This window comes from Aphelocoma coerulescens, unplaced genomic scaffold, assembly GCF_041296385.1.
Source record: "Aphelocoma coerulescens isolate FSJ_1873_10779 unplaced genomic scaffold, UR_Acoe_1.0 HiC_scaffold_229, whole genome shotgun sequence".
Classification (NCBI taxonomy): domain Eukaryota; kingdom Metazoa; phylum Chordata; class Aves; order Passeriformes; family Corvidae; genus Aphelocoma; species Aphelocoma coerulescens.
In genome coordinates, this window is record NW_027183575.1 from 132553 (window position 1) to 203786 (window position 71234).

The window sequence follows — 71234 nt, forward strand, 5'->3', positions numbered from 1 at the left end:
TCCACGTTCTTCTCTGCGAGATGACTACCCGTGTCTTTGCTTCCTGCAAGGCTGTAAGAGGCGCGGTAGTACTTAGAACTGAGAAGGCAGGTGCAGAGAGCACGGCGGTCTGACGGTGCTCTGCAGGCTGTAAAGGAAAGACGGCAGCCACTTGAATGTGGTGCAAACACAAGTTTCCACGCGTCGAGGGCAAGCTCTGGGCGTGCTGGTTGACCTAAAACTGTTCTCTGGGCGGGACATAGCAGAGAATCTTTCCCTTTACATTTGGACGACAAGAAAGACCGAAAGTGCTGCTGTATGTCGCTGCGAGGGAAAGTGCATAGACCAGGCGTGTGCCGGCAGAAGCAGTCGGCTGGGGCATTTCGCTGCCGGCACCGTGCTCTCTGGGCGAGAAGTAGACGACGCTTCGACTCCGGCTGAATGAAAGAGCGACATGGGTACTAAAGAGGCCGAACGAAGGCGCAGAGCACCGGACTCGTGTCCGCAGCGTACAAACTGAGAAAGGAGCGTGGCTAGCACTCGCCTGCCTGCCCAATTCACGTTAGCATTGAGAAGGAGGAAGTTCAACGACAACTACTTCCTTGTGCTACTACTTATCCTTCTTCCAACCATCCTTGGAAACTTTGGCGCTTAACTTTAGGCTTCGAGATGCAGCAAACACAGTGGTCGCTTCCAAGGAGAGGGGAAGTAGAGAGTGCAGCGGGGAGTTTAGGTGGCTTTACGTAAGGCAAGGGGAAGGTGCAGCCCAGCATTGGCTTTTTCTTCTAGTTCTTTTCTTCAGGAGAGCAGCTAGCAAGCAGGCTGCGAGAGGCAACAATGGGATGGCTCGTCTGTCGGAGAAGCCGCAGTCTACAGTGCTGCAGACTGCTGTGCACAGTTTTAATGCTGCTGTAAGTACACGGTACTTTTGGAACGTCTTCTCTCCTGACTCTCCCATCTCTGGGAGCTCTAGCTGCTTGAACCTGGCCACACTGAAGGTGTGTGGACGTGGTTGCGCTGCGAGTATCAAGTCTTCCAGAGAAGAGGGATAGTCAAGAAATGCTTTCTCACCTGGCCTATCTCTCAGTCCGAACTGTGGCTGCAAACGCTGCGCTGCAAGGGTGGACTTACCCACTTGGACAGAATGTGATGATGCTCTAGATATAGTTGCGAAGGAAAGTGCTGCTCACTGGAATGTTTCGCCTAGTTCACAGACTTTAAAAGGACTAGGAAGGCCAACGCCTTGTTTTAGCACTTGTTCTCTGCGTGCAGCTGCTGGATGTTTGGAAGGGCTTTGGGATCCGCCAGAGGTGGAGGGTACGATGCTACAGAGAGCTTGAAGGAAAGCGCCTATCTCCAGGGCCTTTGATGCAGTTCAGCGGGTGCGAGTGGCATGTTGAGCATGTTCATGATGGCACAGAAAAGGTTCTGAAAGAAAGAGGCCGTGCTGAAACTGCCTTTACTTTTGCCGCTTAGAAACTGCTCAGCCAACAATGAAAAGATTCGTCTTGCTTCCCCGCTACGCGCAGGGTTACATCCTTTTATGTCTCCAAGAGGCAGGATGCACAGCGGAGCTCTTCCACCAACTGCTTCCACACGACTGGGGCCGCGCCAGCCAAGCGCTTTTTGCCGGGCACTGTCAGCGCTCATGGAAACAACCACACGACGGCGCTGCAGACTTGCAAAAGAAGGCCAAGCACCTGGCCCAGCTCGAAACCACCCCAAGGGCAGACAGAGGCAACTTGCAAACGGCCCTGCACTCAAATCAACGGTGTCAGGACAAAAAGATTGCCCTCATCTTCCCCTTCCAAGAGCACACTCTTCTTTACACCACACCTCTTTGGCCCATACAAATCTTTTCCCTCTCGCAGATTCCGCCCACCAACTTGAAACCATCTGGCAAAAACAGGGCTCAAAACAGTGCCAGCTGAGGAAGATCTTGCTGCCTACAACTTCACCTGCACCCCTCAAACTAGCAGCACACACGCTGTTCTCAGCACTCTCCTTCTCAGCTCTAGGTACCATCCTAAGCCTTCCCTCTCCCAGAGTCAGGATCCAAAGGCAACGGCACCAGGGACTGCTCACACACTGAAGGCACCAGGACAAATAGCTTAAGAGCTTGGCCTTTGCATTCCCACTGACAGCTCAACAGCTCGAACCCAGAGAGAGCTCTGCCTGTTGGGAAAAGCCTTTAAAATCCCTAGGAGTACCTGATGTGCACATCCAAACCTGCCTTCCTTGCCAAAGAGAGCAACTACAAGCCCATCTCCAAAGAAACGGCATCCCCTCCTCCAAAATACAACACATCCAGCGACTGATCCGCCTCCAGTATTGAATATGTCCAACAATTGCCCCTACACGCACAGGGGCCAGAAGAGAAATGTCTTGCTGGACTATTCCTCCCCACAGTACCTTAACATCTGCTCCAGCAACACTGGCACTATGTCCTTGCCTTCCCAAGGAAAGGCACTCCGAGTCTCTTGGCCTTGCCTTGTCTAGTTCTTCTTAAGGTACCCTTGCTCTGCTTCCTTTGCCTACGTCTGCCTTGCCTCGCACTGCCTACAACTTGCTGGCTTTGCTTTGCCCAGCCTACCACTCTTTCCCTTGCCTTCCATGCAGGCAAGGCGCTGCAAACCGAGTGCAGGCAATTGTGGGCAAGTCAAGGGAGAGGTAGGCAAGGCCAGAGCAGTGAGGGGAAAGCAAATGGAGTGGTAGACAAGAGAAGGTCCAGAAGTTAGAGGCAAGGCTGGCTGTAGGAAGGAAGGGCCACTGATGGGAAGGCCAGGCAGAAACAGGAAGGGCTCAGCAAGCCAAGGCCCTGGAGGAAAACAGTAGGCAGGTCATATGCTGGGCATGGCCGTGCAAAGGAATGCAAGGCTCCAGAGGGCTAGCAGGGCAAGGCAAGGCAACTGTTGTGTTGCCAAGGCAAGGCCAGGCAAGGCAGGTGAGAAGTACATTCAAGGACTGCTGGTACACAAAAGTGGCCAGGACCAAGTGCTCTGTGTGGCCTTGATCCCGCGTGGGTCATCTCTCCTCTGTACCTAAAAGACTTGAGCTACCTGCTTTCCCTTGTATGCAAAAGAACTCTCTTTCTGGTCCCCGAGCTCAAGGGCAAAATGTGAATTGCCCCTCCAAGGTTCAAGACATGCAAGGATTGCTCCCAGACAAAGGCTGCCCACAGAGATGAGTGTGGCAACATGCGTCCTCCCCTGGTCTTCCTCTCATGGGATCCTGAAACACCGGAGATGCTTGAGAGCTTTGAGATTCCTCGGAGGAGCAGAAAGGGCAGGGCAAGGCCCAGAAATGTCATTGAAAAGGGGTGTTGAATTCCAGGTGGGGGAGGGGTGAGCAAGGTCATGCAAGGCAAGGGAGGGGTTCAAGGGCAAGGCAAGGCAAGTGGTGGCTTTGCGAGGCGAGGCAAGGCAATGAGGGTCCTAGAAGGAAAAGGAAAGGTGAGGCCAGACCTAGACGAATGTGAAAGGAAGTCAGGTGGGGGATGGGTGAGCAAGTCAGTGCAAGGCAGGGGAGAAAAGGCAGGTTGAGGGAAGGCTACAGAGGGGGCAGCAAGGAAATGCAAGGCATGGGGAAGCATGCGAGGAGTGGGTGCTGCCAGCCGGTGGGGATGGCAGGGGCGGGGCCACTGCAAGTAGCATGGTGGGGATGTGGAGGGGGTGTTAGTGTGCGGGAGGTGTGTGTGTGTGTGTGTGCAGTGGAGTGCAGGGTAAGTGCAGGTGTGTGTGTGCGTATACGGGGGTTTTGTGCCAGGTGCTGTGCCGGGGAGAGCCGTTCCACCGCAAGGAAGGTGTGGGCGTGAAAGGAGTAAGATAGATGTGTCTTTACAAAGAGACCGTGTGAATCTCTCCTTAGACAAGGCTAGGAATTTACAGGGGGGGAAGTAACAGAAGAAAGTATTCGTTCTAGAAACTGTTACTAATCAACAGAGACTGTTGCTCAGCCAAGGCCCTGCTAAATTCCCGAACCTAGAGCAAGGCAGCAAAGACTTCCCAGCATTAGGAATAGTTTGGTTTTCTTCCTTTTCCATTCCAAAAGGGGAGTGCATATTAGAGGGGGGCGTAGAGTAGGCAGTTCCGGAAGTCTGTAATTCCCGAGTACCTCAGAGGGTGCTGTTGCCAGGAACTTAACATCAGAAGGGGGCTGCTTCCCGCAATCATTTGAGAGACTCCATGGCAAAAGCCCCATGGCCTCTCCCTGGAGTTGAAGAATGTTACAGGACTCCTCTGTCTCCTTTTTGGTGGATGAAGAAACTCAGAAAGCCACACTTCTGCCAGAACTCTCCAAGATGCCCCCTTTGCTCCCCGTGACTCCATCACTGCCCAGGAAGCTGTCTTTTCTACCACAGCAGTTTGACATACAGTTAAAAGTCGTGTGGCAGAGAAAAAAGGCAAGAATTGGTTTCCAAGGGATGGCAAACAAGAGATACCAGAACCTTTGGCCCTACCAATATTAAAGCAACTCCATTAAGAGAGTTCTTGCACTTCCTGAGGATTGGCAGAAGCCTATCTCATGATGTATGTTGCTGGGGGTCTTTTTAGACTGGCAAAAGGAGCTGTTGAAGGTTGCTTGATCTGTGCTAAAGCCAACAGCCAAGTTACAAAGTAACTTGCTAGAGGAGGGAGGCCTTGGGCTGCATGGCCCTTCCAAAGATACCAGGTGGATTTTCCGGAGATGCCCCAAGTGGCAAGGCTTAATATCTTCTGGTAATCGTATGTCAGCTAGCAAGGTGGCCAGAAGTATTTCCAACTACTTCAGTAATGACAGGATCTGTTCTTAAGGCATTTTTGGAACAAATCATTCCAAGATACAGCATTGTAGAAGCAATAGATTCAGATAGGGGAACTCATTTTGCAGGAAAGATCCTTCAAGGGGTTTTGGCTTCTTTAGGAACACAATGGAACCTCCATAGGCCCTGGCACCCCCAGAGCTCGGCTCGGGTAGAAAACAATGAAGAGAGAAATAAACACCTTTTGAAGCTGGTAATAGAAACCAAGATGCCATGGGTAGGGCTTTGGACATTGGCTTTGGTGAGAATGAGGGCCCAAGCCAGAAGAGAGATTCAGTTATCTCCCTTTCAATCGTTGTTTGCAATTGCCCTCCTGGTAAGTCTCCACCCAGTGGGGGGGGTAGAGGCAAGTGATGCATTTTTAAAACCATCTGTGGCCAGGATCCTGCTTCTTGTGAAACCCCTTCAACAGGAAACTCAGCTGGCGCAAGCCCGGCCTTTGGACTTTGCTGCTTTTAACATCCAACCAGGAGATTGAGTCCTAATTAAGGAGTAGAAAGAAGCGCCAGTGCTGGTGAAATGGCGTGGCCCATTCCAAGTGTCACTGACGACAGAAAACAGCCGTCAAGTAAGCTGAACACAGGTGAACCCGTCACTCTCGGGTCAAGGTCTCTGAAGCCTCGGAGATTTGCACATCTCAGCTGGAGGAGAAGGCCGGGAGGCCGTGACTGACACTCTGCAGGAGTGGGCCGGAGCAGTAGGCAGTGCTTCGACATCGGAAGAAGCCCCGCAGTCCTACCTTCAGACCGTCTGCTGAAATAGACTGTAAAGGCATCCCTCCTCTAGAATCTCCACTCACTTGGGGGCTAATACTTGTGGCCATTTTGTTACGTTAAGTGGTTTCTGTGTCTTCAATTGCCACAGGTGCTGCAGAAGACAACGGGAAAATTAGACTAGCTAATTAGATGACACTATTAAAACATTTTCCTTACTAATTCTACTTTGATATGGTCAGCTGAGTTTAGGCCAGGAGTGGGAGAATCAATTTGCAGCCTTAGGAGAAGAAGTAGCAAAAGTTTTTAACCTTAGCAATTGCTGGCTCTGTGGAAGGCCAGGAGGATCTGAAGAGTGGCCATAGTTGGCTAGCCCAGCTGAACCTAAATGGTGGGTCAATGTGAGGGCCCACAGTGGGATGGGATTTGGGGCCAAAGAAGGAAGTTCACGGCCACTTCATTCTTCTCCAACAGGCACTTATTGCCTAATAGGATAGGGCGTGTCTATGTAGGAAAAGGCAATTGTCAATTGACTTTCCCTCTGGGCTTGAACAACTGGGTTTGGACCCCCAATTGCCCTCCTTCCAATTGTTCCAAATATCAAGGCAAATGCAATCAAATACCTGTTCGGCTCACTAACAGTAGCTGCGTAAGGCATTCTTATCACACTTACCAAAAATATTTGGAAGCCTGTAAAGCAATGGGGAGGGACAAGGGGTTTTTTTGACCACCTGTTTTTGAGCAGTCCCCACAAAAATTCCACAAGTAGAAGACATGTTGTTTGTGATTATCAGTGGGAATGGCCACACCGGATTGGAACTCAAAGCCTTTTAGTGAGTTCTGCTCCAAATCCAACCAAGCAGCTTGCAGATGTAAATGTAGGTGGGAACCCTGTGCGGGAGCTTGGAAATGCAAATGCTGGGACCCTTATGGTGGGGCAACTCTTGTTGGAGGACCGTTAGGCCCGGGAATCCTGCTGTATTTTGAGCCACCAATTGATGACCATGGGTAGGTTCCTTTGCTAATGGAACACGGGCTTTGAAAGGACAGTATTGGATTTGTGGCCAACATGCTTAGCTCAGGTTACCTCCAAACTGGTCAGGGATATGGTATATTTAGTAGACTGTTGTTCTTTTTGCTACTACAAGTTCTGGGAAATCGCTTAGGAATCAAAATCTGTGATGATTTAATTAGAGAAAAGCAGTCAGCTGATGCAGCCCTGGCTGGAGGGAGCACCCCAAAACGGGGAAATGATGAACGGCCAACAGAACAAGTTACCCAACACGATGGACCAGCCCCTTGGAAACCTAAGGAATTAATCCCAGATGCCTGGGAACCCATTTATCATTTGAAGGAGATAATTAGGTTACAAGCTGTCTCGGAAATAATTACCAACCAGCCAGCCACAGCGCTTGACCTTTTTGCTGAGCAACCCACTTAAATGAGGAAAGCGGTATTTCAACATTGGATGGTATTAGATTATCTGTTGGCAGAAGAAGGAGGAGTTTGTGGGAAATTAAATGACTCGAGCTGCTGTTTGCAAGCAGATGACAGCGGAAAAGTGGTCAAACAAATAACAAAGGAAATAACGTCAGCTCGTGGACCTGTCCAAATGTTGAAAGGATGGGAATGGGACATATTTTCATAGTTAACTGGCCAGCTATGGGCTAAATGAATACGATTTCTCCTCTTATATGCTATCGCAATTCTCATCTTTTTACCATGCGTGACACCATGCTGGCTGCAGCTCTTTCAGCAGGTGCTCAAGGGGATGCCGCTAGCAGCCATGCCTACCTGATCCAGAAATGACTACAAAAGGACAGAAAAGAATGTCACTGCAAATAATAGCAAAACCCAAGAAGACTCCAGAAGAAAAAATTAAATCCATGGTAATTAAGGTTTGTAAAGACAAATACAGAGCAAATAAAAAGAGGAGGGATTAAAAGGAATGAGATGGATGAGTCTTTACAAAGAGACCGTGTGAATCGGCCTGTAGACAAGGCTAGGAAGTTATGGCTAGTGAAGTAACAGAAGAAACTAGGAGTTCTCTAGAACTGTTACTAATCATCAGAGACTGTTGATTAATCAAGGCCGTGTTAAATTCCTGAACCTAGAGCAAGGCAACAAAGACTTAAGAGCATTAGGAATGGGGTTCTTTTCTTTCTTCTCGATGCCAAGAGGGGGGTGCATATTAGAGGGGGGCGCATAGAGTAGGCAGTTCCGGAAGTCTGTATCTCCCGAATACCTCAGCCAGTGGGGAAAAGGAAGAGGGTGCTGTGGCCGGGAACTTGGCATCAAAAGGGGGCTGCATCCCGCAACCGTTTGACAGACGCCATGGGAAAAGCCCCATGGACTCTCCCTGTAGTCGAAGAATGTTGCAGGACTCCTCTGTCTCCTTTTCGGATATAAACCTCAGGCATCGTGGATTAATTTTCCCTAACGGCAGCGACCTGCCGCGTGGTCTCCGTGCTCCTCTCCAGCCCCCCGGGACGTGTAAAATAGTTCCCAGCGGCTCCCACCGCGCGTTGCAGACGGCTGCGCGGCCCCGGGGCTGCCCGCAGTGCTCCCCTGCCCCGCCAGGGCTGCCCGCGGGCTGCGGAGCCGCCTCGCCACCGGCGCGGCCAGGGCCGGGGCCCTTCTCGACAGCAGCCGAGGGGCTGCGGAGCGGGCGGCTGCCGGACGATCAGCTATTTTATGCCGCGCGGTGCTGCCGCCTCCATCTAGCTCTCCATCACGCCGCCGCCCGCCGCCCGCCTGGCGCGCTCACGCTCGGCCGCGCTCGCCGCCCGCCCAGCCTCGCCGGAAGCTCTCCCGCCCGTGCTGTGCCCCGGCTCCGCCGGCAGCTCGGCAGGGCCCGGCCGCACGCGTGCTGCGTGGCTCGGAGCAGCCGCGTTGCGCCGCAGGCGACGGGGAAGGCGGGGCGGGCCGGCGCCATCGTGGTAGCGCGAGGAGAGGAGCGCCCGGGCGGGGCGGCGAGCGGCGCGGCGGTGAGCGCTTCTGCTTCCTGTCGCTCGGCGGCCGCCCACGGCAGGTGCCGTGTGACCCCGCGGAGCGGCCGGGCCGGCCGGGCGGTGCGCGGCGAGGCTTTCGGCCAGCGGCGACCACAGCGAGAGGCTGCTGGCACTGCCCGTGCCGGTGGAGAGAGCGGGGATCCGAGGCCGGCCTTCCCCGGGCGACGAGGGGAGGCCGCCTTTGCCGCGCTGCCCTCCGTGCAGCATGTGGCCGATTCCGGCGAACCCGGGGTCTCCGGAGCGGCGCGGGCGGGAGGGAGTGGGGAGCGCGCTCGGTGCCGTGCCGGCCGCTCCCGGCCAGCGCTGCGCTGCGCCGAGGCGTTTTCCCGCCCGTCCTGGGAAGGACATAAGCGACACCGTAGTTGGAGCTTAGCTGTCAGGGGGAACAACTTCTCTCTGTGAAAAACGAAGTTCACTCTCCTGTGAGAATTTAAAGGGGTTTAATATAAAGACAATAAGAGACACATCAAATAAAGCAACGGGGTAACAGCCAGTTGCCTTGGCGCTCTGCCAAGAGCACACCTGATGCCAGAGGTCAGTCCTTTTTATACCGTTTTTACTGTCTGTTCTTTATTCATATTAAAACTTTTCCTGGAGCTGTTCTGCATGGCCACTCCTTGGTTCCGCCTTTTTAGAGCGTGCCTAGTCTTCTGCCTTGTGGTTTTATTTCTCTTGATTCTTGGGGTTGGGCCCGCTAGGCAAGAGTCGATGGTAGGGTGGATTTCTTAATTCTCCAGACAGTCAGGGCTGATTGCAGCTTTGGGCCTCTTCGTCTCTCCGGGCAGAGTGGTGATAAAATCTCCCGGACTCTCCTGGCCGCCCGTTCTCCGGGCGGAGTAGCCTTTGGGCCCTTTTGCTCCCTAGACAAAGTGTTGATTAGCAGCTTTTCGGGCCTCATCCTCTGTTCGTTTGGAGGTTATCTTACGTGCTCACACTTGCTAACATTCTTGCTAAAAAGAGAGAAAACTACATCCACACAGCAGAAAGCATTTCTAACGTTATATAATATCTACTTTATACTTTGCGAGAAGCTAATATAATATATGTTTATAACAATCCCCCCTTTTCTATTTTATAAATCATTTGGCTTGAGCAATAATTCTTTTTTCTTGGCTTCTAATGTCTGTTCGTTCTTTTCACAGATCAATTTGGCTTCTTCAAGAGGGTCTTTTGTATCACTTTGTCTTTTTAATACCATAATTTTTTGTGCTGTTCCAGACATAGCCAACTTTGGGTCAGTAGGCATTGCCACAACTTGCATGCCTTGAACTATGCTGGTGATTAGCCGAATAAAGCAGGGGATCAAGCAAGGGAGAAATATTAGACTAGCTGTAGCACATAAGAGGAAGAAACCTAGCTTCTTCCACCATTCTTTCCCCAATATGCCATCCCACCAGTTAGCAGACATCATTGATTCCCATTTTTGGACTGGTACATGGGCTATTTTTCTGATTTGGTTGGCCATATCTAGAACGGCATCCCCATTGTCATCAATTTTTAAACAACAGTCCGATGTATTGAACTTCCTGCACACACCGCCTTCTTCGGCCAGTAAATAGTCTAAAGCCAGCCTATTTTGATGTATTGCAGCTCTGGTTTGGCGTTGCTGGCTGACTATTAATTCCATAGCCCCAGCTGTTTCATTGGTTATGATTTCTACAAGAGCTTGGAGTCTGATGATACGATTCAGCATGTAAATTGGGGTCTGATATCCCCAACTTCCATCTTGTGCTTAGGTAGCTGGCCCATCTGTTTCTAATATTCGTTCAGGGGGCCATTCCTCATCTTTCCATTTTTGGAATCCTCCAATTAAATCTCTTTTCTTTCTTTTGAAGTCTTCATAGAGAGGTATACCTAATTGATCTCCCACTGGTTCTGGGAAAAGGAAAAACCCTGGTTGAATGATTCTTAGTGTACAACTCCCTTTCCAATGTGAAGGGAGTCTTGGGGATGCCCTTTTCCCACATATCCAAAAGAAGCCATCTGGTGCTTTCCAATAATCACCTTCTTGTTGATTTATATTCTCCCCAAATTTGGCTATTTCTGGGATTCCAAAATAAGGATTTTTCCTCGTGTCATTACACGGAAAGAGTCCAACTTCATGATCATATACACAGTCTTTTCCTTTTTTCTGGGCTCAATACCAAGTTGGTTTTTCTGGGACCCACCACCTTGAAGTTTTGTTACTCACTTTATAGCTTTTACAGGGAGTGTTTCCTACTTCATTAAGAAAGTTTATCCCAGTTCGCCAGAGGCATTCTTCCCCTATCACTGTTGAACTTAAAATCCACCCCTCAGGTCGGTTCCCCCCTCTTATATTTGTCCGGTTCCATTTAAGGAGTTCTACCGGGCCTACGCTGCTACCTTTCCGTGGCCATTCTTCTGTCATTAAAGCTCCTCCACAGACCCAACAGTTGGTTATGTTAAGTTCTTTACCTATCCTCTCCCCCAATTCCACAAACAGGTTTTTTCCTAACCTTGGGGTTTTTTCCTCTTTGTTGTTTGAGCTTTGCATACAGGTCCTGGTGTGGTGAGGTGAATATAGGGCGAGGTTGCTGTGCTGGCTTTGTATCTTTACTTACCACTTGCTCTTTTACCAAATCTTGGACTGTTCCCCTGGTGGCAGCTGTGGAGCAAATCTATTTTTCTCCTTTTGGACAATTGCTTCTTAGTCTGTTTCCACTTGTTCCTAAATTTTCTGTAATCCAATATTTTTCTCCTTTATGCATGCAAATACCTAATTTGGATGAGTCATAACAGTGACTGTTGGTATGGGTATGAGTAATAAGAAAGAAGCCCCGGTGTCTTTCCATGTAGAGCTTTCGATAGCATTTGTAACATGGTCTTGCCGGTGTCCCAAAAGGGACCAGGAGAAGTGACAAAAGAAGGAATAACAGAGGTCCGGCATGGCTTATACTCCCACCTCCCTTGCCTATGAGGTTGCAACCCATAGCAGGTGTATTGGATCTTCTCGGTGGCGAGTACAGTGGCCGACCCGGTCTTGCCCTCTATTTCCTTGTCACTTCCTTTGTAGCTTTTAGGCAAATTTCTTTTGGCACCTTTTTAACTGTAGTATCTTATCGTATCTTAGGTGTTTCCCATTCAACAGGCACTAGTAATTCCCATCTGCAGAGCAAAGTTATTGCTTTTGTTGCTTATGATTTTGTCTGGATAGGGGGTTGATTTTGTGCTTGACACCCTTTACAACTAGGGTGTCGACGGTGTGAAATGCCAATTTCCCTCTAGATTAATTACTTATATTTGACGTGGTTGGCATGCCCCGTGTTAGAATGATTCAAACAGGGTATATGATGTGGCACTGATGGAAGTTGTGATTCTCCCCCTTCTTAATACAAATCACAGGCTAGAATCAGGACATGAGAGTTCCCTGTTTGATCCAGTCCCAACCCTTCCTGTTTGAAGTGAGAATATTCTTCTCCACGATGTCCCAGAATTTGTCCAGGGGCCACTGATATAAATTTGGCTTTTACTTCTCAGTTAGGTGTGATTCTTTGCATATCCCTTGGATTATTTAGATTGTTCTAGCTCATTGCCACCTGGTCTCCGTTTAAGAATCAATTTGGTATCACCTGGTTTGGATATTACAGTCCACTCTTCAGGTTCTTTTACAGGTCCTTTGATTCTGCTGGCATGGATCTACCCTCGTTCCTTGGTCTGGATTGCGGCCTCAGTCATCAGCAGTACCTGAAAAGGACCCTCCCATTGTGGAGTCAAAGATTGTTCTTTCCATGTTTTTACTAGTACCCATTCCCCTGAATGGATATTATGAATTTTGAACTCCAAAGCTGTGGTTTGAGGGATCATTCCTTTCAGCCGCAAATTTTCAAGTGTTCTGGCAATTGCGGTGACATATTTTTTGACACTTACTTCTCCTACTTCATAAGTGGCTGTTTCATGTTGAGCAGTAAGGAAGGGTAATCCGAACATCATCTCATAAGGAGACACTCCCAGGTCTGACCTGGGCTGTGTTCGGCCTCTCAACAGAGCCAAAGGTAAGCATTTTACCCATGACATTTGAGTTTCAATCATTAATTTTGTTAAAGTTTTTTTCAAAGTCTGGTTCACTCTTTCTACTTGGCCTGAACTTTGTGGGTGCCAGGGGGTATGTAATTCCCATTTTATTCCCAAGGCTTGAGTTATTTGTTGTAAGACTTTGGATGTAAAATGTGTTCTTCTATCTGAGTTTATTTTATTAACCATTCCATATCTGGGAATAATTTGTTCCAGAAGGGTTTTGCATACTATGTTAGCTGTAGCTCTAGTAGCAGGAACTGCTTCTACCCAACAAGTTAGGTGGTCTGCTATTACTAATAGGAACTTCCATCTCTGTATTTGAGGAAGTTTAGTGAAATCTACTTGGATACTTTGGAATGGTCGCAGAGCTAACTCACGGCCTCCTAATGTTGTTTTTCTCATTATTTTCCTAGTCACTCTTTGGCAAGTTCTACAGTTCCCAGTTATTTGTTTTGCTACCCCAAAGATTCCAATACACCCATAATTTTTTAGAAAATGATCACACAAGCTAGCTTGAGTACCCCAATGAGTTTTTTGATGCATATCTTCTAATATTCTCTTAGTGAGTGGCTTATTAAGTAACTGTCTCCCATCAGGAAGTTTCCGTTTTCCAGATTGATCTTGTTCTCCCCCTATCTTAAATAATTCTTTTTCTTCTTCTTTACTAAATTTGGGGATTTCCAATTCTCCCCTTTCTGGGGTCAGGATTAACAGAATTGGTTCAGTCCCATTTTCTGCTGCATCTTTGGCTTCTTGGTCTGCTAGGTTATTCCCTCTTATTTCTGGGGTCATCCCTTCTTGGTGTCCTTTGATATGCACTACGGCTATTTCTTCAGGCAATTTTAATGCTTCCAACACTTCTGAAATCAGGCCTTCATGTATCAGTTCTTTCCCCTTTGAATTTAGTAAACCCCTTTCTTCCCAGATCTTTCCAAAGGTATGTACTTTGAATCAGTATAGACGGTCCCCTTTTTGTGTGCTAAATGCTCCAGTGCTCTCTTTAGAGCGTATAATTCACAAGACTGCGCCGACCAATTTGAAGGTAGTTTTCCTTTTTCGATGGCCTGCATATTTATCCCATCGACTAAGGCATATCTTGACATTCTTTTTCCTTGCAAGCATCTGGATGAACCATCCACATATATTCTTTCCTCTTCTAAGAGGGCTTGTTCAGCTAGATCTTCTCGAACTTTTGTTTGGTATTGAGTAATTTCTAAGCAATCATGTGCCAGGTCATCTTTTGGTTCTCCATACAGGAATTGGGCCGGATTGAGGCTTTTGCTTGCTTCTATAGTTAGATCATTACTGTCAATCAGAATTGCTTCATATTTTAATAGCCTGGAGTCTGTTAACCATTTTTCAGCTTTTTGATTTAGCACATTTCGGACCGCATGGGGTGTGTATACAATCAGTTTACTTCCAAAGGTGAGCTTACGGCTCTCCTCCACCAAAATAGCGGTAGCTGCTATGGCTTGAATGCATACTGGCCAGCCACGGCTTACTGGGTCCAATAGTTTAGCTAAATAAGCTATTGGTCTTCTCACCCCTCCCCATTCCTGGACTAATACACCATGAGCTACTCCATTTTCTGCATTCACATATAAATGAAAGGGTTTTTCTAGTGAGGGTAAGCTTAGGGCTGGTACCGAGGCTAGTTTCAACTTCAGTTTTTCTAATTTATTATCATCATCATCTTTGGTCCATTGTATATTGTCTCCCCCTGTTAATTTTTCATATAAAAATTTTACTGCTTGTGTATATCTTTCAATCCATAATCTGCAATATCCCAGTAGCCCCAGCAGTCTCCTAACCTCCTTTTTTGAAGAGGGAGGAGGGAGGGATAAAATCCCTGTAATTGTTTCAGGACTTAGTTGTCAGCTACCTTTGCTTATCAGGTGGCCGAGATATTTTACTTCTGATTCCACAAACTGTAATTTCCTTTTTGATGCCTTTAGTCCCTTTTCCCCAAGAAAATTTAGAAGCTTTATGGTAGCTCCTTTAACTTTCATTTCATCTTCTCCTGATATTAGAAGGTCATCTCCATATTGGATAAATTGTATTCCTGGGGGAGTGGGGAAGGTTTGTAGTATTTCTCCCAAGGCTTGCCCAAATAAATTTGGGGCCTCACAATAGCCCTGTGGCAGTTTAGTCCACCTCAACTGGTTCTTTTTCCCTGTGTTTGGATCTTCCCATTCAAAGGCAAAAATATTTCGGCTTTCCTCTGCCAGTGGGCAGGCCCAAAAGGCATTTTTAAGATCTACCACACTAAACCACTGATGTTGAGGTGGAATTTTGCTTAAAAGAGTGCAGGGATTAGGAACCATAGGGTAGCAGGCCCGTGTTCTTTTGTTTACTTCTCTTAAATCTTGCACTAATTTATAATTTCCATCAGATTTCTTTACTGGGAGAATAGGGCTATTATGAGGGGATTTACAAGGTTCTAGTGTCCCATCCTTTATTAATTCTTCTATCACTGGTTTTAAGCCTTTTCTCCCTTCTAAAGATATAGGGTACTGATGTACACAAATGGGACCTTCTTCTTTTTCAATTGTGACCCTTATGGGGTCAAGATCTAGTCCACCCCTATTCCCTTCCCTAGCCCAAACCTCTCTGTTAATTTTGCTTTCATCTTCTTGGCTAAGTTTAAACACTTTGGCCGTCATTTTCCCTTCTTCTGGTATGACTCCAATCCCCAGTTGGATTTGTAAATCCCTTCCCAATAAATTGCTGCCAGCCTCAGGAGCTAACAAAGCATCCCCTATCCCTATTTTTGTTTCCCCTTCAATAACCACATCTTTAATGACAGAGACCTTAAATCCTTCCCCCTTTGCTCCTGTTACTTTTACCATATCATTACTCCCTTTTGGAATATTCATCACACAAGTCTTTTCTGCCCCAGTGTCAACTATAAATTCCAATACTTCCTCTTCGGGGCCTACTTTTAAAGTTATCAAAGGCTCCAGATGGTATTTATCCCCCCAAAAGTAGAGCCCATGATTTCCCTATTTTTCTTCTGTGCGTGTCTCTTGAAATCTTTTCAGATCCCTCCTCAGGTGGGGGCATTCTCTTTGATAATGCCCTTCTTCCTTGCAATAGAAACAGGCATCCCTGGGTTGTTCTTGGAATCTTGATTGTGCTGAGGTTTTATTTTTCTCTTTTCCACCATTTCTGAATCTGGAATGTTTAGGAGTGTTACCTGAGGGCTTTAGATTTTTTTTGGAAGGTACTCTCTCGCATAGTGGCTATCATGATCTTTGCTCCCACTTTGGCTTTTTCTTCATCCCTCCGGACATATATATCTTTTGAGCTTCCCTTACTAGGTCTTGTAATGGTTTCTCATACCAATCTTCTATTTTTTCCAATTTTTTTCTAGTATCTGGCCAGGCATGAGTGACAAAGTTAACTCTTAGCAGGGCTTGCCCTGCTAGGGACTCCGGGTCTCTCCCAGAATATTGTTTCATATTCTTTCGGAGCCTCTCCAGCCACTCAGTCGGGGTTTCTTCCTTCCCTTGCTGCCCCTCAAAGGCCTTTCTGACATTTTGTCCTCAGAGTGCCCCCTCTTTTATTCCCTTGATTATCAAATTACAATAATCATTCATATGTCCCCTCCCAGCTTCATCATTTTGGTTCCAGTTAGGAGGTGTAATGGGCATTTTCTGATCCCCGGGTGGACCTTGTTGGTTTTCTTTTCCCCAAATTTTTATTCCAGCAATTCTAATCATTTCTCTTTCTTCTTGGGAGAATATTATTTTCATTATTGATTGCATTTCTTCCCAAGTGAAAATGTTGGGACCTAAGAACTGGTCCAACATTTCAGCTGTACCTATGGGGTCTTCTAATAATCCTTTAATTTCTTTTTTGAAATTCCTAACCTCTGTAGAGGTTAGAGGAGCACTCACAAAGCCGCTTCCCCCTCCTCCCCTAGGTACTTCTCTTAACGGAAAGAAATGAATTTCTCGGCTTCCCTCTGTTTGTTTAGCAATGGAGGGCTTGTTGGGCTGCCTCGGAGCCTTAATGGCACCTCCTGTATTCTGGGATGGTGCTCCTTCGTTAAGAAGAGGGTTGATTTGGGAAGAAAGCACCGAACTCCCCTGGGGAGGAGGGGCAGATTCAAAGTCTGGCGCTGAAGCTGAATATTCTGTGGTGCAGAGGGTGGGGGTGGGGTATGGCAGTGAAGCCAGATATTCCGGAGCACAGGAGGCGGGCACCGGGGCTAAAGCCGGGTTTCTCAAGGCAGGAGAGGTAGGGGCTGAAGCCGGGACGTGTGACCTTTCCCTTGATGCAATTGAGGGTGCTGGGATTCCCGAGATATATGGGAAGGGTGGGATCCCCGGCATGGGCGGGGGCAGGGCTCCCCCCCAGCTCCATTGGGGCGGGAGGGCTGCCGGGGGAAAGGCCCCCGGTGCGGGCGGAGGGGGGGCTGGCGGGGGAAGCCCCGGAGCCAGGGGGAGGAGGGCAGCTTCTGGTGCTGGCGGCGGAGGCAATACTTCTAAAGGGTCTGAAAGGCAGGAAAGGACTCCACTACTAGAAAAGTAGTAAAGTAGGTATGTTTTATTCCAGCGCTGGGACGCATGGGGGATAGCTCCTCCAAAATCATGCGTGCCTACAGCTGTTTTCAGCTCGGTATTTATCGGGTTACAAGTTCCATATTCATTAAGTTTCCTAACAAACTCATACATATTCATCACCTAGCCCCGCCCAGCCTCGCTTCGTATTATAATGAACTCAAAAGTCATTTACATCCGCATTGCGCTTGCGCAGTGTTGTCTGGTGGTTGTGGTAGGGGTCTCTCGGGGGTCTTGTGACGAAGTCAGGGAGAGTCTTCCTCGTCTGAACTTTTCACCTTTCTCTCCTGCGCATGCTCTTTTATACCTTTGGCCTGGGTTTAAGCTTTGGGACTGGTTTGAGCTAGTTTTGGGATGAAGCAGGATGCCTGTCTGAGACTCCCCCTGGTTTTATCAGCAGTCTCTTATCTTCTTCTTCCTGCTCTGGTATGCTGACCAAGCTAGATGCATTGTTCCTAACAAACGAATTCTTTTGCTCCCCATCCCCCTGATTCAGTCCCCCCTTTTCTAAAGAGTTAGTAAATTCTTTTACTAATACTTAAATTCTTCTCCTAATGAATTTTTTTGGTAGGCATTTCTTAATGTTTTCCCGTGTGCGTTTGACAAAGTAGTTAGGACTGATAGTCTTTTTAGTACTCTATAGTTCCAAATAAGTAACGCGATAGACAGCGCAAGACAGGTGCTAACCAAGGTTAATAAGACAATGATGGGGTGACATAACGTATTTAGGATACCAGTTGCGGTAGGTGACCACCCGAAAAGTGAGTCCCACCAGTTATGACTTGCGTCTTGTCTCACTCTTTGCAAAATTCTGCTGATTTCTTGTGTGTCATAATGGACAGTGACTAAGGTCTTTTCCCCGTTTCTTTGGATTTCTTTCAAAATTTCCATGAGGTCTTGATGCTTTACTAATTGCTTTACTAATGTTAGGTTCATCCCAATAGGTGTGGGTAGCAATTTATGGTAAACGGTATAGTTAGACCTTATTAATTGATGAGATACGACTGGTGCTAAATACGAAAAGTCACACCCAACAATCTTGGCAAAATTACAAATACAAAAATTAGAGTGATTCCTGGCAGTTACATTTATAACATTGTCATCTATCATCATTGAAGTGCAGGTAGTTCTTAAGCACACACAGCCTTGCCCAACATATACGAGTACAGTTTTCGGTGAAGTGTCTGGGTGGATCTCAAAGTGACATATGCCTTGTTCTGTATCAAGACATATGTCTCTGGCATCAAGTGTATTACTTTCACAGATAAATCCTTGTTGTTCCCGTGTAATACAAGATTCTAAATTCACTGTTTGCCATTTTTCTCTTACCATCCGAGCCCATACTCTATGTTCAGAGGGGTAGAAAACTGTCCCTTTATGGTTTAATCCCAATGCGACAATAGGATGAATTACATAAACTGTGGCATTCCGTATCGTAAGCACAAAGGCAGTAGCTATGTTAGTCATTGGGTCATAGGTGAAATTTACCAAGGTCCACCAGGATTGGAGCTTTCTTTCTAATTTAGTAGCATTGTTCCAAACAGCCTCTCGGATCTCAATAGGAAATACACCTTCATTACCCTCTCTTATGATTAAGGAAGCTGTGGACTGCATCCATAATTGAGCTTGTATGCAGCTAAAGGCTAATGAGACATTGTCCTGAGCTGTGCCAAGTGTGTTTAATATCAGTTCGTGATCCAGGTTGCTGATTTTTGCAAGGTCTGGGAGTATTTTTGAGACTTGCCACTGGCTGTTTCCTAATGCTAATAGGGAAGATTGTAGGGGCTGTTTTAATTTGGTCAGGTCACTGGTTGCCGTGGCCAGTTTATTCATCAGTATCTCTGAATCAATTCCATTTATAACTCCCAGCCCTGTTCCTAGCATGCCACTCAGGTCTCTCCGCATTCTGCCCTTGAGGGGGGTTTGCTTCTGCAGCCAGGCTGTCCACCCTTCAAGGGATGTTTGAATTAAAGGGGAGCAGGCTGGTTGGATTTCAGAAATGTTAATTTGCATTAGTAGTTCTACACACTTAAGAGACCATTCTGGGTTAAACAGCAGTAATTGTTGGCCTGTGTTCCTCACTACATAAGGGCCAATCTCATAAACCTTTGGCTCAGATTTAAGTAGTGTGACCTGGGTTCGGATCTGATTGCCAGAGTAGGTCATAGTGGGCCTAGCCATGGCATTTATCTGGAATTTGAATGAGAGTCCATTACTGCCTTGGCCCCAAAGACAAACCACTTCCACAGTCTGTACTAATGTAAAATTATACCAACAGTCTGCTTCACTTGCGTAACTACAGATTTCACGGTGTTTGTCTGTAGAAGTAGTTGAGACACTGATTTGGGTTGCTTTTTTGTGAGTAGTCCCGTTAATCATTCGGCATCCAATCTTGATTTTTTCTCCTACAGTCCCCTGGAGCTGCCAAGTTCTTTGTTTTTCCCACTCTTGCTTTGTATACACTTGGTTTCCGTGTATGACTACAGTCAACAGGTTTAAATTTTTTAAATCAGAATATTTCCCCATGAGTCCAGTAACCCGCATAAAGGCTTGAGACCATATGTCTTCTCCCCTAGGAATAATTTCCTGGCTGATGGTTACAATTATAACTGTGAGAAAAACAATTTTCCGGGTTATACTTGCGTGCCACCCTAACATTTTCATTTTGTTCGAGTAAACTTCAATTTCAATTCATCCCCAGGGGTCACTTTCCAAGGGGTCTCTGGAGCCTTCTTTACTCGGGTATGGTGAATCCAGGCACTCTGTTCTCTGATCTTAATCGCGGTGTAAGTGGTGAGGAGCACCTGGAATGGTCCTTCCCACTGTGGTTCCAGAGTCTTTTCTGTAAGAGACTTAACATATACATAATCTCCAGGCTGAATGCCATGTACAGGACCGTCTAGGCCTCGACTTCGAGATCCAGCCACATGTTTTCCAATTTCTCTAAGCTGTTTATCTAAAGCAATCATGTAGGTGGTTAGCGTTTCTTCCCCTGTTTGGGTAGATATTCCTTTCTGTACCCCATATGGTCTCCCATAAAGTATTTCAAAGGGACTTAGCTTCTCCTTAATCCTGGGCTTGGTCCGAATTCGTAACAATGCAAGTGGGAGAGATTGGGGCCAGGGTAGGTTAGCTTCTTGCCCTAATCTCACAATTTGCTGCTTAATCATATGGTTCATTTTCTCTACTTGGCCACTCGACTGGGGATGATATGGAGTGTGGAGTTCCCAGTCTATGCCTAAATGTCGGCTAGTTTGTTGTACCACCCTTGAAATAAAATGTGGTCCCCTATCTGATGACATTGTGGCTGGAACTCCGAAGCGCGGTATTATTTCTTGTAGTAACACCTTTGTTACTTCTCGAGCCTTAGCGGTCCTAGTAGGAAAAGCTTCTGGCCATCCTGAAAAAGTATCTGTTAGCACTAACAAATATCGATACCCCCCTTTTCTTGGAAGTTCTGTGAAATCAATCTGCCACTGCTGTCCTGGCCCATGGCCTCTCCCAATTTGGCCTAATTTTGGTTTAGGGGTATTTTTGGGATTAGTCTGGAGGCAAAGGTTGCACTGTCGAGTTACTTGCATAACAGTTTCGTATAAGTTTCTGGCGATAATTTTCTCAATTAAGTAATTATATAAGGCATTTGTTCCCCAGTGTGTTTTCTGGTGTTCCTCTCTAACTACGGCCCATAGCAAATGAGAGGGAACAACTACTTTTTCCCCTGCAGTGATAGCCCATCCCTCTTGGTTAAATGTTCCCTTTTCATCTTTAATCAATTTCTTGTCTTTTTTATTATATGTTGGCTTACCCTCTAGGGAAAGTTGTCCATCTGGGATCAAGGCCCCAGTTGTTGTTACTTCACCTTTTGCTGCTTCTTTTGCCTCTCTGTCCGCCAGTTCATTTCCTTCTTCCAATTCTGAGCTCACCTTTTGATGTGCCCTTATGTGCATGATTGCTACTTTCTCAGGTAGCTGGACTGCTTCCAACAGCCGCATTATTTCTTCTGCATGTTTGATGTTCTTTCCATGCGAATTTAACAGTCCTCTTTCTTTCCAAATGGCCCCGTGTGCGTGTACAACTCCAAACGCATACCTTGAGTCTGTATAGATGTTTATTTTCTTTCCTTTTGCCATCTCTAAGGCACGAGTTAGGGCGATTATTTCAGCCTTTTGTGCAGAGGTGTTTGTTGGCAGGGGTCCGGATTCTATCACCTCCTGGCAGGTGGTAACTGCATACCCAGCATGTCGCTTTCCACTGATGATGTAGCTGCTCCCATCAGTAAACCAGGTCTCTGCGTTGTCTAAAGGGGTATCCTTCAGATCCGGGCGGCTGGAGTAGGTGGCTTCGATGGTCTCCAGGCAATCATGGCGTACCGGTTCCCCTTGATTTCCACTGAGAAAGGAAGCTGGATTGACAATGTTAGTTACCACTATTTCTACATCATCTTGTTCCACCATGATGGCTTGATATTTCAGGAACCTTTGTGGGGAGAGCCAGTGCCCACCTTTCACTTCCAGCACCGCAGACACCGTGTGGGATACCAGTACAGTCATTCTCTGACCCAAGGTGAACTTGCGTGCTTCTTGGATGTTTAGCACGACTGCTGCAACAGCTCTGAGGCACCCAGGCCATCCTTTGGCTGCTGCATCTAGCTGCTTAGAGAAATAAGCAACTGCCCGTCGGTATGGGCCCAGGTCCTGTGCTAGTATTCCCAGGGCGATCCCTTGCTTCTCATGGGAAAATAGAAAGAATGGCTTACTCACGTCTGGGAGTCCTAGAGCTGGAGCTGACATGAGGGCATTCTTTAGCTGGCTGAAGGCCCGCGTGGCCTCCTTTGTCCACTGGAGATCTCTGCTTTCCTTTGTAATGAGTTCATATAATGGTTTCACGAGCAGTCCGTAATTGTAAATCCACAATCTGCACCACCCCGTCATCCCCAGAAAAGTCCGTAACTCTTTCGCTGTCTGGGGCTTTGGGGTTTGGCATATCGCTTCTTTGCGATCTTGCCCCAAAGTTCGTTGCCCAGCACTGACTTCATAGCCTAGATAGATCACTTTCCGTTTCACCACCTGAGCCTTTTTCTTGGATACCCTGTACCCTTGGAGTCCCAAGAAGTTTAAGAGGCTTACCGTCCAGGCTGTGCAAGCTTCCTCTGTTCGGGTAGCTATTAGGAGATCATCCACGTACTGCAATAGCTTCCCTTCTCCTGGTGGGGCTTCCCAGGACTCTATGTCTTTTGCGAGCTGTTCTCCAAACAAGGTGGGACTGTTCTTAAATCCCTGAGGCAACACCGTCCATGTGAGCTGGGTTTTGCGCCCACTCTTAGGGCTTTCCCATTCGAATGCAAAAATTTTCTGGCTGGCTTCATGGAGAGGGAGGCAAAAGAAGGCATCCTTTAGATCTAAAACAGTAAACCAGGTTAGTTCTGGTGTTAAGCATGTTAACAGAGTGTAAGGGTTTGCCACCACAGGATAGAGATCCTCAGTTATCTTATTAACAGCCCGTAAATCCTGGACCACCCGGTAAGATCCATCGGGTTTACGGACAGGCAGGATAGGAGTATTAAAATCAGATTGGCACTCTTTTAACAATCCCAACTGTAAGAATTTTTCAATTATTGGGCCAATTCCTTCCCTGTCTTCCCTTTTAAGGGGATACTGTTTAATTCTAACTGGTTGTTTCCCTTCTTTGAGTTTGATCTGTATTGGGGTTGCATTTTTGGCTCTCCCAGGTACATCTGTGGCCCAGACTCCTGGGAACACCTGGCTTATTATCTCTTCCCTGATTTCCTCCACAGGGCCTTTGGTTGTTAATATTAGGCTCAGTATCTCTATGTACTGTTGGTCATTTACCTCCAGAATAACTTCCCCATTCCTAAAAATAATGGTTGCTTGTAATTGTTCTAATAAGTCTCTTCCCAAGAGTGCTTTTGGAGAATTGGGTAAATATAGAAACTTGTGAATACCCCATTGTTTCCCAATTTTATATTTCAATGGCTTACAAAAATAAGCTTTTTCAGATTGGCCAGTTGCTCCGTGTACCACAATATAGTCATTCTCCACAGGCATCAAAGCTTTATTTAAAACTGAATATGCTGCCCCCGTATCCACTAAAAATTCTATTTCTTTTTCCTTGTCCCCTAGCTTCATTATAACCAGTGGATCTGCTAGGGTGGAATCCCCCGGTCCTCTTCAGTCTTCTTTCACATGTGCAACCACCCTCCCCCTTCCTCGGTTTCCTCTGTTCTGGCGGTCTTCTTGTCTTCTTTCTGGGCACTCATTTTTCCAATGGCCAGACCTTCCACAAATCGCGCATTGGTCTCTACCTAGCCGGGGTGGGCCCTGTCTGGGAGGTCCTCGTCTGGGGGGTCCTTGTCTAAGTTTTCCTCTATTCCCTTCTTCTACCACTGCTACTAATCTCCTCATCCCTTGCTTGTAGCTTTCTTCTCGATTACTGAATACCCTCCAAGCTGCATCTAAGAGAGTTTCTAAATTCCTCCCTTCTGGCCCCTGAAGTTTCTGTAATTTACGTCTGATATCTCCTGTGGATTGCCCTATAAACAAAGATACTAGCTGTTGTACCCCTACCTCGGTCCCAGGATCCAGCGATGTGTTACGGCGCATTGCATCCCTCAGACGATCCAGGAATTCGGATGGTGACTCGGAAGGACCCTGTCTTATTGCGTACAAAGCTGACCAGTTTAGGGTCTTGGGAATAGCCCTTTCCACCCCTTTTGCTATCCATTCTTGATAACCTTTTAATTTCTTTAATTCAGCTGTTCTATTCGGATTCCAGTGTGGTTCCTGGAGTGGGAAGTAATCTTTTACATCTAATTGTTGCGTTTTGTAATAGTCCTCTGCCAAGTCTCGAGCTGTTTTCAAAACTAACTGTCTTTCTGTCTCTGTTAGTCCACCTAATAACAATTGTATATCAGCCCAATCTGGATTATGCTGTTTAATTATAAGTCGCAAGCGCTCAGCAGTACTTGCTGGATCATTTCGGTAATTTTTGGCAATATTATACCATGCATCTAGGTCAGCAGTAGAGAAAGGTACTCTAATCAACATTGTATCCCCATCAGGTGCCACCGCCTCTCTCAGGGGTGCCATCAGTACCTGTTTCCTGGTTCGGGACGAGACAGGACTGCCCGGGGGAGAGGGGGTTGGCGCTGGTGTTCCTTCCGAGTCCGCATCCTCTTCCTGTCTCCTAAGGGGAGGCTTAAGCAAATCGGTTAATTCATCATCATCTTGTCCCTGAGCTGCTGTTTGATAGACTTTGTCTGACCTTATGCATCTCTGACCTATGCTGCACGACGAGCAGCAGCGCTTAATTCTTCTTTGGCCCTTTTTATTTTCTTTTTCCAGAGCTAACACCATAGGATCACTGGGGGGTTTGATTCCACAGTCTCTCTGCCATTCAGGGTGTTTTCGGAGAGAGAAAAATGCATCAGCGTAGGAAACTTCTTCCCATTTACCTTCCCGCCTCAGAAACAGCATTAGCTGAAGCAAAGTATTATAATCTAAAGTTCCGTTAGATGGCCATTTAGCTTTATTTTCTAATTTATACAGTGGCCACCACTGGGTACAATATTTTATAAGGGTTTTTTTATTTTCTGTGCCTCCAGCTCCTACTATCTCCTTCCAATGGGCTAGAATACAGCCGAGCGGGCTTGCTCTGGGGATTTCCTTACTTTGTCTGGTTCCCATCCTATTTGAGCTTACTCAAATACTGTGCCACCCCCTTCGGGTCACCTGTATCCTATGCCTTTTGCCAAGGCTGCTTGAAATCGCCCTTTTTTTTTTTTTTTTTTTTTTTTTTTTTTTTTTGTTTTTTTTTTGTTTTTTTTTTTTTCCTTTCTCCGACTTCCACAAGATCTACACTGAACTTACACCCACACACCAAGCAGGGAGTCCTCTCTATCACTCGAGCAGATAGGACATATGAATGGAGAGAGTTTTGTCCCCTAGCGTTATCTCGTTTCCACCCAAATCTTTCTTCACACTTTCTCACAATTCTTTCCCAATTTTCTTCCCGAACCTCCCAAACCTCAGGCACCAAATGCGACTTCCCACACACAATCTTTAAAATCTCAGGCTCAAAATACAAACTTTACACTGCATTACTATCCATGCAACTTGCTGTCCTCCCGTTGAAAAAGGTTCTGATACATCCACAAGAGCAAGCTATTTCTTGTACTCTTTCAAACTTTAAATTCTCTGCTGCTGGTTGTTCTCAATCAAAGGCCACTAATATTCCTGCAGAGGTTCTTCCAGTCAAGATTCCAAATTCAACGAACAAGCACTCTTCCAAACAAATGTCTCAATATCACACTCTCAAATATCACACGGCAACACGCAAGCTTCCTGTTTTACAAACGAATAAGCGACCTGATACACATCTGCACGACCGAATATACATCTGCACGACCGAATATACATCCACACCCATAAAAGCAATCCGACAACAACCAATGTCTGCACAAACATATAAACAACATTCAAACCAGCTACTAGTAGCAAAATGTTCGTAACACTCGCTTGTAATAGTTTCAGGGTCCCGCTTGTATTTTTCCAACACAGTAACAAGTTCCACCGGGACCCCCCCTTGGAATCACCCAATCCGCCCCCAGGATTGCTAGCGGCCGCTCTATCGGTCGGCGATTCCCCCTTGCCGGCCCCACCTTTTCCCTCACAGGGACTACGCTGCGCGTGGGACGTCTCCTCACGGCTTACCAGCAGCCCTGGCCACGCGTACGACTTACAGGCACCTTAAATGCAAAACATACCGTTTGTCCGCAGCTTTAGCAGGTCGTTGTCTGTCCGCTGCAGTGAGCGAGCTGAGGGGAGGAGATCCGCCAGGAAAGCCCTGGGGCGCGCCTAGGATGTCCGCTCCTCAGCCGATCCTGCAGCCGGGCAGAGTCTCTCCTGGCTGGCTCGCCAAATGAAAGGCAGGAAAGGACTCCACTACTAGAAAAGTAGTAAAGTAGGTATGTTTTATTCCAGCGCTGGGACGCATGGGGGATAGCTCCTCCAAAATCATGCGTGCCTACAGCTGTTTTCAGCTCGGTATTTATCGGGTTACAAGTTCCATATTCATTAAGTTTCCTAACAAACTCATACATATTCATCACCTAGCCCCGCCCAGCCTCGCTTCGTATTATAATGAACTCAAAAGTCATTTACATCCGCATTGCGCTTGCGCAGTGTTGTCTGGTGGTTGTGGTAGGGGTCTCTCGGGGGTCTTGTGACGAAGTCAGGGAGAGTCTTCCTCGTCTGAACTTTTCACCTTTCTCTCCTGCGCATGCTCTTTTATACCTTTGGCCTGGGTTTAAGCTTTGGGACTGGTTTGAGCTAGTTTTGGGATGAAGCAGGATGCCTGTCTGAGACTCCCCCTGGTTTTATCAGCAGTCTCTTATCTTCTTCTTCCTGCTCTGGTATGCTGACCAAGCTAGATGCATTGTTCCTAACAAACGAATTCTTTTGCTCCCCATCCCCCTGATTCAGGTCTCAGCCTTTTTTCTCTTCTGTTTGCTTTTCCTCTGCGGTTTCTGATATTTTGAAGACTTTGGTTCCCAGAGGTTTTGTAATTCCTGTCCAGCAAGAAGCATATTCTCTCTCCTCAGGGTGAGATGGCTCTTTTGAATTTACAAATACATTTAGAGCCTGGCAAATCCATGCCTCATCAGACCCGTATTTTGGCCAGTACACATGATCAGATCTGATTTCCTTTTTTACCCACTCTTTCATGCAGAATTGAATCATTTTTACTTTCTCTTTTCCTTTTGTAGAAGGATCAGTTTCCCAGTTTGCGAGTTTGACCCCGAGGGGACTGTCTCGGGGTATATCCTCTGGCACCCTTTTATAATTTGAACTTAATTTACTAGGTTGTTGTCCCATTTTCCCAGGAGTTCTCTATTACTCAAAATACCAATTTATCCCCCCCTTTGAAATACTAATTCATTCCTTTAAAACACCAATCTTCACTGCTGTAAAATACTACCCACCCTTTCACAGTACAAAAAACACCAAAAAATTTATTAGAGCCCACCTTCCCCAAAAACAAAGTTAACTTCGAATTACACAGTTTTTCATTCACACATTCACTCTTTTTTAATATTTGTTCACTCACTCATTCCTACTCACAACAGAATAATAAGGTACCTCTTTCAAGTCACTTGTTAGTATCCACCCATGGGTATGATATAATCCTTAGGATTCTGGGTGCTCTTGGATTTCCCTCAACCCGGCATTGCTAGCATCCAAACCCCAACCTCTCTTGGGGTACTTTTAGGCCCTGGGTGCTCTTGGAGTTTTCCTCAACCCAGCATATGGGGGGGTAGCTCCCACTTTGCAACCCCTTCTCTGGGACCCCGTCCCAGTCACCCCCGGAGATTCTTTCACTCCGCTTATCTCTTGCTTTGTCTCCTCGCTGGCCGCTGTTCTCGTGAACAAGACGGAACGGCAGCACTCAGAGACTGCCACACTCGCTTCGCAGATCTGGGGGCAACCAGCCCACGTCTCATTCACACACGCTCATCTCCCGTAACCACCCCCTTTTTCTTTGGCAATACTTCCCAGTCCTGTTTCTTTTCCAGTGTCTGTGGGATTTTTGTCGAGAGCGCTCTCTTTCATTTGCTTTATTTTTGTGTCTTTCTTGTCCTCCGGGTGTTGCCCTGCTGCCACCAAATCACGCCAGAGGATGCTAAGCAAAGGTCCTGCCAACTTGGGCGGGAGGCGCCTTACCCTTGCTTCTTGAATCCTCCCACGCTTTTCAGAGGCGAGGTGTAGCTCCGGGACGAGCCCTTAATTGTGAAAAACGAGGTTCACTCTCCTGTGAGAATTTAAAGGGTTTAATATAAAGACAATAAGAGACACATCAAATAAAGCAACGGGGTAATGGCCGGGTGCCTTGGTGCTCTGCCAAGAGCACACCTGATGCCAGAGGTGAGTCTTTTTTATACCATTTTTACTGTCTGTTCTTTATTCATATTAAAACTTTTCCTGGAGCTGTTCTGCATGGCCACTCCTTGGTTCCGCCTTTTTAGAGCATGCGTAGTCTTCTGCCTTGTGGTTTTATTTCTCTTGATTCTTGGGGTTGGGCCCGCTAGGCAAGAGTCGATGGTAGGGTGGATTTCTTAATTCTCCAGACAGACAGGGCTGATTGCAGCTTTGGGCCTCTTCGTCTCTCCGGGCAGAGTGGTGATAACGGCTCTTGGACTCTCCTGGCCGCCTGTTCTCCGGGCGGAGTAGCCTTTGGGCCCTTTTGCTCCCTAGACAAAGTGTTGATTAGCAGCTTTTCGGGCCTCATCCTCTGTTCGTTTGGAGGTTATCTTACGTGCTCACACTTGTTAACATTCTTGCTAAAAAGAGAGAAAACTACATCCACACAGCAAAAAGCATTTCTAACATTATATAATATCTACTTTATACTTTGCGAGAAGCCAATATAATATATGTTTATAACACCTCCATTGGCGACCTCCTTTTCCCTCTGATTCAGCTACCTTGTGGTAGGTGCGATGGTGCTGAAGAAGGGTGGCGGCTTGGCACAGTTGCTGTCACAGGTGGATCTTTGAGTGGCATGTGTGAGGGTAGGAGGGTACGGCACCCATAGCTGAAGGCAAAAAAGGTCAGGGCATGTCATCAGCCGCAGTCGTGCTAAGTTGTTCATCTATGCAAACTGCTTGCCGAGTTGTTCCTTTCTTAGGTAATGGGGGCTTGTATCAACCAGAACTGCAAATGGTCAGTATTTGCAGAGAAGGTTACTTGGACTGTTGTTGAAGTGAGTGTAGCAGTTTCTATGGCATTCTGCAAAAAAAGTGACAGGTCTCCCTGTGTTCCCCAGTTCTTAACAAAGATGAAGTTAACAAACCCCTGAAAAGAGGTTTTGCAAAACTTCAGGGATATTTTCCTACTAGTACTGTAGAGACAACCATAGTCACCTTGTCTTTCCAAAAGTGAAGGTTCCCTATTTTTGTCCAAGAGCATCAAGTGCTTTTGATCAGCGTTTGTGTGCATGCATTAGCCTCGTTCTTGCTCTTCCTTGGAGAACTTTTACAATACTCACATGATCTGTGTAGGCTGCAGACTGCAGTGGTGAACTTCAAGGCTTCCAGCAGAAGGGAGATGCTGTCCACGTTTTGGATTCTCCTTAGCCTGAACCTTCAATGTCCAATAACGCAGCGTTTGGTGCTCGAGGCACTGACTCTGGCGTGCCCCTGGTCAGAGACAGTCCAGCTGCGTTACCTCCACGCGTCGCTGAAGCGACTTCGGGATCAGGAAAAGAGCTTGCTGGGCTAGCTAGCTGGCTTCTTTGCAGAGGGAAACACGGCAGGAGCCGTTGATGTCGGCTCACGTTAGCTCAGAGACAAAGGAAGAGAGGGGCTGTTCAGGTCTGGCTTCTAACAGGTTTAATGCGATAGGATGAGGATGAGGTCGGATTGATGGGAATCCGCTCCTCGGAGCCTTGTCCTCAGTTTTATAGGGAATTTGAAAACCCCCTGTAACTATTCCTGAAAAGACCTGCCTTGCTAAATTAGTGCCTTTTAAGTCTTGTGTCCCCAGGATAGAACAACAAACTCACAAAGATAACAGCAGTGGATCTACAGGACTTCTGCAGGCCTTCTGGACTGCAGACATCTCTGACCAAAGGCCACAGATGACGTGTACCCTGATCCTGCCGAACGCCCGTCCGCCCTGGACTCAGCTTCAAGGTTTGATTGATACTGGTGCTGATGTAACTATCATCTCCTTCTCTGCGTGGCCTCCCTCATGGCCTTTACCCCCAGTGGGATCGGCCATCACAGGATGAGGATGAACCACACAGAGCTATTGAAGCGAACGGCCTGTGACGGTGAAGGACTCAGAGGGGCACACAGCTACAATTAGGCCTTATGTTACTACCACTTCCCTTAACCTTTGGGGACGGGATGTGTTGGCAGCCTGGGGCATACGGATCGGGACAAATTTTTAGCAGGGGTCACTGTGCGCAAAGGTGCACAGTATCCTACACTGCCTTTGCAGTGGTTGATTAACACACCAATCCGAGTCAGACTCTGCTTAGTTAGTTGAATTAAGGGCTGTTATCATGGCTTTTCAACGATTCTCACAGGAACCTTTGAATTTGGTTACTGAAGCCGACTAGCAAAAGCTCGTATACAATTAATCACCTTACGGTACCACAAAATTCAAAGAATCCTGTTCTTCTGAATCACTTTCTCTCATTGCAATCTGCAGGCAAGAGACAACTGCCCTGGGCAAAAGTCTGGGTGTGGAATTTACTCACTAACCAGTGGGAAGGCCTGCGGGAACTTATGGTTTGGGGTCGTGGCTATGCTTGCGTTTCTACAGATACTGGGGTACGGTGGCTAGCTGCAAAATGTGTTCGCCCTGCCCTACGGCACCAGAGGCAGAACAGGCAACCTCCAAATGATGACCAGAACACCAACCATCCAAGTGGCCACCAGAATGTAGATCATCAGCCATCAGACTCTTCTGATGATGACCAAGATGTTGACCATCAGGCAGATGGTCCTTCTACAAGCAGAGACTGGGATGGTCCTTCCACAAGCAGAGACTGAACTTTAAATTTCTTGTTATGGAGTCAGATCGTTAAAGCCTTAAGGACATATTTAGAATTAATAACTGATGTAAATTTCTATTTAGGATTAATAGTGGAGTTGTTATCTTATCAAACAAAAAGGGGGAATTGTAGATACCAAAATGCTGCTAGCGAGGATTTTCTTGCTATTTTCTAAGTCTGTGAGAGACTTTTCTCTCTCACAGAAGAGGTAGCAGAGTATGTAAACAACCAAGCCACCTGCAACCTTGAAAAGTCTGGTTTATGGTCTAGTAGAAAAATATTTTGACAATGGATGGTTTAGGATTTTAGCCAATCACCCCAAGGGGGGGGGCTGATCCTTTGTCCAATTAGACTATGAAGAAAAAAGTCTGTAAAAGAGTTTGTGAAATAATTAAATGAATAAATCTTGGTGCACAATTCCTGCCTGCTGGATCTTCTCTCCTCCTCCTCCCTATGGCTGCGGGACACAGTGATACACCCTAGGGCCCAGGCCTGCGGTAATAGACCACAATTACAAGTGAACTGCAACACAAGCAGCTAACACATTCCTCCTGTGATAAATGAGTGAACGATAAATTTTGTCTTTCGCATCTATCACTTTAACATTTAGAAGTGAGAATGTACTATGTAGAAATAGTGTTAAGGTAAAATATAGGTAAGTAAAAACAAGACTAGAGTAAATTGTAACTTCGAATGAGTGGTAACATGTTGGGAAACGTAGGAAGAAACACATGATAATAAATGTCCTTTAAGTTGAGAAATTACAGAGGTGGAAACCAAGACATCTTCAAGAAACAAAGAAGATAAACCGCATGCATCCCAGGAAGTCTGTTATCTCATCAAAACTCACACCTCCCAAAGAACCCATCAACTACAAATTAGGTTGGAGACTGAGGAGGCACCGGAGGGGGGTGCCTGCCTTCAATTCTGGAGCTACTCAGAGGACCGAGGTGGCAGTGTGCTGGCGTGTGCTGGCGCAAGGGGGCAGAGACGGAGGGGGGAAAGTTGAGTGAAGTGTAAATGACTTTCTGGGCTTAAGGACTATGTTTAAAGAAGTACTAAAGTTCACAGTAAAATGAATGGAGCCACGCCTCTAGCAATATTGCTAAGTGCTCCTGCACTGTGATATGCCTTTGTTCTACTAATAAATGCTCAATATTATGCTGCTGAAAATTCCGCTTGGGAATTCATCTTTCTCACTTCTTCCCTTAAAATCAGTTCTAAGAATTTAGTGTGAAATACATTTAGGCTTGGTCCACATTATTTTTAGTTCAAATAAACACATCTAAATTTTTTCCATCTTTCCCATTAAAGGATTTTGGTTTTGGCTCATTCTTTCAGCATTTTGCCAGCAATCTGCTCAATGCTCTTTCCTTAGGAATGAAAGCTGTAGCCTGATATTACAAAGTGTTTGGTGAAACCTTTACCATGACTCTCAAGTCGCAACATGCCAGATAATCACTGGTTTTCAAAGCTGCTTGAAGATAGAAGGAAAGCGTCAAAGGTTTATGCATGAATCAGCATCCCCTTGTCACAACGTCATGCTGCAGTGATCCTTGCAGAGCTCTAAGACTGGATTTAAAGGAGAAAAGCTCAATACTGGCTCCTGAGCCAGCAGGATGAAACATCCAAGATTGTACATATATTACTTCTGTGCTAAAACTACTGTATGAAAACGTCTTACCATTATGGCAGTTTTATAGTACTCCATAGGAGACATCTCTTTAAATGACTCTAATATCCTTTCAGTGCTAAAATTGAGAAGGGGGTTGATCCATAGTTAACTCATGTAAACACGAGTGAACTACTAAGAGACAGCAAATGTTAATCACAAAACCTAAGCAGCAGGATTCGCCTTAATCTTGTCAAGATAAGAGGAACAGGATCTTTTGAAAACCGGCACAGAGATCGCTGCATCAGCCACCGAAGAACTGTGCATGCTCCAGAAAGAAAGGTAAAAAGTGCATTGTGACAAAGACTACTGATCTTCATCAGAAAGACCCTCGAGGAAGAAGAGGAGCCTTCCTCAGTGCGCCCATCAGCGTACACAGCGCATGCATGGCACGTATGCTAATGATATTAATGACTTCCGAGAAGTAATTTCTAGAACCACTCCTATCCCAAGAATTGTGATGAATGTTCATAAATTTTACACATAATGCTGGACTGTATGGAGTGCTCTGTGTGTGTGTGTTAGGAGGAGTGATCCCCCATGCACCCAGCGCCGAATAAAGCAAATACCCGCTTCTCTGACTCTGAAGCATCTCTAGGCCTGGTTTTGGGCAATTCAAAATAGGTGAATACACATTACAACTACAGCTGAAGTTGTTGCATAGGCAGATTGAAGAGGAAAGGATTTCATCTTCATCACTCTCCTTCTTTCTTGTTTTGACAGAATTAAGAACTTGTAAAAAATCTGATATCACTGATGCTCACCACTCTTCCAATTAGACTACGCTCACTTAGGCAACGAAGTCCAGAGCTTCGGATATCTCCCGCTTCTGCCCTAGGAATTGCTTCCAGTGCTGTACCTTTGCTCCAGCTGCGAAACCAAACCAGCAGAACCAAGGAAGTTCTCTCTGAATGAACCATTGCTCTTGAAGGCTACAACGGTAGTCATGGCAGTGAACACTGCTCTTCACTGGGCCATTCCTCTGAAAAAAAACCATGCACCACCTCTCAACCTAAACCGTTAAGCCTCCTGCTGATGCTGACTGACAAAGCGTCCAACTGCACTTAGATTCCAACAGCTACTTCCAATGACCTGTCAACAGAGCTTTGCAGACTTGCAACAGAGCAACAAACTAAAGGGGCTATGTTTCATGGCTGTTTTTCAAACATCATTGACTTATGTCCCTTTGCCAGCTTAAGTGAAGGTGGCCCATCCACCTTGGTCAAAATCAGCAGAATTTTGGCCCAATTTGTTGTTACGCAACACATCATGACACAATCTCTTGGTGTTGATGCAAAATTCCCACTGAAGTGCATGTCGTTACATGACTTAAGGCTACCTACTCACAGAGTGTCCACTCCACTGCCACACCCATTTTCTGGCCACCTTGAAATGACTGAGCTGTCTTACTGTTCCCAACATTCCTCAGGGGTACGTGACCACCATAGCCTCCCTTCTGAAGTTTAGGAACCTAAGTAGTACTAGCAATAGCAGTTTATCCAAAATCCATTTGCTCCATCAACAAACTCCGAGCAAGCGCTGAGAATTAGTTTCAAGACTTCTACATATATTTACAGGGAGCTTTTTGTTTGCTTGTTTGTTTTTAAAGCAGATGGAGTAGTGCGATGTTTCCCTGAGGCTACCAGGGCTGCGAGGCAGGCAGGCAGAGCCCTGGCATGGGTGGCACAGGGGACCCCGGGCGCTGACGGCTGCCACCAGCGCAGGCCAGCTCGGAACTGGCAGGCAGGGCTGCACCCCGCGTCTGCCACAACAGCTGCAGCTTCTGCAGCCTGAAACACAGCTGGCTCAGGGGTTCAAATTAAGAGCCAAAACCTTTTGCTGCTCAATTTGGGGCAGAGAAAGGTCATCACTTCTAGCATGGCATAAGCCTGCCACTACATTTCTGTGAAGGAAAATCACCTTGTTAGAGTGAAACTCCTGAGTAAAATACTGAAGCGCTTTCAGATTCGTATTATCTGACATTTCTGTGACCTTCTTTTATACCTGCATTGTTTCCTACTGCTGGTTTTGGGCACAAGTTCTGTGTACACTATTCTGGAAACAAAAAAATAACCCAAAACCAACACCCACTCCTCCCCCACCATCACTCCTTCCCCAGCCCCAAGCCTAACAAAACCAGCCTGCAGAATGTGCAGGATTTCAAATGAGAACAAGCATAGATGGGACATCAAAAGATGGATTCTCCTTAGACATTTGTGCATGCAGTGCTCTGCAATCAACTCCTAAATTCTACTCCTCGTACACCAAATATTTGTCTTGGGAACTCCTTGTTCTCCATTCCAACCCTTCTGAGAGGGTAATCGAGGAGTTACTCTACATATTTTAAGCACATGTTGCACTAGTCAAATCCAATGCACAGCATTACTTGACTAACTGAGGCGGTGGCAAGGTCAATTAAGACCTGTTCATGTCTTAATTTGGAGCTCTTCCAACTGCTTGAAAAGTGAAGCCTTGGACGTTGAAGGTTCAGACTAAGGAGAATCCAAAATGTGGATAGCATCTCCCTTCTGCTGGAAGCCTTGAAGTTCACCACTGCAGTCTGCAGCCTACACAGATCATGTGAGTATTGTAAAAGTTCTCCAAGGAAGAGCAAGAATGAGGCTAATGCATGCACACAAACGCTGATCAAAAGCACTTGATGCTCTTGGACAAAAATAGGGAACCTTCACTTTTGGAAAGACAAGGTGACTATGGTTGTCTCTACAGTACTAGTAGGAAAATATCCCTGAAGTTTTGCAAAACCTCTTTTCAGGGGTTTGTTAACTTCATCTTTGTTAAGAACTGGGGAACACAGGGAGACCTGTCACTTTTTTTGCAGAATGCCATAGAAACTGCTACACTCACTTCAACAACAGTCCAAGTAACCTTCTCTGCAAATACTGACCATTTGCAGTTCTGGTTGATACAAGCCCCCATTACCTAAGAAAGGAACAACTCGGCAAGCAGTTTGCAAAGATGAACAACTTAGCACGACTGCGGCTGATGACATGCCCTGACCTTTTTTGCCTTCAGCTATGGGTGCCGTACCCTCCTACCCACAAACATGCCACTCAAAGCTCCTTGCGTGGAGCTCTCGCACCACCTATGACAGCAACTGTGCCAAGCCGCCACCCTTCTTCAGCACCATCGCACCTACCACAAGGTAGCTGAATCAGAGGGAAAAGGAGGTCGCCAATGGAGGGAAGTTGTACCCCCTGACAGCTAAGCTCCAACTACGGTGTCGCTTATGTCCTTCCCAGGACGGGCGGGAAAACGCCTCGGCGCAGCGCAGCGCTGGCCGGGAGCGGCCGGCACGGCACCGAGCGCGCTCCCCACTCCCTCCCGCCCGCGCCGCTGCGGAGACCCCGGGTTCGCCGGAATCGGCCACATGCTGCACGGAGGGCAGCGCGGCAAAGGCGGCCTCCCCTCGTCGCCCGGGGAAGGCCGGCCTCGGATCCCCGCTCTCTCCACCGGCACGGGCAGTGCCAGCAGCCTCTCGCTGTGGCCGCCGCTGGCCGAAAGCCTCGCCGCGCACCGCCCGGCCGGCCCCGCCGCTCCGCGGGCTCACACGGCACCTGCCGTGGGCGGCCGCCGAGCGACAGGAAGCAGAAGCGCTCACCGCCGCGCCGCTCGCCGCCCCGCCCGGGCGCTCCTCTCCTCGCGCTACCACGATGGCGCCGGCCCGCCCCGCCTTCCCCGTCGCCTGCGGCGCAACGCGGCTGCTCCGAGCCACGCAGCACGCGTGCGGCCGGGCCCTGCCGAGCTGCCGGCGGAGCCGGGGCACAGCCCGGGCGGGAGAGCTTCCGGCGAGGCTGGGCGGGCGGCGAGCGCGGCCGAGCGTGAGCGCGCCAGGCGGGCGGCGGGCGGCGGCGCGATGGAGAGCTAGATGGAGGCGGCAGCACCGCGCGGCATAAAATAGCTGATCGTCCGGCAGCCGCCCGCTCCGCAGCCCCTCGGCTGCTGTCGAGAAGGGCCCCGGCCCTGGCCGCGCCGGTGGCGAGGCGGCTCCGCAGCCCGCGGGCAGCCCTGGCGGGGCAGGGGAGCACTGCGGGCAGCCCCGGGGCCGCGCAGCCGTCTGCAACGCGCGGTGGGAGCCGCTGGGAACTATTTTACACGTTCCGGGGGGCTGGAGAGGAGCACGGAGACCACGCGGCAGGTCGCTGCCGTTAGGGAAAATTAATCCACGATGCCTGAGGTTTATATCCGAAAAGGAGACAGAGGAGTCCTGCAACATTCTTCGACTACAGGGAGAGTCCATGGGGCTTTTCCCATGGCGTCTGTCAAACGGTTGCGGGATGCAGCCCCCTTTTGATGCCAAGTTCCCGGCCACAGCACCCTCTTCCTTTTCCCCACTGGCTGAGGTATTCGGGAGATACAGACTTCCGGAACTGCCTACTCTATGCGCCCCCCTCTAATATGCACCCCCCTCTTGGCATCGAGAAGAAAGAAAAGAACCCCATTCCTAATGCTCTTAAGTCTTTGTTGCCTTGCTCTAGGTTCAGGAATTTAACACGGCCTTGATTAATCAACAGTCTCTGATGATTAGTAACAGTTCTAGAGAACTCCTAGTTTCTTCTGTTACTTCACTAGCCATAACTTCCTAGCCTTGTCTACAGGCCGATTCACACGGTCTCTTTGTAAAGACTCATCCATCTCATTCCTTTTAATCCCTCCTCTTTTTATTTGCTCTGTATTTGTCTTTACAAACCTTAATTACCATGGATTTAATTTTTTCTTCTGGAGTCTTCTTGGGTTTTGCTATTATTTGCAGTGACATTCTTTTCTGTCCTTTTGTAGTCATTTCTGGATCAGGTAGGCATGGCTGCTAGCGGCATCCCCTTGAGCACCTGCTGAAAGAGCTGCCGCCAGCATGGTGTCACGCATGGTAAAAAGATGAGAGTTGCTATAGCATGTAAGAGGAGGAATCGTATTCATTTAGCCCAGAGCTGGCCAGTTAACCATGAAAACATGTCCCATCCCCATCCTTTCAACATTTGGACAGGTCCACGAGCTGACGTTATTTCCTTTGTTATTTGTTTGACCACTTTTCCGCTGTCATCTGCTTGCAAACAGCAGCTCGAGTCATTTAATTTCCCACAAACTCCTCCTTCTTCTGCCAACAGATAATCTAATACCATCCAATGTTGAAATACCGCTTTCCTCATTTAAGTGGGTTGCTCAGCAAAAAGGTCAAGCGCTGTGGCTGGCTGGTTGGTAATTATTTCCGAGACAGCTTGTAACCTAATTATCTCCTTCAAATGATAAATGGGTTCCCAGGCATCTGGGATTAATTCCTTAGGTTTCCAAGGGGCTGGTCCATCGTGTTGGGTAACTTGTTCTGTTGGCCGTTCATCATTTCCCCGTTTTGGGGTGCTCCCTCCAGCCAGGGCTGCATCAGCTGACTGCTTTTCTCTAATTAAATCATCACAGATTTTGATTCCTAAGCGATTTCCCAGAACTTGTAGTAGCAAAAAGAACAACAGTCTACTAAATATACCATATCCCTGACCAGTTTGGAGGTAACCTGAGCTAAGCATGTTGGCCACAAATCCAATACTGTCCTTTCAAAGCCCGTGTTCCATTAGCAAAGGAACCTACCCATGGTCATCAATTGGTGGCTCAAAATACAGCAGGATTCCCGGGCCTAACGGTCCTCCAACAAGAGTTGCCCCACCATAAGGGTCCCAGCATTTGCATTTCCAAGCTCCCGCACAGGGTTCCCACCTACATTTACATCTGCAAGCTGCTTGGTTGGATTTGGAGCAGAACTCACTAAAAGGCTTTGAGTTCCAATCCGGTGTGGCCATTCCCACTGATAATCACAAACAACATGTCTTCTACTTGTGGAATTTTTGTGGGGACTGCTCAAAAACAGGTGGTCAAAAAAACCCCTTGTCCCTCCCCATTGCTTTACAGGCTTCCAAATATTTTTGGTAAGTGTGATAAGAACGCCTTACGCAGCTACTGTTAGTGAGCCGAACAGGTATTTGATTGCATTTGCCTTGATATTTGGAACAATTGGAAGGAGGGCAATTGGGGGTCCAAACCCAGTTGATCAAGCCCAGAGGGAAAGTCAATTGACAATTGCCTTTTCCTACATAGACACGCCCTATCCTATTTAGGCAATAAGTGCCTGTTGGAGAAGAATGAAGTGGCCATGAACTTCCTTCTTTGGCCCCAAATCCCATCCCACTGTGGCCCACACAATGACCCACCATTTAGGTTCAGCTGGGCTAGCCAACTATGGCCACTCTTCAGATCCTCCTGGCCCTCCACAGAGCCAGCAATTGCTAAGGTTAAAAACTTTTGCTACTTCTTCTCCTAAGGCTGCAAATTGATTCTCCCACTCCTGGCCTAAACTCAGCTGACCATATCAAAGTAGAATTAGTAAGGAAAATGTTTTAATAGTGTCATCTAATTAGCTAGTCTAATTTTCCCGTTGTCTTCTGCAGCACCTGTGGCAATTGAAGACACAGAAACCACTTAACGTAACAAAATGGCCACAAGTATTAGCCCCCAAGTGAGTGGAGATTCTAGAGGAGGGATGCCTATACAGTCTATTTCAGCAGACGGTCTGAAGGTAGGACTGCGGGGCTTCTTCCGATGTCGAAGCACTGCCTACTGCTCCGGCCCACTCCTGCAGAGTGTCAGTCACGGCCTCCCGGCCTTCTCCTCCAGCTGAGATGTGCAAATCTCCGAGGCTTCAGAGACCTTGACCCGAGAGTGACGGGTTCACCTGTGTTCAGCTTACTTGACGGCTGTTTTCTGTCGTCAGTGACACTTGGAATGGGCCACGCCATTTCACCAGCACTGGCGCTTCTTTCTACTCCTTAATTAGGACTCAATCTCCTGGTTGGATGTTAAAAGCAGCAAAGTCCAAAGGCCGGGCTTGCGCCAGCTGAGTTTCCTGTTGAAGGGGTTTCACAAGAAGCAGGATCCTGGCCACAGATGGTTTTAAAAATGCATCACTTGCCTCTACCCCCCCCACTGGGTGGAGACTTACCAGGAGGGCAATTGCAAACAACGATTGAAAGGGAGATAACTGAATCTCTCTTCTGGGTTGGGCCCTCATTCTCACCAAAGCCAATGTCCAAAGCCCTACCCATGGCATCTTGGTTTCTATTACCAGCTTCAAAAGGTGTTTATTTCTCTCTTCATTGTTTTCTACCCGAGCCGAGCTCTGGGGGTGCCAGGGCCTATGGAGGTTCCATTGTGTTCCTAAAGAAGCCAAAACCCCTTGAAGGATCTTTCCTGCAAAATGAGTTCCCCTATCTGAATCTATTGCTTCTACAATGCTGTATCTTGGAATGATTTGTTCCAAAAATGCCTTAAGAACTGATCCTGTCATTACTGAAGTAGTTGGAAATACTTCTGGCCACCTTGCTAGCTGACATACGATTACCAGAAGATATTAAGCCTTGCCACTTGGGGCATCTCCGGAAAATCCACCTGGCATCTTTGGAAGGGCCATGCAGCCCAAGGCCTCCCTCCTCTAGCAAGTTACTTTGTAACTTGGCTGTTGGCTTTAGCACAGATCAAGCAACCTTCAACAGCTCCTTTTGCCAGTCTAAAAAGACCCCCAGCAACATACATCATGAGATAGGCTTCTGCCAATCCTCAGGAAGTGCAAGAACTCTCTTAATGGAGTTGCTTTAATATTGGTAGGGCCAAAGGTTCTGGTATCTCTTGTTTGCCATCCCTTGGAAACCAATTCTTGCCTTTTTTCTCTGCCACACGACTTTTAACTGTATGTCAAACTGCTGCGGTAGAAAAGACAGCTTCCTGGGGCAGTGATGGAGTCACGGGGAGCAAAGGGGGCATCTTGGAGAGTTCTGGCAGAAGTGTGGCTTTCTGAGTTTCTTCATCCACCAAAAAGGAGACAGAGGAGTCCTGTAACATTCTTCAACTCCAGGGAGAGGCCATGGGGCTTTTGCCATGGAGTCTCTCAAATGATTGCGGGATGCAGCTCCCTTCTGATGCTAAGTTCCTGGCAACAGCACCCTCTGAGGTACTCGGGAATTACAGACTTCCGGAACTGCCTACTCTATGCCCCCCTCTAATATGCACTCCCCTTTTGGAATGGAAAAGGAAGAAAACCAAACTATTCCTAATGCTAGGAAGTCTTTGCTGCCTTGCTCTAGGTTCAGGAATTTAGCAGGGCCTTGGCTGAGCAACAGTCTCTGTTGATTAGTAACAGTTTCTAGAACGAATACTTTCTTCTGTTACTTCCCCCCCTGTAAATTCCTAGCCTTGTCTAAGGAGAGATTCACACGGTCTCTTTGTAAAGACACATCTATCTTACTCCTTTCACGCCCACACCTTCCTTGCGGTGGAACGGCTCTCCCCGGCACAGCACCTGGCACAAAACCCCCGTATACGCACACACACACCTGCACTTACCCTGCACTCCACTGCACACACACACACACACACACCTCCCGCACACTAACACCCCCTCCACACCCCCACCATGCTACTTGCAGTGGCCCCGCCCCTGCCATCCCCACCGGCTGGCAGCACCCACTCCTCGCATGCTTCCCCATGCCTTGCATTTCCTTGCTGCCCCCTCTGTAGCCTTCCCTCAACCTGCCTTTTCTCCCCTGCCTTGCACTGACTTGCTCACCCATCCCCCACCTGACTTCCTTTCACATTCGTCTAGGTCTGGCCTCACCTTTCCTTTTCCTTCTAGGACCCTCATTGCCTTGCCTCGCCTCGCAAAGCCACCACTTGCCTTGCCTTGCCCTTGAACCCCTCCCTTGCCTTGCATGACCTTGCTCACCCCTCCCCCACCTGGAATTCAACACCCCTTTTCAATGACATTTCTGGGCCTTGCCCTGCCCTTTCTGCTCCTCCGAGGAATCTCAAAGCTCTCAAGCATCTCCGGTGTTTCAGGATCCCATGAGAGGAAGACCAGGGGAGGACGCATGTTGCCACACTCATCTCTGTGGGCAGCCTTTGTCTGGGAGCAATCCTTGCATGTCTTGAACCTTGGAGGGGCAATTCACATTTTGCCCTTGAGCTCGGGGACCAGAAAGAGAGTTCTTTTGCATACAAGGGAAGGCAGGTAGCTCAAGTCTTTTAGGTACAGAGGAGAGATGACCCACGCGGGATCAAGGCCACACAGAGCACTTGGTCCTGGCCACTTTTGTGCACCAGCAGTCCTTGAATGTACTTCTCACCTGCCTTGCCTGGCCTTGCCTTGGCAACACAACACTTGCCTTGCCTTGCCCTGCTAGCCCTCTGTAGCCTTGCATTCCTTTGCAGGGCCCTGCCCCGCACATGACCTGCCTACTGTTTTCCTCCAGGGCCTTGGCTTGCTGAGCCCTTCCTGTTTCTGCCTGGCCTTCCCATCAGTGGCCCTTCCTTCCTACAGCCAGCCTTGCCTCTAACTTCTGGGCCTTCTCTTGCCTACCAGTCCATTTGCTTTCCCCTCACTGCTCTGGCCTTGCCTACCTCTCCCTTGACTTGCCCACCAGTCCATTTGCTTTCCCCTCACTGCTCTGGCCTTGCCTACCTCTCCCTTGACTTGCCCACAATTGCCTGCACTCGGTTTGCAGCGCCTTGCCTGCATGGAAGGCAAGGGAAAGAGTGGTAGGCCGGGCAAAGCAAAGCCAGCAAGTTGTAGGCAGTGCGAGGCAAGGCAGACGTAGGCAAAGGAAGCAGAGCAAGGGTACCTTAAGAAGAACTAGACAAGGCAAGGCCAAGAGACTCGGAGTGCCTTTCCTTGGGAAGGCAAGGACATAGTGCCAGTGTTGCTGGAGCAGATGTTAAGGTACTGTGGGGAGGAATAGTCCAGCAAGACATTTCTCTTCTGGCCCCTGTGCGTGTAGGGGCAATTGTTGGACATATTCAATACTGGAGGCGGATCAGTCGCTGGATGTGTTGTATTTTGGAGGAGGGGATGCCGTTTCTTTGGAGATGGGCTTGTAGTTGCTCTCTTTGGCAAGGAAGGCAGGTTTGGATGTGCACATCAGGTACTCCTAGGGATTTTAAAGGCTTTTCCCAACAGGCAGAGCTCTCTCTGGGTTCGAGCTGTTGAGCTGTCAGTGGGAATGCAAAGGCCAAGCTCTTAAGCTATTTGTCCTGGTGCCTTCAGTGTGTGAGCAGTCCCTGGTGCCGTTGCCTTTGGATCCTGACTCTGGGAGAGGGAAGGCTTAGGATGGTACCTAGAGCTGAGAAGGAGAGTGCTGAGAACAGCGTGTGTGCTGCTAGTTTGAGGGGTGCAGGTGAAGTTGTAGGCAGCAAGATCTTCCTCAGCTGGCACTGTTTTGAGCCCTGTTTTTGCCAGATGGTTTCAAGTTGGTGGGCGGAATCTGCGAGAGGGAAAAGATTTGTTTGGGCCAAAGAGGTGTGGTGTAAAGAAGAGTGTGCTCTTGGAAGGGGAAGATGAGGGCAATCTTTTTGTCCTGACACCGTTGATTTGAGTGCAGGGCCGTTTGCAAGTTGCCTCTGTCTGCCCTTGGGGTGGTTTCGAGCTGGGCCAGGTGCTTGGCCTTCTTTTGCAAGTCTGCAGCGCCGTCGTGTGGTTGTTTCCATGAGCGCTGACAGTGCCCGGCAAAAAGCGCTTGGCTGGCGCGGCCCCAGTCGTGTGGAAGCAGTTGGTGGAAGAGCTCTGCTGTGCATCCTGCCTCTTGGAGACATAAAAGGATGTAACCCTGCGCGTAGGGGGGAAGCAAGACGAATCTTTTCATTGTTGGCTGAGCAGTTTCTACGCGGCAAAAGTAAAGGCAGTTTCAGCACGGCCTCTTTCTTTCAGAACCTTTTCTGTGCCATCATGAACATGCTCAACATGCCACTCGCACCCGCTGAACTGCATCAAAGGCCCTGGAGATAGGCACTTTCCTTCAAGCTCTCTGTAGCATCCTACCCTCCACCTCTGGCGGATCCCAAAGCCCTTCCAAACATCCAGCAGCTGCACGCAGAGAACAAGTGCTAGAACAAGGCGTTGGCCTTCCTAGTCCTTTTAAAGTCTGTGAACTAGGCGAAACATTCCAGTGAGCAGCACTTTCCTTCGCAACTATATCTAGAGCATCATCACATTCTCTCCAAGTGGGTAAGTCCACCCTTGCAGCGCAGCGTTTGCAGCCACAGTTCGGACTGAGAGATAGGCCAGGTGAGAAAGCATTTCTTGACTATCCCTCTTCTCTGGAAGACTTGATACTCGCAGCGCGACCACGTCCACACACCTTCAGTGTGGCCAGGTTCAAGCAGCTAGAGCTCCCAGAGATGGGAGAGTCAGGAGAGAAGACGTTCCAAAAGTACCGTGTACTTACAGCAGCATTAAAACTGTGCACAGCAGTCTGCAGCACTGTAGACTGCGGCTTCTCCGACAGACGAGCCATCCCATTGTTGCCTCTCGCAGCCTGCTTGCTAGCTGCTCTCCTGAAGAAAAGAACTAGAAGAAAAAGCCAATGCTGGGCTGCACCTTCCCCTTGCCTTACGTAAAGCCACCTAAACTCCCCGCTGCACTCTCTACTTCCCCTCTCCTTGGAAGCGACCACTGTGTTTGCTGCATCTCGAAGCCTAAAGTTAAGCGCCAGTGGTTTTGGGGATGGTTGGAAGAGGGATAAGTAGTAGCACAAGGAAGTAGTTGTCGTTGAACTTCCTCCTTCTCAATGCTAACGTGAATTGGGCAGGCAGGCGAGTGCTAGCCACGCTCCTTTCTCAGTTTGTACGCTGCGGACACGAGTCCGGTGCTCTGCGCCTTCGTTCGGCCTCTTTAGTACCCATGTCGCTCTTTCATTCAGCCGGAGTCGAAGCGTCGTCTACTTCTCGCCCAGAGAGCACGGTGCCGGCAGCGAAATGCCCCAGCCGACTGCTTCTGCCGGCACACGCCTGGTCTATGCACTTTCCCTCGCAGCGACATACAGCAGCACTTTCGGTCTTTCTTGTCGTCCAAATGGAAAGGGAAAGATTCTCTGCTATGTCCCGCCCAGAGAACAGTTTTAGGTCAACCAGCACGCCCAGAGCTTGCCCTCGACGCGTGGAAACTTGTGTTTGCACCACATTCAAGTGGTAGCCGTCTTTCCTTTACAGGCTGCAGAACGCCGTCAGATCCCGGTGCTCTCTGCACCTGCCTTCTCAGTTCCAATACCGCCGCGCACAATACAGCTTTGCAGGAAGCAAACACGCGGATAGTCATGTCGCTCAGAAGAACGTGCCAGGACGAAAAGATGTTCTTCCTTTCTCCTCGTCGCCCAGATTGTGGTGCTGTACTGAAAGCCATGGCCAGCGAAAGGCTAATCCAGCAAGTGTTTCTCACCTGATGCATTTCGCTGAGGGAGAGCTGAGGAAAATCCTTGCACAGCACACTGCGGATGCGTGCAGTACACATGCTGAAGAGAGCCACAGCTAAAAGCAATCGCTGGGCTTCAGTTCTGTCCAGACGGCAGAAGGCGAAGAACGAAGCAGCTGGGCACCGCGTTAACGTACTCAGTGGACCGAATTTCAAATGTCCAGCCAAGAGCTGCTTCACAAGCAGATTCAGCTGAGAATGCTCTGGATGGTTCACAAAGTAAGGCGTAGCCGTTGCACTCTATCACACTACCTGGCCAGAAGAAGTTTCTTACACCTTCAATGCTGCAGAGTCCATGCAGCTGGAGCACACGCAGTAGGACGCGTCCAGATAGACGGCGTTCTTCAAGTACCCCCCTCCTCCAAGCAGCCTTGAAACTGAGCACAACACACTGCGGCTCGGGAGCTTCCTTCTCAGATAGACGTGCCGTCACGTTATTCACTCTCGCAGCTCCGTTGCCCACTAGCAGCAGGTGCTACCAAAGCAAAATGCTCCAGAAGTAAAAAGCACTGCTGAGCAAACCTTTTCCTTTGCCTCACGTAAAGCACTGTAAACTGTCCGCTGCACTCTTTATTTCCATTCTCCGCTGCATCTACCACTGTCATCTCTGCATCTCGAAGCATAAAGCTCGGCACAATTCTTCCCAGGGAAAGCTGGAAGAGAAATAGGTAGCAGCACAAGTAGCTGCAAGTGGAACTTTTGTTTTCAACTGCTAACGTGAATCCGCAAAGAAGCGAGCGGCAGCCACGCTTCTTCTTGCAGCCTGTGCGATGCGCACACCAGCTCGGTGCTCTGCGCCCTCATTCGTATGCTCTTCGTACCATGTCGCGCTTTTCATTCTGCCGGAGTCGAAGCGTCGTCTACTTCTCGCCCGGAGAGCACGGTGCCGGAAGAGAAATGCCCCAGCCGACTGCCCTTCCGAAACACACCAGGGCTATGCACTTTTCTCGCAGCGACATACAGCAGCACTTTCGGTCTTTTCTTGTCGTCCAAATGTAAAGGGAAAGATTCTCTGCTATGTCGGGCACAGAGAACAGTTTTAGGTCAACAAGCACGCCCAGAGCTTGCCCGCGACTCGTGGAAACTTGTGTTTGCACACATTCCAGTGGCAGCCCTCTTTCCTTTACAGCCTGCAGAGCGCCGTCAGATCGCGGTGCTCTCTGCACCTGCCTTCTCCCTTTCAAGTACCACTGCGCAGAATATAGCCTTGCAGGAAGCAATGACGCGGATAGTCGTCTCGCAGAGAAGAACGTGCAAAGACGAAAAGATGTTCTTCTTTGCTCCTCCTCGTCGCCCAGATTGTGGTGCTGTACTGAAAGCCATGGCCAGCGAAAGGCTAATCCAGCAAGTGTTTCTCACCTGATGCATTTCGCTGAGGGAGAGCTGAGGAAAATCCTTGCACAGCACACTGCGGATGCGTGCAGTACACATGCTGAAGAGCGGCAAAACTCAAAGCCATCGCTGGGCTTCAGTTCTGTCCAGACGGCAGAAGGCGAAGAACGAAGCAGCTGGGCACCGCGTTAACGTACTCAGTGGACCGAATTTCAAATGTCCAGCCAAAAGCTGCTTCATAAGCAGATTCAGCTGAGAATGCTCTGGCTGCTTCACAAAGTAAGGCGCAGCCGTTTCCATTCATCACACTACCTGGCCAGAAGCGGTATCCTACACCTTCAATGCTGCAGCGTCCATGCAGCTGGAGCACACGCAGTAGGACGCGTCGAGATAGAAGGCGGTCTTCAAGTACCCCCTTCTCCAAGCAGCCTTGAAACTGAGCACAACACACTGCGGCTCGGGAGCTTCCTTCTCAGACGTGCCGTCACGTTATTCACTCTCGCAGCACAATTCTTCCCAGGGAAAGCTGGAAGAGAAATAGGTAGCAGCACAAGTAGCTGCAAGTGGAACTTTTGTTTTCAACTGCTAACGTGAATCCGCAAAGAAGCGAGCGGCAGCCACGCTTCTTCTTGCAGCCTGTGCGATGCGCACACCAGCTCGGTGCTCTGCGCTTTCATTCGTATGCTCTTCGTACCATGTCGCGCTTTTCATTCTGCCGGAGTCGAAGCGTCGTCTACTTCTCTCCTGAGAGCACGGTGCCGGCAGAGAAACGCTCCGGGCTTCTGCCTCTGCCGAAACACGCCTGGGCTATCCCTCTCAGCGTTAAGTAGCACAAAATGCTGTCTGCGTTGTGGTCTTAATCTTAAGGGAAAGATTCTCGGCTTCGGCTAGCACAGAGAACTTTGCTGGGACAATACATGTGTTTTATTATCCTTTCTCGCAAGAAGACTATGGTGCTTCTTTGGAACTGTTGGCCAGTGTAAGGCTAATCCAGCAAGTGCTTCTCTCCTGACACATTTCTCTGAGCGAGAGCTTCGGCGGACAGTTGGGCTCTGCGAAGCAGAAAGTCTGTGCTTGCACGTAGCGCTGAGGAGAATCTGTGCACAGCGCGCTCTGGATGCGTGCAGTACACACACTAAAGAGAGCCAAAGCTCAATGTCTCAGTTCTGTCCAGCGCCGGAAATTGAGAAGAACGCAGCCCCAGAGCTCTGGGCTGGAGTGTGCGACGGTTATGAGCTGTGCCGCTCTTCTGCGTGTCTACTGCACGCATCCATAGTGTACAGTGCAAGGATTTTCCTCAGCTCTCGCTCAGCGAAATGCATTAGAAGGGAAGCACATGCTAGATTAGCCATTCGTTAGCCCACGCTTTCAGTAGAGCACCACAAGCTGGGCGACGAGGAAAAGCAAAGAAGAACATCTTTTCGTCTTTGCACGATCTTCTCTGCGAGACATCTCTCCACGTCTTTGCTTCCTGCAAGGCTGTAAGGTGCGCGGTGGTACTTGGAAGGGAGAAGGCAGGTGCAGAGAGCACCGCGATCTGACGGCGCTCTGCAGGCTGTAAAGGAAAGAAAGCTACCACTTGAATATGGTGCAAATACCAATTTCCACGCGTCGCGGGTAAGCTCCGGGTAAGCTTGGTGACCTAAAACTGGGCGCTGAGTGAGACGTAACCGAGAATCTTTCCCTTTGCATTCCGGCTCCAACGCAAACAGAATGTGATGCTACTTAGCGCTGCGAAGGAAAGTGCATAGCCCTGGTGTGTTTGGGAAGAATCAGCAGCCTGGAGCGTTTTTCTGGAGCCTTTCTCCGCTGGCACCGTGCTCTCTGGGCGAGAAGTAGACGACGCTTCGACTCCGGCAGAATGAAAGCGCGACATGGTACGAAGAGCATTAAAGAATGAGGGCAGAGCACCGAGCTGGTGTGTGCATCGCACAGGCTGCAAGAGGAAGCCTGGCTGTCACTCGCTTGTTTCCGGATTCACGTTAGCGTTTTAAAACAGAAAGTTCCACTTGCAGCTACTTGTGCTGCTGCCTATTTCTCTTCCAGCGTTCCCTGGGAGGAATTGTGCCGAGCTTTATGCTTCGAGATGCAGAGATAACAGTGGTAGATGCGGCGGAGAATGGAAATACAGAGCACAGCGGACAGTTTATGGTGCTTTACGTGAGGCAAGGGAAAGTGCAGCCCGGCAGTGCTTTTTACTTCTGGAGCATTTTGCTTTGGTAGCAGCTGCTGCAAGTGGGCAACGGAGCTGCGAGAGTGAATAACGTGACGGCACGTCTATCTGAGAAGGAAGCTCCCGAGCCGCAGTGTGTTGTGCTCAGTTTCAAGGCTGCTTGGAGGAGGGGGGTACTTGAAGACCGCCTTCTATCTCGACGCGTCCTACTGCGTGTGCTCCAGCTGCATGGACGCTGCAGCATTGAAGGTGTAGGATACTGCTTCTGGCCAGGTAGTGTGATGAATGGAAACGGCTGCGCCTTACTTTGTGAAGCAGCCAGAGCATTCTCAGCTGAATCTGCTTATGAAGCAGCTTTTGGCTGGACATTTGAAATTCGGTCCACTGAGTACGTTAACGCGGTGCCCAGTTGCTTCGTTCTTTGCCTTCTGCGGTCTGGACAAAACTGAAGCCCAGCGATGGCTTTGCGTTTTGGCGCTCTTCAGCGCGAACACTGCACGCATCCACAGTGTGCTGTGCACGGATTTTCCTCAGCTCGACGTACAATCATTTTCTTGCTGTTTCCAGAGTCTAAACTCTTCGTGAAACTCTCGCTCAGCGAGATGCGTCAGGAATGAGGCACTTGCTGGATGAGCTTTTCGCTAGCCAAGACTTTCAATACAGCACCACAATTCAGGCAAGAAGCAGGAGAAAGGAAGATCATCCTTTCGTCCTTCCACGTTCTTCTCTGCGAGATGACTACCCGTGTCTTTGCTTCCTGCAAGGCTGTAAGAGGCGCGGTAGTACTTAGAACTGAGAAGGCAGGTGCAGAGAGCACGGCGGTCTGACGGTGCTCTGCAGGCTGTAAAGGAAAGACGGCAGCCACTTGAATGTGGTGCAAACACAAGTTTCCACGCGTCGAGGGCAAGCTCTGGGCGTGCTGGTTGACCTAAAACTGTTCTCTGGGCGGGACATAGCAGAGAATCTTTCCCTTTACATTTGGACGACAAGAAAGACCGAAAGTGCTGCTGTATGTCGCTGCGAGGGAAAGTGCATAGACCAGGCGTGTGTCGGCAGAAGCAGTCGGCTGGGGCATTTCGCTGCCGGCACCGTGCTCTCTGGGCGAGAAGTAGACGACGCTTCGACTCCGGCTGAATGAAAGAGCGACATGGGTACTAAAGAGGCCGAACGAAGGCGCAGAGCACCGGACTCGTGTCCGCAGCGTACAAACTGAGAAAGGAGCGTGGCTAGCACTCGCCTGCCTGCCCAATTCACGTTAGCATTGAGAAGGAGGAAGTTCAACGACAACTACTTCCTTGTGCTACTACTTATCCTTCTTCCAACCATCCTTGGAAACTTTGGCGCTTAACTTTAGGCTTCGAGATGCAGCAAACACAGTGGTCGCTTCCAAGGAGAGGGGAAGTAGAGAGTGCAGCGGGGAGTTTAGGTGGCTTTACGTAAGGCAAGGGGAAGGTGCAGCCCAGCATTGGCTTTTTCTTCTAGTTCTTTTCTTCAGGAGAGCAGCTAGCAAGCAGGCTGCGAGAGGCAACAATGGGATGGCTCGTCTGTCGGAGAAGCCGCAGTCTACAGTGCTGCAGACTGCTGTGCACAGTTTTAATGCTGCTGTAAGTACACGGTACTTTTGGAACGTCTTCTCTCCTGACTCTCCCATCTCTGGGAGCTCTAGCTGCTTGAACCTGGCCACACTGAAGGTGTGTGGACGTGGTTGCGCTGCGAGTATCAAGTCTTCCAGAGAAGAGGGATAGTCAAGAAATGCTTTCTCACCTGGCCTATCTCTCAGTCCGAACTGTGGCTGCAAACGCTGCGCTGCAAGGGTGGACTTACCCACTTGGAGAGAATGTGATGATGCTCTAGATATAGTTGCGAAGGAAAGTGCTGCTCACTGGAATGTTTCGCCTAGTTCACAGACTTTAAAAGGACTAGGAAGGCCAACGCCTTGTTCTAGCACTTGTTCTCTGCGTGCAGCTGCTGGATGTTTGGAAGGGCTTTGGGATCCGCCAGAGGTGGAGGGTACGATGCTACAGAGAGCTTGAAGGAAAGCGCCTATCTCCAGGGCCTTTGATGCAGTTCAGCGGGTGCGAGTGGCATGTTGAGCATGTTCATGATGGCACAGAAAAGGTTCTGAAAGAAAGAGGCCGTGCTGAAACTGCCTTTACTTTTGCCGCTTAGAAACTGCTCAGCCAACAATGAAAAGATTCGTCTTGCTTCCCCGCTACGCGCAGGGTTACATCCTTTTATGTCTCCAAGAGGCAGGATGCACAGCGGAGCTCTTCCACCAACTGCTTCCACACGACTGGGGCCGCGCCAGCCAAGCGCTTTTTGCCGGGCACTGTCAGCGCTCATGGAAACAACCACACGACGGCGCTGCAGACTTGCAAAAGAAGGCCAAGCACCTGGCCCAGCTCGAAACCACCCCAAGGGCAGACAGAGGCAACTTGCAAACGGCCCTGCACTCAAATCAACGGTGTCAGGACAAAAAGGTTGCCCTCATCTTCCCCTTCCAAGAGCACACTCTTCTTTACACCACACCTCTTTGGCCCATACAAATCTTTTCCCTCTCGCAGATTCCGCCCACCAACTTGAAACCATCTGGCAAAAACAGGGCTCAAAACAGTGCCAGCTGAGGAAGATCTTGCTGCCTACAACTTCACCTGCACCCCTCAAACTAGCAGCACACACGCTGTTCTCAGCACTCTCCTTCTCAGCTCTAGGTACCATCCTAAGCCTTCCCTCTCCCAGAGTCAGGATCCAAAGGCAACGGCACCAGGGACTGCTCACACACTGAAGGCACCAGGACAAATAGCTTAAGAGCTTGGCCTTTGCATTCCCACTGACAGCTCAACAGCTCGAACCCAGAGAGAGCTCTGCCTGTTGGGAAAAGCCTTTAAAATCCCTAGGAGTACCTGATGTGCACATCCAAACCTGCCTTCCTTGCCAAAGAGAGCAACTACAAGCCCATCTCCAAAGAAACGGCATCCCCTCCTCCAAAATACAACACATCCAGCGACTGATCCGCCTCCAGTATTGAATATGTCCAACAATTGCCCCCACACGCACAGGGGCCAGAAGAGAAATGTCTTGCTGGACTATTCCTCCCCACAGTACCTTAACATCTGCTCCAGCAACACTGGCACTATGTCCTTGCCTTCCCAAGGAAAGGCACTCCGAGTCTCTTGGCCTTGCCTTGTCTAGTTCTTCTTAAGGTACCCTTGCTCTGCTTCCTTTGCCTACGTCTGCCTTGCCTCGCACTGCCTACAACTTGCTGGCTTTGCTTTGCCCGGCCTACCACTCTTTCCCTTGCCTTCCATGCAGGCAAGGCGCTGCAAACCGAGTGCAGGCAATTGTGGGCAAGTCAAGGGAGAGGTAGGCAAGGCCAGAGCAGTGAGGGGAAAGCAAATGGAGTGGTAGACAAGAGAAGGTCCAGAAGTTAGAGGCAAGGCTGGCTGTAGGAAGGAAGGGCCACTGATGGGAAGGCCAGGCAGAAACAGGAAGGGCTCAGCAAGCCAAGGCCCTGGAGGAAAACAGTAGGCAGGTCATGTGCTGGGCATGGCCGTGCAAAGGAATGCAAGGCTCCAGAGGGCTAGCAGGGCAAGGCAAGGCAACTGTTGTGTTGCCAAGGCAAGGCCAGGCAAGGCAGGTGAGAAGTACATTCAAGGACTGCTGGTACACAAAAGTGGCCAGGACCAAGTGCTCTGTGTGGCCTTGATCCCGCGTGGGTCATCTCTCCTCTGTACCTAAAAGACTTGAGCTACCTGCTTTCCCTTGTATGCAAAAGAACTCTCTTTCTGGTCCCCGAGCTCAAGGGCAAAATGTGAATTGCCCCTCCAAGGTTCAAGACATGCAAGGATTGCTCCCAGACAAAGGCTGCCCACAGAGATGAGTGTGGCAACATGCGTCCTCCCCTGGTCTTCCTCTCATGGGATCCTGAAACACCGGAGATGCTTGAGAGCTTTGAGATTCCTCGGAGGAGCAGAAAGGGCAGGGCAAGGCCCAGAAATGTCATTGAAAAGGGGTGTTGAATTCCAGGTGGGGGAGGGGTGAGCAAGGTCATGCAAGGCAAGGGAGGGGTTCAAGGGCAAGGCAAGGCAAGTGGTGGCTTTGCGAGGCGAGGCAAGGCAATGAGGGTCCTAGAAGGAAAAGGAAAGGTGAGGCCAGACCTAGACGAATGTGAAAGGAAGTCAGGTGGGGGATGGGTGAGCAAGTCAGTGCAAGGCAGGGGAGAAAAGGCAGGTTGAGGGAAGGCTACAGAGGGGGCAGCAAGGAAATGCAAGGCATGGGGAAGCATGCGAGGAGTGGGTGCTGCCAGCCGGTGGGGATGGCAGGGGCGGGGCCACTGCAAGTAGCATGGTGGGGATGTGGAGGGGGTGTTAGTGTGCGGGAGGTGTGTGTGTGTGTGTGTGCAGTGGAGTGCAGGGTAAGTGCAGGTGTGTGTGTGCGTATACGGGGGTTTTGTGCCAGGTGCTGTGCCAGGGAGAGCCGTTCCACCGCAAGGAAGGTGTGGGAGTGAAAGGAGTAAGATAGATGTGTCTTTACAAAGAGACCGTGTGAATCTCTCCTTAGACAAGGCTAGGAATTTACAGGGGGGGAAGTAACAGAAGAAAGTATTCGTTCTAGAAACTGTTACTAATCAACAGAGACTGTTGCTCAGCCAAGGCCCTGCTAAATTCCTGAACCTAGAGCAAGGCAGCAAAGACTTCCCAGCATTAGGAATAGTTTGGTTTTCTTCCTTTTCCATTCCAAAAGGGGACTGCATATTAGAGGGGGGCGTAGAGTAGGCAGTTCCGGAAGTCTGTAATTCCCGAGTACCTCAGAGGGTGCTGTTGCCAGGAACTTAACATCAGAAGGGGGCTGCTTCCCGCAATCATTTGAGAGACTCCATGGCAAAAGCCCCATGGCCTCTCCCTGGAGTTGAAGAATGTTACAGGACTCCTCTGTCTCCTTTTTGGTGGATGAAGAAACTCAGAAAGCCACACTTCTGCCAGAACTCTCCAAGATGCCCCCTTTGCTCCCCGTGACTCCATCACTGCCCAGGAAGCTGTCTTTTCTACCACAGCAGTTTGACATACAGTTAAAAGTCGTGTGGCAGAGAAAAAAGGCAAGAATTGGTTTCCAAGGGATGGCAAACAAGAGATACCAGAACCTTTGGCCCTACCAATATTAAAGCAACTCCATTAAGAGAGTTCTTGCACTTCCTGAGGATTGGCAGAAGCCTATCTCATGATGTATGTTGCTGGGGGTCTTTTTAGACTGGCAAAAGGAGCTGTTGAAGGTTGCTTGATCTGTGCTAAAGCCAACAGCCAAGTTACAAAGTAACTTGCTAGAGGAGGGAGGCCTTGGGCTGCATGGCCCTTCCAAAGATGCCAGGTGGATTTTCCGGAGATGCCCCAAGTGGCAAGGCTTAATATCTTCTGGTAATCGTATGTCAGCTAGCAAGGTGGCCAGAAGTATTTCCAACTACTTCAGTAATGACAGGATCAGTTCTTAAGGCATTTTTGGAACAAATCATTCCAAGATACAGCATTGTAGAAGCAATAGATTCAGATAGGGGAACTCATTTTGCAGGAAAGATCCTTCAAGGGGTTTTGGCTTCTTTAGGAACACAATGGAACCTCCATAGGCCCTGGCACCCCCAGAGCTCGGCTCGGGTAGAAAACAATGAAGAGAGAAATAAACACCTTTTGAAGCTGGTAATAGAAACCAAGATGCCATGGGTAGGGCTTTGGACATTGGCTTTGGTGAGAATGAGGGCCCAAGCCAGAAGAGAGATTCAGTTATCTCCCTTTCAATCGTTGTTTGCAATTGCCCTCCTGGTAAGTCTCCACCCAGTGGGGGGGGTAGAGGCAAGTGATGCATTTTTAAAACCATCTGTGGCCAGGATCCTGCTTCTTGTGAAACCCCTTCAACAGGAAACTCAGCTGGCGCAAGCCCGGCCTTTGGACTTTGCTGCTTTTAACATCCAACCAGGAGATTGAGTCCTAATTAAGGAGTAGAAAGAAGCGCCAGTGCTGGTGAAATGGCGTGGCCCATTCCAAGTGTCACTGACGACAGAAAACAGCCGTCAAGTAAGCTGAACACAGGTGAACCCGTCACTCTCGGGTCAAGGTCTCTGAAGCCTCAGAGATTTGCACATCTCAGCTGGAGGAGAAGGCCGGGAGGCCGTGACTGACACTCTGCAGGAGTGGGCCGGAGCAGTAGGCAGTGCTTCGACATCGGAAGAAGCCCCGCAGTCCTACCTTCAGACCGTCTGCTGAAATAGACTGTATAGGCATCCCTCCTCTAGAATCTCCACTCACTTGGGGGCTAATACTTGTGGCCATTTTGTTACGTTAAGTGGTTTCTGTGTCTTCAATTGCCACAGGTGCTGCAGAAGACAACGGGAAAATTAGACTAGCTAATTAGATGACACTATTAAAACATTTTCCTTACTAATTCTACTTTGATATGGTCAGCTGAGTTTAGGCCAGGAGTGGGAGAATCAATTTGCAGCCTTAGGAGAAGAAGTAGCAAAAGTTTTTAACCTTAGCAATTGCTGGCTCTGTGGAAGGCCAGGAGGATCTGAAGAGTGGCCATAGTTGGCTAGCCCAGCTGAACCTAAATGGTGGGTCAATGTGAGGGCCCACAGTGGGATGGGATTTGGGGCCAAAGAAGGAAGTTCACGGCCACTTCATTCTTCTCCAACAGGCACTTATTGCCTAATAGGATAGGGCGTGTCTATGTAGGAAAAGGCAATTGTCAATTGACTTTCCCTCTGGGCTTGAACAACTGGGTTTGGACCCCCAATTGCCCTCCTTCCAATTGTTCCAAATATCAAGGCAAATGCAATCAAATACCTGTTCGGCTCACTAACAGTAGCTGCGTAAGGCGTTCTTATCACACTTACCAAAAATATTTGGAAGCCTGTAAAGCAATGGGGAGGGACAAGGGGTTTTTTTGACCACCTGTTTTTGAGCAGTCCCCACAAAAATTCCACAAGTAGAAGACATGTTGTTTGTGATTATCAGTGGGAATGGCCACACCGGATTGGAACTCAAAGCCTTTTAGTGAGTTCTGCTCCAAATCCAACCAAGCAGCTTGCAGATGTAAATGTAGGTGGGAACCCTGTGCGGGAGCTTGGAAATGCAAATGCTGGGACCCTTATGGTGGGGCAACTCTTGTTGGAGGACCGTTAGGCCCGGGAATCCTGCTGTATTTTGAGCCACCAATTGATGACCATGGGTAGGTTCCTTTGCTAATGGAACACGGGCTTTGAAAGGACAGTATTGGATTTGTGGCCAACATGCTTAGCTCAGGTTACCTCCAAACTGGTCAGGGATATGGTATATTTAGTAGACTGTTGTTCTTTTTGCTACTACAAGTTCTGGGAAATCGCTTAGGAATCAAAATCTGTGATGATTTAATTAGAGAAAAGCAGTCAGCTGATGCAGCCCTGGCTGGAGGGAGCACCCCAAAACGGGGAAATGATGAACGGCCAACAGAACAAGTTACCCAACACGATGGACCAGCCCCTTGGAAACCTAAGGAATTAATCCCAGATGCCTGGGAACCCATTTATCATTTGACGGAGATAATTAGGTTACAAGCTGTCTCGGAAATAATTACCAACCAGCCAGCCACAGCGCTTGACCTTTTTGCTGAGCAACCCACTTAAATGAGGAAAGCGGTATTTCAACATTGGATGGTATTAGATTATCTGTTGGCAGAAGAAGGAGGAGTTTGTGGGAAATTAAATGACTCGAGCTGCTGTTTGCAAGCAGATGACAGCGGAAAAGTGGTCAAACAAATAACAAAGGAAATAACGTCAGCTCGTGGACCTGTCCAAATGTTGAAAGGATGGGGATGGGACATGTTTTCATGGTTAACTGGCCAGCTCTGGGCTAAATGAATACGATTCCTCCTCTTACATGCTATAGCAACTCTCATCTTTTTACCATGTGTGACACCATGCTGGCGGCAGCTCTTTCAGCAGGTGCTCAAGGGGATGCCGCTAGCAGCCATGCCTACCTGATCCAGAAATGACTACAAAAGGACAGAAAAGAATGTCACTGCAAATAATAGCAAAACCCAAGAAGACTCCAGAAGAAAAAATTAAATCCATGGTAATTAAGGTTTGTAAAGACAAATACAGAGCAAATAAAAAGAGGAGGGATTAAAAGGAATGAGATGGATGAGTCTTTACAAAGAGACCGTGTGAATCGGCCTGTAGACAAGGCTAGGAAGTTATGGCTAGTGAAGTAACAGAAGAAACTAGGAGTTCTCTAGAACTGTTACTAATCATCAGAGACTGTTGATTAATCAAGGCCGTGTTAAATTCCTGAACCTAGAGCAAGGCAACAAAGACTTAAGAGCATTAGGAATGGGGTTCTTTTCTTTCTTCTCGATGCCAAGAGGGGGGTGCATATTAGAGGGGGGCGCATAGAGTAGGCAGTTCCGGAAGTCTGTATCTCCCGAATACCTCAGCCAGTGGGGAAAAGGAAGAGGGTGCTGTGGCCGGGAACTTGGCATCAAAAGGGGGCTGCATCCCGCAACCGTTTGACAGACGCCATGGGAAAAGCCCCATGGACTCTCCCTGTAGTCGAAGAATGTTGCAGGACTCCTCTGTCTCCTTTTCGGATATAAACCTCAGGCATCGTGGATTAATTTTCCCTAACGGCAGCGACCTGCCGCGTGGTCTCCGTGCTCCTCTCCAGCCCCCCGGAACGTGTAAAATAGTTCCCAGCGGCTCCCACCGCGCGTTGCAGACGGCTGCGCGGCCCCGGGGCTGCCCGCAGTGCTCCCCTGCCCCGCCAGGGCTGCCCGCGGGCTGCGGAGCCGCCTCGCCACCGGCGCGGCCAGGGCCGGGGCCCTTCTCGACAGCAGCCGAGGGGCTGCGGAGCGGGCGGCTGCCGGACGATCAGCTATTTTATGCCGCGCGGTGCTGCCGCCTCCATCTAGCTCTCCATCACGCCGCCGCCCGCCGCCCGCCTGGCGCGCTCACGCTCGGCCGCGCTCGCCGCCCGCCCAGCCTCGCCGGAAGCTCTCCCGCCCGTGCTGTGCCCCGGCTCCGCCGGCAGCTCGGCAGGGCCCGGCCGCACGCGTGCTGCGTGGCTCGGAGCAGCCGCGTTGCGCCGCAGGCGACGGGGAAGGCGGGGCGGGCCGGCGCCATCGTGGTAGCGCGAGGAGAGGAGCGCCCGGGCGGGGCGGCGAGCGGCGCGGCGGTGAGCGCTTCTGCTTCCTGTCGCTCGGCGGCCGCCCACGGCAGGTGCCGTGTGACCCCGCGGAGCGGCGGGGCCGGCCGGGCGGTGCGCGGCGAGGCTTTCGGCCAGCGGCGACCACAGCGAGAGGCTGCTGGCACTGCCCGTGCCGGTGGAGAGAGCGGGGATCCGAGGCCGGCCTTCCCCGGGCGACGAGGGGAGGCCGCCTTTGCCGCGCTGCCCTCCGTGCAGCATGTGGCCGATTCCGGCGAACCCGGGGTCTCCGCAGCGGCGCGGGCGGGAGGGAGTGGGGAGCGCGCTCGGTGCCGTGCCGGCCGCTCCCGGCCAGCGCTGCGCTGCGCCGAGGCGTTTTCCCGCCCGTCCTGGGAAGGACATAAGCGACACCGTAGTTGGAGCTTAGCTGTCAGGGGGAACAACTTCTCTCTGTGAAAAACGAAGTTCACTCTCCTGTGAGAATTTAAAGGGGTTTAATATAAAGACAATAAGAGACACATCAAATAAAGCAACGGGGTAACAGCCAGTTGCCTTGGCGCTCTGCCAAGAGCACACCTGATGCCAGAGGTCAGTCCTTTTTATACCGTTTTTACTGTCTGTTCTTTATTCATATTAAAACTTTTCCTGGAGCTGTTCTGCATGGCCACTCCTTGGTTCCGCCTTTTTAGAGCGTGCCTAGTCTTCTGCCTTGTGGTTTTATTTCTCTTGATTCTTGGGGTTGGGCCCGCTAGGCAAGAGTCGATGGTAGGGTGGATTTCTTAATTCTCCAGACAGTCAGGGCTGATTGCAGCTTTGGGCCTCTTCGTCTCTCCGGGCAGAGTGGTGATAAAATCTCCCGGACTCTCCTGGCCGCCCGTTCTCCGGGCGGAGTAGCCTTTGGGCCCTTTTGCTCCCTAGACAAAGTGTTGATTAGCAGCTTTTCGGGCCTCATCCTCTGTTCGTTTGGAGGTTATCTTACGTGCTCACACTTGCTAACATTCTTGCTAAAAAGAGAGAAAACTACATCCACACAGCAGAAAGCATTTCTAACGTTATATAATATCTACTTTATACTTTGCGAGAAGCTAATATAATATATGTTTATAACAATCCCCCCTTTTCTATTTTATAAATCATTTGGCTTGAGCAATAATTCTTTTTTCTTGGCTTCTAATGTCTGTTCGTTCTTTTCACAGATCAATTTGGCTTCTTCAAGAGGGTCTTTTGTATCACTTTGTCTTTTTAATACCATAATTTTTTGTGCTGTTCCAGACATAGCCAACTTTGGGTCAGTAGGCATTGCCACAACTTGCATGCCTTGAACTATGCTGGTGATTAGCCGAATAAAGCAGGGGATCAAGCAAGGGAGAAATATTAGACTAGCTGTAGCACATAAGAGGAAGAAACCTAGCTTCTTCCACCATTCTTTCCCCAATATGCCATCCCACCAGTTAGCAGACATCATTGATTCCCATTTTTGGACTGGTACATGGGCTATTTTTCTGATTTGGTTGGCCATATCTAGAACGGCATCCCCATTGTCATCAATTTTTAAACAACAGTCCGATGTATTGAACTTCCTGCACACACCGCCTTCTTCGGCCAGTAAATAGTCTAAAGCCAGCCTATTTTGATGTATTGCAGCTCTGGTTTGGCGTTGCTGGCTGACTATTAATTCCATAGCCCCAGCTGTTTCATTGGTTATGATTTCTACAAGAGCTTGGAGTCTGATGATACGATTCAGCATGTAAATTGGGGTCTGATATCCCCAACTTCCATCTTGTGCTTAGGTAGCTGGCCCATCTGTTTCTAATATTCGTTCAGGGGGCCATTCCTCATCTTTCCATTTTTGGAATCCTCCAATTAAATCTCTTTTCTTTCTTTTGAAGTCTTCATAGAGAGGTATACCTAATTGATCTCCCACTGGTTCTGGGAAAAGGAAAAACCCTGGTTGAATGATTCTTAGTGTACAACTCCCTTTCCAATGTGAAGGGAGTCTTGGGGATGCCCTTTTCCCACATATCCAAAAGAAGCCATCTGGTGCTTTCCAATAATCACCTTCTTGTTGATTTATATTCTCCCCAAATTTGGCTATTTCTGGGATTCCAAAATAAGGATTTTTCCTCGTGTCATTACACGGAAAGAGTCCAACTTCATGATCATATACACAGTCTTTTCCTTTTTTCTGGGCTCAATACCAAGTTGGTTTTTCTGGGACCCACCACCTTGAAGTTTTGTTACTCACTTTATAGCTTTTACAGGGAGTGTTTCCTACTTCATTAAGAAAGTTTATCCCAGTTCGCCAGAGGCATTCTTCCCCTATCACTGTTGAACTTAAAATCCACCCCTCAGGTCGGTTCCCCCCTCTTATATTTGTCCGGTTCCATTTAAGGAGTTCTACCGGGCCTACGCTGCTACCTTTCCGTGGCCATTCTTCTGTCATTAAAGCTCCTCCACAGACCCAACAGTTGGTTATGTTAAGTTCTTTACCTATCCTCTCCCCCAATTCCACAAACAGGTTTTTTCCTAACCTTGGGGTTTTTTCCTCTTTGTTGTTTGAGCTTTGCATACAGGTCCTGGTGTGGTGAGGTGAATATAGGGCGAGGTTGCTGTGCTGGCTTTGTATCTTTACTTACCACTTGCTCTTTTACCAAATCTTGGACTGTTCCCCTGGTGGCAGCTGTGGAGCAAATCTATTTTTCTCCTTTTGGACAATTGCTTCTTAGTCTGTTTCCACTTGTTCCTAAATTTTCTGTAATCCAATATTTTTCTCCTTTATGCATGCAAATACCTAATTTGGATGAGTCATAACAGTGACTGTTGGTATGGGTATGAGTAATAAGAAAGAAGCCCCGGTGTCTTTCCATGTAGAGCTTTCGATAGCATTTGTAACATGGTCTTGCCGGTGTCCCAAAAGGGACCAGGAGAAGTGACAAAAGAAGGAATAACAGAGGTCCGGCATGGCTTATACTCCCACCTCCCTTGCCTATGAGGTTGCAACCCATAGCAGGTGTATTGGATCTTCTCGGTGGCGAGTACAGTGGCCGACCCGGTCTTGCCCTCTATTTCCTTGTCACTTCCTTTGTAGCTTTTAGGCAAATTTCTTTTGGCACCTTTTTAACTGTAGTATCTTATCGTATCTTAGGTGTTTCCCATTCAACAGGCACTAGTAATTCCCATCTGCAGAGCAAAGTTATTGCTTTTGTTGCTTATGATTTTGTCTGGATAGGGGGTTGATTTTGTGCTTGACACCCTTTACAACTAGGGTGTCGACGGTGTGAAATGCCAATTTCCCTCTAGATTAATTACTTATATTTGACGTGGTTGGCATGCCCCGTGTTAGAATGATTCAAACAGGGTATATGATGTGGCACTGATGGAAGTTGTGATTCTCCCCCTTCTTAATACAAATCACAGGCTAGAATCAGGACATGAGAGTTCCCTGTTTGATCCAGTCCCAACCCTTCCTGTTTGAAGTGAGAATATTCTTCTCCACGATGTCCCAGAATTTGTCCAGGGGCCACTGATATAAATTTGGCTTTTACTTCTCAGTTAGGTGTGATTCTTTGCATATCCCTTGGATTATTTAGATTGTTCTAGCTCATTGCCACCTGGTCTCCGTTTAAGAATCAATTTGGTATCACCTGGTTTGGATATTACAGTCCACTCTTCAGGTTCTTTTACAGGTCCTTTGATTCTGCTGGCATGGATCTACCCTCGTTCCTTGGTCTGGATTGCGGCCTCAGTCATCAGCAGTACCTGAAAAGGACCCTCCCATTGTGGAGTCAAAGATTGTTCTTTCCATGTTTTTACTAGTACCCATTCCCCTGAATGGATATTATGAATTTTGAACTCCAAAGCTGTGGTTTGAGGGATCATTCCTTTCAGCCGCAAATTTTCAAGTGTTCTGGCAATTGCGGTGACATATTTTTTGACACTTACTTCTCCTACTTCATAAGTGGCTGTTTCATGTTGAGCAGTAAGGAAGGGTAATCCGAACATCATCTCATAAGGAGACACTCCCAGGTCTGACCTGGGCTGTGTTCGGCCTCTCAACAGAGCCAAAGGTAAGCATTTTACCCATGACATTTGAGTTTCAATCATTAATTTTGTTAAAGTTTTTTTCAAAGTCTGGTTCACTCTTTCTACTTGGCCTGAACTTTGTGGGTGCCAGGGGGTATGTAATTCCCATTTTATTCCCAAGGCTTGAGTTATTTGTTGTAAGACTTTGGATGTAAAATGTGTTCTTCTATCTGAGTTTATTTTATTAACCATTCCATATCTGGGAATAATTTGTTCCAGAAGGGTTTTGCATACTATGTTAGCTGTAGCTCTAGTAGCAGGAACTGCTTCTACCCAACAAGTTAGGTGGTCTGCTATTACTAATAGGAACTTCCATCTCTGTATTTGAGGAAGTTTAGTGAAATCTACTTGGATACTTTGGAATGGTCGCAGAGCTAACTCACGGCCTCCTAATGTTGTTTTTCTCATTATTTTCCTAGTCACTCTTTGGCAAGTTCTACAGTTCCCAGTTATTTGTTTTGCTACCCCAAAGATTCCAATACACCCATAATTTTTTAGAAAATGATCACACAAGCTAGCTTGAGTACCCCAATGAGTTTTTTGATGCATATCTTCTAATATTCTCTTAGTGAGTGGCTTATTAAGTAACTGTCTCCCATCAGGAAGTTTCCGTTTTCCAGATTGATCTTGTTCTCCCCCTATCTTAAATAATTCTTTTTCTTCTTCTTTACTAAATTTGGGGATTTCCAATTCTCCCCTTTCTGGGGTCAGGATTAACAGAATTGGTTCAGTCCCATTTTCTGCTGCATCTTTGGCTTCTTGGTCTGCTAGGTTATTCCCTCTTATTTCTGGGGTCATCCCTTCTTGGTGTCCTTTGATATGCACTACGGCTATTTCTTCAGGCAATTTTAATGCTTCCAACACTTCTGAAATCAGGCCTTCATGTATCAGTTCTTTCCCCTTTGAATTTAGTAAACCCCTTTCTTCCCAGATCTTTCCAAAGGTATGTACTTTGAATCAGTATAGACGGTCCCCTTTTTGTGTGCTAAATGCTCCAGTGCTCTCTTTAGAGCGTATAATTCACAAGACTGCGCCGACCAATTTGAAGGTAGTTTTCCTTTTTCGATGGCCTGCATATTTATCCCATCGACTAAGGCATATCTTGACATTCTTTTTCCTTGCAAGCATCTGGATGAACCATCCACATATATTCTTTCCTCTTCTAAGAGGGCTTGTTCAGCTAGATCTTCTCGAACTTTTGTTTGGTATTGAGTAATTTCTAAGCAATCATGTGCCAGGTCATCTTTTGGTTCTCCATACAGGAATTGGGCCGGATTGAGGCTTTTGCTTGCTTCTATAGTTAGATCATTACTGTCAATCAGAATTGCTTCATATTTTAATAGCCTGGAGTCTGTTAACCATTTTTCAGCTTTTTGATTTAGCACATTTCGGACCGCATGGGGTGTGTATACAATCAGTTTACTTCCAAAGGTGAGCTTACGGCTCTCCTCCACCAAAATAGCGGTAGCTGCTATGGCTTGAATGCATACTGGCCAGCCACGGCTTACTGGGTCCAATAGTTTAGCTAAATAAGCTATTGGTCTTCTCACCCCTCCCCATTCCCGGACTAATACACCATGAGCTACTCCATTTTCTGCATTCACATATAAATGAAAGGGTTTTTCTAGTGAGGGTAAGCTTAGGGCTGGTACCGAGGCTAGTTTCAACTTCAGTTTTTCTAATTTATTATCATCATCATCTTTGGTCCATTGTATATTGTCTCCCCCTGTTAATTTTTCATATAAAAATTTTACTGCTTGTGTATATCTTTCAATCCATAATCTGCAATATCCCAGTAGCCCCAGCAGTCTCCTAACCTCCTTTTTTGAAGAGGGAGGAGGGAGGGATAAAATCCCTGTAATTGTTTCAGGACTTAGTTGTCAGCTACCTTTGCTTATCAGGTGGCCGAGATATTTTACTTCTGATTCCACAAACTGTAATTTCCTTTTTGATGCCTTTAGTCCCTTTTCCCCAAGAAAATTTAGAAGCTTTATGGTAGCTCCTTTAACTTTCATTTCATCTTCTCCTGATATTAGAAGGTCATCTCCATATTGGATAAATTGTATTCCTGGGGGAGTGGGGAAGGTTTGTAGTATTTCTCCCAAGGCTTGCCCAAATAAATTTGGGGCCTCACAATAGCCCTGTGGCAGTTTAGTCCACCTCAACTGGTTCTTTTTCCCTGTGTTTGGATCTTCCCATTCAAAGGCAAAAATATTTCGGCTTTCCTCTGCCAGTGGGCAGGCCCAAAAGGCATTTTTAAGATCTACCACACTAAACCACTGATGTTGAGGTGGAATTTTGCTTAAAAGAGTGCAGGGATTAGGAACCATAGGGTAGCAGGCCCGTGTTCTTTTGTTTACTTCTCTTAAATCTTGCACTAATTTATAATTTCCATCAGATTTCTTTACTGGGAGAATAGGGCTATTATGAGGGGATTTACAAGGTTCTAGTGTCCCATCCTTTATTAATTCTTCTATCACTGGTTTTAAGCCTTTTCTCCCTTCTAAAGATATAGGGTACTGATGTACACAAATGGGACCTTCTTCTTTTTCAATTGTGACCCTTATGGGGTCAAGATCTAGTCCACCCCTATTCCCTTCCCTAGCCCAAACCTCTCTGTTAATTTTGCTTTCATCTTCTTGGCTAAGTTTAAACACTTTGGCCGTCATTTTCCCTTCTTCTGGTATGACTCCAATCCCCAGTTGGATTTGTAAATCCCTTCCCAATAAATTGCTGCCAGCCTCAGGAGCTAACAAAGCATCCCCTATCCCTATTTTTGTTTCCCCTTCAATAACCACATCTTTAATGACAGAGACCTTAAATCCTTCCCCCTTTGCTCCTGTTACTTTTACCATATCATTACTCCCTTTTGGAATATTCATCACACAAGTCTTTTCTGCCCCAGTGTCAACTATAAATTCCAATACTTCCTCTTCGGGGCCTACTTTTAAAGTTATCAAAGGCTCCAGATGGTATTTATCCCCCCAAAAATAGAGCCCATGATTTCCCTATTTTTCTTCTGTGCGTGTCTCTTGAAATCTTTTCAGATCCCTCCTCAGGTGGGGGCATTCTCTTTGATAATGCCCTTCTTCCTTGCAATAGAAACAGGCATCCCCGGGTTGTTCTTGGAATCTTGATTGTGCTGAGGTTTTATTTTTCTCTTTTCCACCATTTCTGAATCTGGAATGTTTAGGAGTGTTACCTGAGGGCTTTAGATTTTTTTTGGAAGGTACTCTCTCGCATAGTGGCTATCATGATCTTTGCTCCCACTTTGGCTTTTTCTTCATCCCTCCGGACATATATATCTTTTGAGCTTCCCTTACTAGGTCTTGTAATGGTTTCTCATACCAATCTTCTATTTTTTCCAATTTTTTTCTAATATCTGGCCAGGCATGAGTGACAAAGTTAACTCTTAGCAGGGCTTGCCCTGCTAGGGACTCCAGGTCTCTCCCAGAATATTGTTTCATATTCTTTCGGAGCCTCTCCAGCCACTCAGTCGGGGTTTCTTCCTTCCCTTGCTGCCCCTCAAAGGCCTTTCTGACATTTTGTCCTCAGAGTGCCCCCTCTTTTATTCCCTTGATTATCAAATTACAATAATCATTCATATGTCCCCTCCCAGCTTCATCATTTTGGTTCCAGTTAGGAGGTGTAATGGGCATTTTCTGATCCCCGGGTGGACCTTGTTGGTTTTCTTTTCCCCAAATTTTTATTCCAGCAATTCTAATCATTTCTCTTTCTTCTTGGGAGAATATTATTTTCATTATTGATTGCATTTCTTCCCAAGTGAAAATGTTGGGACCTAAGAACTGGTCCAACATTTCAGCTGTACCTATGGGGTCTTCTAATAATCCTTTAATTTCTTTTTTGAAATTCCTAACCTCTGTAGAGGTTAGAGGAGCACTCACAAAGCCGCTTCCCCCTCCTCCCCTAGGTACTTCTCTTAACGGAAAGAAATGAATTTCTCGGCTTCCCTCTGTTTGTTTAGCAATGGAGGGCTTGTTGGGCTGCCTCGGAGCCTTAATGGCACCTCCTGTATTCTGGGATGGTGCTCCTTCGTTAAGAAGAGGGTTGATTTGGGAAGAAAGCACCGAACTCCCCTGGGGAGGAGGGGCAGATTCAAAGTCTGGCGCTGAAGCTGAATATTCTGTGGTGCAGAGGGTGGGGGTGGGGTATGGCAGTGAAGCCAGATATTCCGGAGCACAGGAGGCGGGCACCGGGGCTAAAGCCGGGTTTCTCAAGGCAGGAGAGGTAGGGGCTGAAGCCGGGACGTGTGACCTTTCCCTTGATGCAATTGAGGGTGCTGGGATTCCCGAGATATATGGGAAGGGTGGGATCCCCGGCATGGGCGGGGGCAGGGCTCCCCCCCAGCTCCATTGGGGCGGGAGGGCTGCCGGGGGAAAGGCCCCCGGTGCGGGCGGAGGGGGGGCTGGCGGGGGAAGCCCCGGAGCCAGGGGGAGGAGGGCAGCTTCTGGTGCTGGCGGCGGAGGCAATACTTCTAAAGGGTCTCAGCCTTTTTTCTCTTCTGTTTGCTTTTCCTCTGCGGTTTCTGATATTTTGAAGACTTTGGTTCCCAGAGGTTTTGTAATTCCTGTCCAGCAAGAAGCATATTCTCTCTCCTCAGGGTGAGATGGCTCTTTTGAATTTACAAATACATTTAGAGCCTGGCAAATCCATGCCTCATCAGACCCGTATTTTGGCCAGTACACATGATCAGATCTGATTTCCTTTTTTACCCACTCTTTCATGCAGAATTGAATCATTTTTACTTTCTCTTTTCCTTTTGTAGAAGGATCAGTTTCCCAGTTTGCGAGTTTGACCCCGAGGGGACTGTCTCGGGGTATATCCTCTGGCACCCTTTTATAATTTGAACTTAATTTACTAGGTTGTTGTCCCATTTTCCCAGGAGTTCTCTATTACTCAAAATACCAATTTATCCCCCCCTTTGAAATACTAATTCATTCCTTTAAAACACCAATCTTCACTGCTGTAAAATACTACCCACCCTTTCACAGTACAAAAAACACCAAAAAATTTATTAGAGCCCACCTTCCCCAAAAACAAAGTTAACTTCGAATTACACAGTTTTTCATTCACACATTCACTCTTTTTTAATATTTGTTCACTCACTCATTCCTACTCACAACAGAATAATAAGGTACCTCTTTCAAGTCACTTGTTAGTATCCACCCATGGGTATGATATAATCCTTAGGATTCTGGGTGCTCTTGGATTTCCCTCAACCCGGCATTGCTAGCATCCAAACCCCAACCTCTCTTGGGGTACTTTTAGGCCCTGGGTGCTCTTGGAGTTTTCCTCAACCCAGCATATGGGGGGGTAGCTCCCACTTTGCAACCCCTTCTCTGGGACCCCGTCCCAGTCACCCCCGGAGATTCTTTCACTCCGCTTATCTCTCGCTTTGTCTCCTCGCTGGCCGCTGTTCTCGTGAACAAGACGGAACGGCAGCACTCAGAGACTGCCACACTCGCTTCGCAGATCTGGGGGCAACCAGCCCACGTCTCATTCACACACGCTCATCTCCCGTAACCACCCCCTTTTTCTTTGGACAATACTTCCCAGTCCTGTTTCTTTTCCAGTGTCTGTGGGATTTTTGTCGAGAGCGCTCTCTTTCATTTGCTTTATTTTTGTGTCTTTCTTGTCCTCCGGGTGTTGCCCTGCTGCCACCAAATCACGCCAGAGGATGCTAAGCAAAGGTCCTGCCAACTTGGGCGGGAGGCGCCTTACCCTTGCTTCTTGAATCCTCCCACGCTTTTCAGAGGCGAGGTGTAGCTCCGGGACGAGCCCTTAATTGTGAAAAACGAGGTTCACTCTCCTGTGAGAATTTAAAGGGTTTAATATAAAGACAATAAGAGACACATCAAATAAAGCAACGGGGTAATGGCCGGGTGCCTTGGTGCTCTGCCAAGAGCACACCTGATGCCAGAGGTGAGTCTTTTTTATACCATTTTTACTGTCTGTTCTTTATTCATATTAAAACTTTTCCTGGAGCTGTTCTGCATGGCCACTCCTTGGTTCCGCCTTTTTAGAGCATGCGTAGTCTTCTGCCTTGTGGTTTTATTTCTCTTGATTCTTGGGGTTGGGCCCGCTAGGCAAGAGTCGATGGTAGGGTGGATTTCTTAATTCTCCAGACAGACAGGGCTGATTGCAGCTTTGGGCCTCTTCGTCTCTCCGGGCAGAGTGGTGATAACGGCTCTTGGACTCTCCTGGCCGCCTGTTCTCCGGGCGGAGTAGCCTTTGGGCCCTTTTGCTCCCTAGACAAAGTGTTGATTAGCAGCTTTTCGGGCCTCATCCTCTGTTCGTTTGGAGGTTATCTTACGTGCTCACACTTGTTAACATTCTTGCTAAAAAGAGAGAAAACTACATCCACACAGCAAAAAGCATTTCTAACATTATATAATATCTACTTTATACTTTGCGAGAAGCCAATATAATATATGTTTATAACACCTCCATTGGCAACCTCCTTTTCCCTCTGATTCAGCTACCTTGTGGTAGGTGCGATGGTGCTGAAGAAGGGTGGCGGCTTGGCACAGTTGCTGTCACAGGTGGATCTTTGAGTGGCATGTGTGAGGGTAGGAGGGTACGGCACCCATAGCTGAAGGCAAAAAAGGTCAGGGCATGTCATCAGCCGCAGTCGTGCTAAGTTGTTCATCTATGCAAACTGCTTGCCGAGTTGTTCCTTTCTTAGGTAATAGGGGCTTGTATCAACCAGAACTGCAAATGGTCAGTATTTGCAGAGAAGGTTACTTGGACTGTTGTTGAAGTGAGTGTAGCAGTTTCTATGGCATTCTGCAAAAAAAGTGACAGGTCTCCCTGTGTTCCCCAGTTCTTAACAAAGATGAAGTTAACAAACCCCTGAAAAGAGGTTTTGCAAAACTTCAGGGATATTTTCCTACTAGTACTGTAGAGACAACCATAGTCACCTTGTCTTTCCAAAAGTGAAGGTTCCCTATTTTTGTCCAAGAGCATCAAGTGCTTTTGATCAGCGTTTGTGTGCATGCATTAGCCTCGTTCTTGCTCTTCCTTGGAGAACTTTTACAATACTCACATGATCTGTGTAGGCTGCAGACTGCAGTGGTGAACTTCAAGGCTTCCAGCAGAAGGGAGATGCTGTCCACGTTTTGGATTCTCCTTAGCCTGAACCTTCAATGTCCAATAACGCAGCGTTTGGTGCTCGAGGCACTGACTCTGGCGTGCCCCTGGTCAGAGACAGTCCAGCTGCGTTACCTCCACGCGTCGCTGAAGCGACTTCGGGATCAGGAAAAGAGCTTGCTGGGCTAGCTAGCTGGCTTCTTTGCAGAGGGAAACACGGCAGGAGCCGTTGATGTCGGCTCACGTTAGCTCAGAGACAAAGGAAGAGAGGGGCTGTTCAGGTCTGGCTTCTAACAGGTTTAATGCGATAGGATGAGGATGAGGTCGGATTGATGGGAATCCGCTCCTCGGAGCCTTGTCCTCAGTTTTATAGGGAATTTGAAAACCCCCTGTAACTATTCCTGAAAAGACCTGCCTTGCTAAATTAGTGCCTTTTAAGTCTTGTGTCCCCAGGATAGAACAACAAACTCACAAAGATAACAGCAGTGGATCTACAGGACTTCTGCAGGCCTTCTGGACTGCAGACATCTCTGACCAAAGGCCACAGATGACGTGTACCCTGATCCTGCCGAACGCCCGTCCGCCCTGGACTCAGCTTCAAGGTTTGATTGATACTGGTGCTGATGTAACTATCATCTCCTTCTCTGCGTGGCCTCCCTCATGGCCTTTACCCCCAGTGGGATCGGCCATCACAGGATGAGGATGAACCACACAGAGCTATTGAAGCGAACGGCCTGTGACGGTGAAGGACTCAGAGGGGCACACAGCTACAATTAGGCCTTATGTTACTACCACTTCCCTTAACCTTTGGGGACGGGATGTGTTGGCAGCCTGGGGCATACGGATCGGGACAAATTTTTAGCAGGGGTCACTGTGCGCAAAGGTGCACAGTATCCTACACTGCCTTTGCAGTGGTTGATTAACACACCAATCCGAGTCAGACTCTGCTTAGTTAGTTGAATTAAGGGCTGTTATCATGGCTTTTCAACGATTCTCACAGGAACCTTTGAATTTGGTTACTGAAGCCGACTAGCAAAAGCTCGTATACAATTAATCACCTTACGGTACCACAAAATTCAAAGAATCCTGTTCTTCTGAATCACTTTCTCTCATTGCAATCTGCAGGCAAGAGACAACTGCCCTGGGCAAAAGTCTGGGTGTGGAATTTACTCACTAACCAGTGGGAAGGCCTGCGGGAACTTATGGTTTGGGGTCGTGGCTATGCTTGCGTTTCTACAGATACTGGGGTACGGTGGCTAGCTGCAAAATGTGTTCGCCCTGCCCTACGGCACCAGAGGCAGAACAGGCAACCTCCAAATGATGACCAGAACACCAACCATCCAAGTGGCCACCAGAATGTAGATCATCAGCCATCAGACTCTTCTGATGATGACCAAGATGTTGACCATCAGGCAGATGGTCCTTCTACAAGCAGAGACTGGGATGGTCCTTCCACAAGCAGAGACTGAACTTTAAATTTCTTGTTATGGAGTCAGATCGTTAAAGCCTTAAGGACATATTTAGAATTAATAACTGATGTAAATTTCTATTTAGGATTAATAGTGGAGTTGTTATCTTATCAAACAAAAAGGGGGAATTGTAGATACCAAAATGCTGCTAGCGAGGATTTTCTTGCTATTTTCTAAGTCTGTGAGAGACTTTTCTCTCTCACAGAAGAGGTAGCAGAGTATGTAAACAACCAAGCCACCTGCAACCTTGAAAAGTCTGGTTTATGGTCTAGTAGAAAAATATTTTGACAATGGATGGTTTAGGATTTTAGCCAATCACCCCAAGGGGGGGGGCTGATCCTTTGTCCAATTAGACTATGAAGAAAAAAGTCTGTAAAAGAGTTTGTGAAATAATTAAATGAATAAATCTTGGTGCACAATTCCTGCCTGCTGGATCTTCTCTCCTCCTCCTCCCTATGGCTGCGGGACACAGTGATACACCCTAGGGCCCAGGCCTGCGGTAATAGACCACAATTACAAGTGAACTGCAACACAAGCAGCTAACACATTCCTCCTGTGATAAATGAGTGAACGATAAATTTTGTCTTTCGCATCTATCACTTTAACATTTAGAAGTGAGAATGTACTATGTAGAAATAGTGTTAAGGTAAAATATAGGTAAGTAAAAACAAGACTAGAGTAAATTGTAACTTCGAATGAGTGGTAACATGTTGGGAAACGTAGGAAGAAACACATGATAATAAATGTCCTTTAAGTTGAGAAATTACAGAGGTGGAAACCAAGACATCTTCAAGAAACAAAGAAGATAAACCGCATGCATCCCAGGAAGTCTGTTATCTCATCAAAACTCACACCTCCCAAAGAACCCATCAACTACAAATTAGGTTGGAGACTGAGGAGGCACCGGAGGGGGGTGCCTGCCTTCAATTCTGGAGCTACTCAGAGGACCGAGGTGGCAGTGTGCTGGCGTGTGCTGGCGCAAGGGGGCAGAGACGGAGGGGGGAAAGTTGAGTGAAGTGTAAATGACTTTCTGGGCTTAAGGACTATGTTTAAAGAAGTACTAAAGTTCACAGTAAAATGAATGGAGCCACGCCTCTAGCAATATTGCTAAGTGCTCCTGCACTGTGATATGCCTTTGTTCTACTAATAAATGCTCAATATTATGCTGCTGAAAATTCCGCTTGGGAATTCATCTTTCTCACTTCTTCCCTTAAAATCAGTTCTAAGAATTTAGTGTGAAATACATTTAGGCTT

General features: G+C 48.1%; 1 protein-coding gene across 1 annotated transcript; it reads right to left on the reverse strand.

Moving 5' to 3' along the window:
- Window positions 1-17072: 17072 nt before the first annotated feature.
- LOC138101271 (uncharacterized) lies at window positions 17073-19270 on the reverse strand. Its single transcript, XM_068999100.1, has one exon. The coding sequence runs from the start codon at window positions 19268-19270 to the stop codon at window positions 17636-17638; it is 1635 nt and encodes a 544-aa protein (XP_068855201.1). The 3' UTR covers window positions 17073-17635.
- Window positions 19271-71234: the final 51964 nt, after the last annotated feature.

Bases quoted from the DNA above. Each gene is read 5' to 3' on its own strand.
- LOC138101271 (XM_068999100.1), bottom strand. From the start codon at position 19,270: ATGACCTACTCTGGCAATCAGATCCGAACCCAGGTCACACTACTTAAA.